General features: G+C 38.2%; 3 protein-coding genes and 1 pseudogene across 3 annotated transcripts in view; 2 read left to right on the top strand and 2 right to left on the bottom strand.

Moving 5' to 3' along the window:
• Positions 1 to 15,537, top strand: part of LOC125260909 — a 15,696-nt gene extending 159 nt beyond the window's left edge. The window contains exons 1-5 of the mRNA XM_048179412.1: positions 1 to 387; positions 464 to 1,069; positions 7,211 to 8,347; positions 13,328 to 13,924; positions 14,024 to 15,537. The exon at positions 1 to 387 is cut by the window's left edge and continues 159 nt beyond it. Coding sequence (XP_048035369.1) covers positions 1 to 387; positions 464 to 1,069; positions 7,211 to 8,347; positions 13,328 to 13,924; positions 14,024 to 15,237 — 3,941 coding nt within the window. The 3' untranslated portion in view covers positions 15,238 to 15,537. The remainder of the gene's footprint in view (positions 388 to 463; positions 1,070 to 7,210; positions 8,348 to 13,327; positions 13,925 to 14,023) is intronic.
• Positions 15,538 to 22,672: 7,135 nt separating this feature from the next.
• On the top strand, positions 22,673 to 22,789 carry LOC125260931 (annotated as a pseudogene).
• A 15,092-nt stretch (positions 22,790 to 37,881) lies between these two features.
• Positions 37,882 to 47,169, bottom strand: LOC125260913 (GTPase IMAP family member 8-like). The gene is made up of 4 exons (XM_048179417.1): positions 47,046 to 47,169; positions 45,540 to 45,605; positions 44,709 to 45,269; positions 37,882 to 40,631 (listed from the first exon to the last, which is right to left on the bottom strand). Exons 1-4 carry the CDS (start codon positions 47,110 to 47,112, stop codon positions 39,328 to 39,330), a joined length of 1,998 nt encoding a protein of 665 aa, XP_048035374.1. The 5' UTR covers positions 47,113 to 47,169; the 3' UTR covers positions 37,882 to 39,327.
• Positions 47,170 to 54,698: 7,529 nt separating this feature from the next.
• On the bottom strand, positions 54,699 to 67,048 carry LOC125260905 (GTPase IMAP family member 9-like). The gene is made up of 2 exons (XM_048179409.1): positions 67,012 to 67,048; positions 54,699 to 55,480 (listed from the first exon to the last, which is right to left on the bottom strand). Exons 1-2 carry the CDS (start codon positions 67,046 to 67,048, stop codon positions 54,699 to 54,701), a joined length of 819 nt encoding a protein of 272 aa, XP_048035366.1.
• Positions 67,049 to 72,089: the final 5,041 nt, after the last annotated feature.

The following is a 72,089-nucleotide window of genomic DNA, read 5'->3' as shown; positions in this document are numbered from 1 at the left end:
ACATCTCAGATCATCAGATCACACAGAAAGTGAGAGAGTGTGTGTCTCTGTCTGATCCAGGACCTCATGTGATCGTTCTGCTCCTCAAACATGATCAGTGTTCAGCAGAAGATCAGGAGTGTGTGGAGAAGGTGCTGGACTCTTTCTCTGAGCAGGTTTATCAACACACCATGGTGCTCACCACACAAGAGCCCACTGAAACCAATGACATCCTACAGAAGATCATTCAGAAATGCTTCAACAGACACTTCAGTCTTCAGAGAAGCAGCTCTCCTGATGATCTTCTGCAGATGTTTGAGGACATTGTGAAAATGAATGATGGACGACACCTGGTTTGTGCTGAAGGTTCACAGTATTTCACAATGAAGAAACAAGCCACAGAAAGACGTGAGTGTGACGATATTTGATGTTTCTAGTAATAAATTAGCAATAATAATGGTTTTTAATTTCACTCTTCTATCAGTTTCAGAGGGTGTGAAGCTGAATCTGGTTGTGTGTGGGAGTGATGGTACATTAAGATCCTCCATATCAGAGCTGATCCTGCAGCAGACAGACAGAAGATCAGACGTGGAGCTTCATGGATGTCAGATCAGTCTGGTGGAGCTTCCAGCTCTGTTTAACACTCGTCTCTCAGAGGAGGAAGTGATGCATCAGACTCTCCACTGTGTGTCTCTCTGTGATCCTGGAGTTCATGTTTTCCTCCTCATTATTCATGATGCTCCACTCAATAATGAAGATAAAGCAGAAATGGAGGAGATCCAGAGGATCTTCAGCTCCAGAATCAACAAACACATGATGATCCTCATAATGCAGAGTTCAGAGCATCAGACAGCAGAACTTAATGACGAAACACAGTCTGTCATTGAGAGATTTGGAGGACGACATCATTTCTTTGGTCCCAACACACAAGTGTCCACATTGATGGAGAACATTGAGAAGATGCTGGAAGAAAACAGAGGAGAGTTTTTCTCCACAGAGACATTTCTGGAGGCACAGATGAAAAAACTGATGAAATCTGAAGAAATTAAGAAGAAAATTCATTCACTGGAGACACATTTACTGCCACGAGGTAATGAGCAGAAAATAAGTCTGAAACTGTATAGCATGAAAAGTGACAAAAAACGAAATAGGTAGGCATATTTTGCGTATACAATACCACTGATTACATGAGACATCTGTCAATTAAGACATTTAGAAAGTACAGCGGGCTGTGGTAGTAGAAGTTTTAAAAAATGTAAATAAAGTGTCTAACGGGTACTAGACTAACTTTACATATTATACATAATAATAAACAACTCGGTCTGAGAAGCGCAAGAGTGGTGTAAAGAGTAAGATGATCAAATTTAGCCTTTCCCTTTCCCTTTAGCATCTCCCTTTTCCCTATTCTATTCTTATTGATCGTCTCAAGTTACGTATGTAACCATAGTTCCCTGAGAACCAGGGAATGAGACTCTGCGTTTGATTACGCAATGGGGAATGTCACGTGACCCAGGTGTCCGAAAGCAACTATCCAATAACTCCAATCCCTATTGGCCGGTGATGGCCTATGACGTCATATGGCGCGACCCGGAAGTATAAAAGGAGTGCCTGGAGAAACAGAAGACATCTATCGTCTTGAGGGACTGTTCTGCAGGCAGGCAGCCCGAAGCATGGCAAGGAAACGCAGAGTCTCGTTCCCTGGTTCTCAGGGAACTATGGTTACATACGTAACCTGAGACGTTCCCTTTCGAAAGGGAACTCGCTTTGCGTTTGATTACGCAATGGGGAACGATATACCCATGCCGCCATGCTTGAGGAGAGTGCATGCCAAATAATATGTCTGACAAACATCAAGCAGTTTCGAAGGAAACGCTTAGCAACTCACCCTCGGGTCACACCAGGCTATCAGTGACAGCATTCCCTATGGCCAACAGCCCAAGCTGAGTCTACAGAAGGCCTTCCAGAGAGAGAAGGCCTACTAAGGCCGCTAGAGGCATCTGAGACCAACTTTTCCACAGACAAAGTGGTTTCTTTAAGGGAATGAGGCCAGGGAACCCCGGCCAGTCACTAGAGGGGAACAAAGTCACCCGCAATGCCAGGGAGGCCGACCTGGTCTGTCATAGGACAAACTTAGTCTTGGCCAACCCTGTCTGAGTACAGAATCTCCATAACGCATTCTTCGTAGAAGAGAGCAGGTAAGAGTGACTGCAGAAAGGCAGGAGCAACTCAGACCCACACGTAGAGACGGGCATCCTGGAGAGCAGAACTCAGCTGAGTGCTATGAACCCTCGTATTGAGTGGAGTATAATCCACTCATCCTAGGATCTACTCAGTACTTAATTACCGCACTGAGGAGGCTGTGCGCTAGAGAACCCTGATACAGGGGAGCACAAACCAGCCTGGGGCTGAATCTTAGGAGGAGGCCTGATTAAGGCCTACCACCATGATCAGCTTAGGGAGCTAAGCACTATTACAAACATTACCCCAAAAGGGAAGTACAAAGCTCACCTAACTGGTAGACCATGCAATGGGCACATACTCATGGAGGCCAAAGAGGGGCCTACAGCATGATAGTAGCTATATGTGAAACAGAAGTATATTCAGAAAGTGGCCTGAAGGGGCCACCCTGAACACCTGTCTTGCTGCAGCAGACAGGCAACTTCAACGGCAGCATAGGAGACTGCAAAGCGCATGATAATCTACCCAACACAAACCAACGAGCAGTGCACTCAGTAAAAACACCTTTTTACTCTTTCAAGCAAGAGGAGTACAACATACACCAACACATAGTCGAGGAAGACCCGTGCGGGCCTATCACCTCAACAAACACGTGGCATCAGCTCGTGGCAGTGTTCTTAGGCACTGTAGGGCTAACACACCCTAGGAAGTAAAATTAGCTCAAATGAAATAATTTATCAGGGAATTATAAAGAGTTGTAAGTTTACGACCGAGCAACTGATTCGTCCAGCGTTCATTTGCTCGAGCCGTAAGCTCTTCTGATTAGCGCAGGTAACTTAAATCGACAGTTTAAGACATTAAATCATAGAAGCACATAATAAAGACACTTTCTTTTAAAAAAATCTACAGGAGATTTTATCCATTCTAACACAAACTAATCTAAGACAAACACACGCACAGACACACATTCATTCATACGCGTTACAGTAAGACAGGAAGTGAGGGAGAGAGAGTTTTCGGAGAGAGAGAGAGAGAGAGAGAGAGAGATATGATGAATTCCAAGCAAATTATTCACTTTGGAAGATCTGACTTGAACGAACCGTGAATCATTAATTTAAATGCACCAGTTCAGTTGTTATCTAGAGGTACTTGCTTGCGTTGACTTTTTGTGAGTTTCCCTCGTCGTGCAGAGAAGGGTCGATGATTTGTCCAGGTTCGGTCCGTGTGGAAGGAAGTCTCTTTGTTGTTGGAGTTGACGCGGCAAAAGTCGTTTGTTGAACTTTGCGGTAATACTTAGAACACAAGACTTTCAACGGAAAAGAAAATTAAGTAAAAGCAAAGAAAAGAAAAGTGAGTGAAACTTGAATGGCTTGAATGAGCGGCTTGTCTGTTCTTCTTGTTACTCCATAGTTCTGCTTACGACAACAACAAAACTATAACTCAACTAAAACTAAAAACTCCAATCTTCTCTTGCAGTTTGACTATTCAAACTTTGTTTGTCACACCTCAAAGGAGTCTTGGCCAATCAGATATTGTCCTGTTTCAAAAGGGCTTTCTCTGCCCCCAATAACACATAGGTGTTACATCGTGGTCTGCTTCAGCAGAAAGTGTCAATTTAACATAATTTCTATTAAATGGAATACAATACATTTTAAACAGATTTCATTCAAGTCAGGATATAGGAAAGGGGGAAAGAGACAAAATAAAGCATACTTTCATTCATTCAGTCAAGAATTAACACATTTACATGAATTGTTGAGTGTTTTAAAGCATAATTATTTGTGAACACATAATGTGAAATGTATGTAGTTAAAAGATGTTTGATAAGTCCATTTAAAATTGTTTGGAACAATTTTGATGCAGTTTTAGTTGTATAACAGTCTCTGTTGAGTTTTCTGTGAGGTTAGGTCCTTTAGAGAAACAAATGGGGCCTGCATTGTTTTCTCTGTTTCTTTGATTTGGTGATCAAAGAATCTTTATCTTCCTGGTGACCATTTGGTTTGTCACTTCTCCTGCTATCAGGAAACCTGGGGTGTCGTAAAATTAATCCGCCTTGGTGTACTCTGCAGACGAGTTTGAGTCAGAACTTGATTCTGAATTAGGATTAGGATTATGTTTGAAAGAATCATCTGAATGATTCATTTGTCTGGTTCGTCCACAGTTCCTACAGCACCGAAGAACGATAAATAACCGACACCAAGGAGGTTAAATATCATCTGGGCCCCTGGCCAACCAGAAGTGTATATAAAGGTTCTCAGAGAGAAATACACGTCAACATATACCACTATGTTGAAAAAGGCGGCCCATAGGGCCTAGCAACCTTTAGACATATGGCATAAGTCCAGTGGCCATCTCTAGGATCATTGAATAGATCCACCTTAGACATTTAGGTGGCTATTAGCTCAACTAGCGTAAGATCAGGCTCAGGGAGACGGATGCAGTTCAAACCAAACCTCAGTAAGGTTTAACCACAGCATACACCCTGAGGGGCTAGCCACTCAAGTACTCGGAAAAGCACCATAAATTCTCACAGCGAGAAGAGTACGTAGCTGAACTCCAAATGCTACACCGGAGGCCGAGAAGAGGCCTACCTTAGTAAACATATGGCATCAGCAAGCGGCTGCCATAACCAGTCCACCCAAAAGCCATGTATTTAGTATTGAAACTTCCTCAGAAGAAATACATAGAACGCTGCCACCCAACGTGAACGGGCCTGATTAGGGCCTATCCGTCGAGGTGGGGCGTGGCCTTTTTAAGTCAGTCAAGTCAAGTCACCTTTATTTATATAGCGCTTTTTACAATGCAGATTGTGTCAAAGCAGCTTTACATTGATAACTGGTACATAATTTCGCTGCACAGCAGCTCTTAAAGAATAGTGTCAATGCAGGCAGATCAGAAGCACTGTTGAATAAATGTCAGGAATAATATTGAATATCAAATGTCAAGTGTCCCCAACTAAGCAAGCCAAAGGCGACAGCGGCAAGGAACCCAAACTCCATCAGGTGACATCAGGTTGAAAACGAGTGGCAAATAGGTGTTAAAATGGAGAAAAAAAACCTTGGGAGAAACCAGGCTTAGTCGGGGGGCCAGTTCTCCTCTGGCAAACAGCGCTTTGTTACAATTCAGGTTGCTATCATCAGTCTGATAGGATCACAACAATCAAAGTATTTATTTAAATTCCATCCAGTTGAGGATTGTATTCGTCATGCCAGTATGGACGGTCTGTTGAGGAACTGTGGCACTGGCTGTCGTGTTGATGTCTTCACAAAGGATGATCCAGTTGACTCGATCTCTGCTGATACTTCAGGGCTGCGTTGTGGTCGTGTCATGGCACCGGTCCTTGGTCTCAGCTGGATACGGCCCGGATCCGGTTGACTACGGTAAACCTCGGGATAAACAGAAAGACTAATATTAGCGCAGATGCCATTCTTTTTCAGATGTAACGAGTACATCTGGTGTTATAGGAAGTGTTCCCGGTTCCGGCTGACCTAAATTATGCAGCCTAATAATCCTTTAATGGATTTGAAAATATAAATTGATAATGTGTATTTAAGGTGGTCAGGTTTTTCCCAAAGCATCCTGCCAACAAATCAACTAAAAAGGAGGCCTAGTGGGGCCTAGAATCTCAGCAACAAGTGCCGTTCAGCAACTGTAGAGTAAAGAGGGGCTACCATTCTAATGACACGTGGCTTCAGCTCGTGAAATGCTGTAAACTATTTGAGCAAACTATGATCAGCTAACAGCACTTATTATAAATACAATTGCTAACTAGGAGGAGGCTAATTATCCATAAGAGCCTACAATCAAAGTTATAATATAGCTGTTAACAAGATCACCAAAAAAGGGAGGTAATAGAAACCAGCTTTTCTCAAAAAGTGGTTCTATACTACCCTGAGTATGCAATCCAACAGGTGATGCACTCAGTAACACCAATAAACCTACTAATGGGGAATATTAGGTCACCAGATAGCGGCTACATGAAAAAGCCTGCTATTATGAGAACAGGTGCTAACCTGTGGTAACCTGCTAACAGGTGATAACCATGATTTGCACTCCCATACCACAGTACGCAACACCTCACTGTCACTGCAGTCGGACAGGAACCCCACCACCAACAAGTTGGTAGTTGGATTTAGAATTCTATGAGAAAAAACTGTCATGTTCACACCGCCCCAACAAATACTGACAAACGAGTCACAGAGAGTCAAGTCTGACTGGGAAAATTCTGCAACTACATACGTGTGTAACCATGTTAACAATATTGTCAGACAAGTTTATTATATTAATAACAGCTAGTAGCCTATCATATATATTCATTGTATTAAAGTATTGAGGCAAAACAAAAATACTAACCTGAAATCCAAAGCGCTGTAGCCATCGATATGATCGCAACCTATTGCTTTGCGGTTGGTATACACCGGTTTTTAAACTTTTTTAGCGCGACCCTTTTTATTGACATAATCCATAAGCATATGCAACCATGTAGCTAAACAACCCAAAAAAAAAATAATTTAAAATGAAACTGAAGTTAAACCTGTGTTGCTCTCATGGTGGTTATAACGTTACCTCTCTCTTATGGTGAAGTCGAGCAGTGCTCTTGCTGAATGACACGGATTGCACTATGGACTATTTAACTTGAGCAATGTACTTTTTATATGTTTTTTTTTTTATATTTAAAAAAAAAAAATATTTTATTTTTATAACAAACAAGCTGTGATGTCTTTGCAGGGGACTTGCTTCATCATCATGGCAAAGGTTTGTGGCAATGTCTGATTACGTCAGTTTGTTGCCGTTTGTTGGAAAACCCAACAAACGCCGATTAAACGTTCAGTCAGGTGAAAACAGACTCCAACCAACGGCAACAGAGGTATCACACTGATCAAACCAACAGATGAGTTTGTTGGCGTTTGTCGGTGCGGTGTGAATTGGCCTTAAGAGTTTGATTTTGTATAAATATAACAAAGAACTGATTTAACATCAAAATAGTGAAAAGTGACTCATCTTTATCGTGTCACTTGAATTAATTCTGTTTTTAATCTTAAAAATAATTCAGGTTCAGCAGAGAGTGAAGATGAAGTGAGGATTGTGCTGCTGGGAAAAAGTGCAACTGGAAACACAATCTTAAGAAGAGATGCATTTACAGCAAATACATCTCAAGAGTCTTCAAGAGAACTCAACGGCCGACACGTTACTGTGATCGACACTCCAGGACTGTTTGATACTGAACTGAGTAATGAGGAGATCCAGAGAGAAATCAGACACTGCATCTCCATGATCCTGCCTGGACCACATGTGTTTCTCCTACTGATTCCTCTGGGACGATTCACTAAAGAAGAAGCAGCATCAGTGAAGATCATCCAAGAGACGTTCGGTGAGAAATCTCTAAATTACACCATGGTGCTCTTCACCAGAGGAGACGATCTGAAGAACAACACCATTGAACAGTGTTTGGGAAAACCTGGATCTCCTTTGATGAATCTGATTGAAGCGTGTGGAAACAGATTCCATGTGTTCAATAATAATCAGACTGGAGACCGAACACAGGTGTCTGATCTACTGGAGAAGATTGACAACATGGTGACAGCGAACGGAGGGAGTTTCTACTCATGTAAGATGTTCAGAGAGATGGAGAGAGAAAAACAAGAACAACAGATGAAGATCCTGATGGACAGAGCCAGAGAAAGAGAAGAAGAGATGAAGAAACTAGAAGAAGAGATGAGACAAGAACGAGAGACATTTAAAAATGAAATTGAGCAAGAAAAAGAGAAAGTAAAAACAGAAAAAGAGAAATTTCAGATCAAATTCAACAAAGAAATAGAAAGACTGAAGAACAGAACAGACAATGAAAGACAGAATCATGAAACAGAGAGAAAGAAAAGGGAACAAGAGAAAGAAGATCTGATACTAGAAGAAGAGAAAGAGAGAATGAAGATGATGATGGAGGAAGAACGACAGAATCATGATGAAGAGAGGAAGAGAAGAGATGGAGAATTCAGAGAGAGAGAAGAACGATATAAGAGAATAATTAAAGACGGAGAGGAAAAAGAGAATGAAATGATTGAACAGATGAAACTGGAACGAATGCAGTGGGAGAAACAGAAACAAGAGGAAAGGCAGAAAAGAGAAGAAGAGAAGAAACAAGAAGAAGAACAGAAATCTGAACAAAGTCCAGTTAGTGATCAGAGGAAGAGTAAGTTGAACTTTAAATTCTGTGAAACATAAATCGGTAACACTTTAGAATACTGTATCGTACTTACTGCATAACTAATAAGGAATTACTGCAGAATTAATCGGTAGTTCTTCATTAACACTCAAGTAACTACTATTAACTACTAAGGAATATGTGTTAACTAATCAGTATGTCATAGCGTTTTTTAATTGTGTTAAGTAACTATTAGTTAATCAGTAACAAATCAATTCAGTCATGCCTCCTGAAGAACTACGATTAAGTAACTACTAATTCAGCTTCAGGAGGAATAACTATTAAGTAACTATTAATGAACTGTGAAACTCAGTATCAGGTTATGGACCTTTCTTCTTTACTACTAATGTTAGTTGATTTACTAATATATATATATCAGTATATATATATGCTCTGCAAATATTGTTAAACATTCGTTCATTTGCGCCACTGTATGTTTCTGTCGGTGGGTGCTATAATGTTGCACGTCTTGCATCACATGCAGGTCAAAGTTTGAGCGCACACATGTAATATCTGTGAGTTTTGTAATATCTCCCGTTTTGCAAGAGAAAAGGGACTGGGATTCCAACTGTCAGCGGAGAGGTACATCGCTCTCGCATCATAACAATGCGCTGGCGACACTTAAACTAAACACTGTAGATACCACATTAATGAACTGTAGAATTAGAAGAAAGTTGTTTATTCATTTATGTTTTTTAAACGAATGGTGAATTCTTCGTGTTTTTCCTCGTGCTCGACCATTTCCGTGGATGGCGCTTGAGAGTGTTAATTTTTTTATTCAAGTGTTGTCTGCAACCAGAAAATCAGGATGGATCCGTGACCTGCCAATACCTCAGGTATGTTTATGGCCTTATATATATTTTGTGTCTGTTTTTACTCAAGATATTTCACATTACTATTATAAAGTGATGCCAAATGAGTTCTGTACTTAAGGCAATGATCATTACCACATCATGCTCAAAGAATTACTTCAAACCCACTGATAATTAATAAAGAATTACCACATCATTCTCAAGGAATTACTAAGAACCTGGAACAGTATTCTAAAGTGAAAACAATGGGAACCCATTGATAATTAATGAAGAATTACCACATCATTCTCAAGGAACTACTAAGAACCTGGAACAGTATTCTAAAGTGAAAACAATGGGAACCCATTGATAATTAATGAAGAATTACCACAACATTCTCAAGGAATTATTAAGAACCTGGAACAGTATTCTAAAGTGAAAATATCCTTGTGCATAAGTAATAAAGCCTAAAGTAGTACTAACATAAAAAAATGTAATTTTACTTTAAAAGATGACACATTTTAAGAACATTTACATTTATTGCAGTGTTAATAACATTTTCAAAAAAAAAAAAAAAAAAAAAATTTCCATACTACAAAACAATGAAAAAAGTGAACACTAAAACAAGAAAACAATACCAAAATTTTACATCAGATTACTAGGAACTTACCAAATATAACAACAGAAGACAGGAAATATGTGTATGCCTAAACTTCAACTTTCAGCCAATGGTTCTCTAATACATCTAATTCATGTTATTTTTTTCTGGCAAAGGTCAATAAGCATGCCATTCTTCTTTTTTTTCCTCGATGATGCTTCGAAGTGGCTCCCTTGTGCACATTTCTTTGCACTGTTTGGCAAACTCTGACAGTTTCTGGCCTCTGTGGAACTTTTCACGCAATGTCTTGTAGGCGTCAGCATCACAATACTCCAGCTCTGCTATCGCTGCCGTATCCACAACCGTTTTTCGATCCACCCCACACTTGTATTACGACACATTGATGTCCTAAGACACGAAACGATCGGTTTTTGTGAGAAACCGAACGGTATTTATATCATTTTTTAACTCTAATACACCACTATGTCCAACTGCCTTCATCCTCCATGTTAATAAGGTCAAATTGCATTCTGGACGGAAGTGATGTCGCGCGCGTAGACTTCAACGTGTGCTAGAGATCACTTCCGTCATGGAAGGATGAAGGCAGTTGGACATAGTGGTGTATTAGAGTTAAAAATTGATATAAATACCGTTCGGTTTCTCACAAAAACCGATCGTTTCGTGTCTTAGGACATCAATGTGTCGTAATACAAGTGTGGGGTGGATCGAAAAACGGTTGTGGATACGGCAGCGATAGCAGAGCTGGAGTATTGTGATGCTGAAGCCTACAAGACATTGCGTGAAAAGTTCCACAGAGGCCAGAAACTGTCAGAGTTTGCCAAACAGTGCAAAGAAATGTGCACAAGGGAGCCACTTCGAAGCATCATCGAGGAAAAAAAGAAGAATGGCATGCTTATTGACCTTTGCCAGAAAAAAATAACATGAATTAGATGTATTAGAGAACCATTGGCTGAAAGTTGAAGTTTAGGCATACACATATTTGCTGTCTTCTGTTGTTATATTTGGTAAGTTCCTAGTAATCTGATGTAAAATTTTGGTATTGTTTTCTTGTTTTAGTGTTCACTTTTTTCATTGTTTTGTTGTATGGAAATCTCTATATATTTTTTTTTGAAAATGTTATTAACACTGCAATAAATGTAAATGTTCTTAAAATGTGTCATCTTTTAAAGTAAAATTACATTTTTTATGTTAGTACTACTTTAGGCTTTATTACTTATGCACAAGGATATTTTCACTTTAGAATACTGTTCCAGGTTCTTAGTAATTCCTTGAGAATGATGTGGTAATTCTTCATTAATTATCAATGGGTTCCCATTGTTTTCACTTTAGAATACTGTTCCAGGTTCTTAATAATTCCTTGAGAATGTTGAGGTAATTATTTATTAATTATCAATGGGTTCCCATTGTTTTCACTTTAGAATACTGTTCCAGGTTCTTAGTAATTCCTTGAGAATGATGTGGTAATTCTTCATTAATTATCAATGGGTTCCCATTGTTTTCACTTTAGAATACTGTTCCAGGTTCTTAGTAATTCCTTGAGAATGATGTGGTAATTCTTTATTAATTATCAGTGGGTTTGAAGTAATTCTTTGAGCATGATGTGGTAATGATCATTGCCTTAAATACAGAACTCATTTGGCATCACTTTATAATAGTAATGTGAAATATCTTGAGTAAAAACAGACACAAAATATATATAAGGCCATAAACATACCTGAGGTATTGGCAGGTCACGGATCCATCCTGATTTTCTGGTTGCAGACAACACTTGAATAAAAAAATTAACACTCTCAAGCACCATCCACGGAAATGGTCGAGCACGAGGAAAAACACGAAGAATTCACCATTCGTTTAAAAAACATAAATGAATAAACAACTTTCTTCTAATTCTACAGTTCATTAATGTGGTATCTACAGTGTTTAGTTTAAGTGTCGCCAGCGCATTGTTATAATGCGAGAGCGATGTACCTCTCCGCTGACAGTTGGAATCCCAGTCCCTTTTCTCTTGCAAAACGGGAGATATTACAAAACTCACAGATATTACATGTGTGCGCTCAAACTTTGACCTGCATGTGATGCAAGACGTGCAACATTATAGCACCCACCGACAGAAACATACAGTGGCGCAAATGAACGAATGTTTAACAATATTTGCAGAGCATATATATATACTGATATATATATATATATATATATATATATATATATATATATATATATCCGTACAGTAGGCATAAATCTTAGTAAATCAACTAACATTAGTAGTAAAGAAGAAAGGGCCATAACCTGATACTGAGTTTCACAGTTCATTAATAGTTACTTAATAGTTATTCCTCCTGAAGCTGAATTAGTAGTTACTTAATCGTAGTTCTTCAGGAGGCATGACTGAATTGATTAGTTACTGATTAACTAATAGTTACTTAACACAATTAAAAAACACTATGACATACTGATTAGTTAACACATATTCCTTAGTAGTTAATAGTAGTTACTTGAGTGTTAATGACGAACTACCGATTAATTCTGCAGTAATTCCTTATTAGTTATGCAGTAAGTACGATACAGTATTCTAAAGTGTTACCCATAAATCATATTCACATTCATTTCAGCTGTTTTCAGTGTTTCAATAGTTCTGCTGTGATTCTGATTCACACTCATCTACTGCAACATTAGAGTGTGAAGAACGCTTCTGTACCTTGACACACACTGTATGACACAAATCTAACTAACCTTACAAATAGACTTTAATTTATGATGATCTAATGCTGTCTTTCATTAACACTAACCCTATAAACTTGCAACATTTTATAAATGAATCCCTGTGATTCATCAGTCAGTTTTGCTCTGAAAGGGTTAGGTTTATAGAGTTTGGTTCAGTTTCTTTGACATGTAATATCTTGATAGATCTGTTCTCTGGACCCTTTGCAAAGTATGTCATGACTGTTTCATATGTAGTTTATATGGTATAAACTACATATGATTCATTCTCACTACATGAAAATGACTGAAATTAAATATATAAATATACATTTTTTCCTCTGGTATCTCTATATGCTGAATATGTGAAACTTCTCTGCTGAATTATAGTGATTTACTAATTCATAAAATGATTAAAGACTGTGTATGTAGACATGTTCAGAAATGTAAATACTCGAATGAAATTTAAAAATTTAGCCAGTAAAATGCTTAAAGTAAGACACAACACAGCATCTATAACGAGAGCTTATTTAGAAATGTGTATCAACCACTGGAGTTAGTGTTTTAAAACTCTTTTAAGGTAAACACAGACAGAGTGATAAATGTGTGGTTTCAATTCTCTGCATTTGATTCGAGTCATTTCTTCCATGCAAAGTTATGGCACTATTAATTACTCTTTCACTCATCAGCTCCTCAATGGATCAGTTCAATGGATTATTTTGTAGTGTTAAATAAGGGAAACATTCAAATGTTGTACTGCTGTAGAAACAGGCTTGAGAAACACTGAACTAAAGGACAGAAACATTAAAGTTACTATGGTAAGTTTTCCTCTGATTACATGTTGATGTTATTTCTTTATAGGCTGTGGGATGAAAATGGAGGAAAAAAATGTGATGTCTTTGAATTTGGTCTTGTTGGGAAAAAACAGGGCTGGAAAGAGTTCATCAGGAAACACAATCCTGGGACGACAAACGTTCACATCAAAGAGAAGCTCCAGATCTGTCACACAAGATGTTGCTGTGGAATCTGGAACTGTTGGTCAAATTTTAGTCACTGTTTATGACACACCAGGATTATTTAACACAGAGCTGAATGATGGTGAGATTCTGCAGATGATGAATGAAAAGGTTCTTCAGAGATGTGAATCTGGTCCCTGTGTGTTTCTGCTGGTCATCAAAGCTGACAGATTCACTGAAGAAGAGAAAGAAACTGTGGAGAAGATTGAGAAGATGCTGGGAGAAAAACAGCTGAAGAAAACCTGGATTCTCTTCACTGGAGGAGATGAACTGGAGCAAGAAAACATGACTATAAAAGAGTTCTGTGTTGAAAATGAATCACTGAAAAACCTTATTCAGAAATATGATCAGAGATACCATGTGTTCAACAACAAGAAAAAGAAACCTGGACAAGTTCAAAAGTTATTTATAAAAATACAGAAGACATACTTTGACATACAAGGTGTTTTATAGCAATATTAAATAAATATATGGGACACTTTTCAGTTCTTTGCAGTGAGTGTTAAAATGACATTCATTTTTTGTTGTTTTATTTTTGTAGAAGGAGACCTAGAAATGCTGAAGCTGAATCCGCTGATGAGAAAAATCCCAAAAGACATTGCTCCTGCTGACAGTCTCTCATCCAGACGTATTGTTCTTCTTGGTAAAAGTGGAGCTGGGAAGAGTGCAGCTGGAAACACAATCCTGGGACAGAAAGAGTTTGACCCTGTGATGAGTATGACTTTAGTAACCAGTGAATGTTCAGATGTTCATGTCACTGTTTCAGGCAGATCTGTGTCTGTAGTTGATACTCCTGGATTCTTTGACACAAAGATGAAACCTGAAATATTAGTGACAGAGATAGCGCGAAGTGTTTATTTATCCAGTCCTGGACCTCATGCTTTTCTCATTGTGTTTCCTGTGAATATGAGATTCACTGACCAGGAAGTGCAGATTCTTCAGATGATTGAGATGTTGTTTGGTCAGGAGGTGTTAAAATACTCCATCATTCTCTTCTCTCATGGAGATCTGCTAGAAGGAGAGACAGTAGAGAATCTCATTAAGGAGAACTGTAGATTAAGAGATTTAGTTCAGCAGTGTGGAGGCAGATATCACGTCTTCAACAATAAAGATCTGAATAACCGAGAGCAGGTGAATGATCTACTGCAGAAGATTGACACAATGATAGAGCAGAATGGAGGAGGACACTACAGTAATCAGATGTTTGAAGATGCTCAGAGACTCAGACGAGAGGAAGAAGAGGAGAGAAAACAACAAGAGGAGATTGAAAAAGTGGAACAGGAGACAGAGAAGAGAGTCAGAGCAGAGTATGCAGCAGAGAAAAAAGAGGGTGCATTTATGGAGTTTTTTTATAAGCATCAAAGTTATTTTTATTTTGCAGCTGCTGCAGTTGCCATTGTTTTTGGTGGAGTTCTTTCTAAATCTGTTTTTGCTGTTGTTGTTGTTAGAGCTGGTGGTGGAACAGTTCCTGGAGCTGTTGTTGAAACTGCTGTTGGGGCAGCTGTTGTTGCTGAATTTGTTAGTGGAGCTGTTCTTGCTGGAGTTGTTGGTGGAGCTGCTGTTGGTGTTGCTGCTGGAACTCTTGTTGGTGGAGTTGTTGGAGCTACTGCTGGAGCTGTAGGTGGAGGTATGGTTGGTAATGCTGCTATTGGAACTTTTTCTGGAATTTTTAATGGAGCTGTTGTTGGGGCTGTTTCTGGAACTGCTGGAGGAGCTGCTGTTGCTAGAAATGTCGATTCCCTTACGCATATCTAATTATAATATATAATTCATTATATATAATTTATTTTATGCCGCATGCATACTGGGAGCCATGCATGTGTTTTGTATGCTGGCATGAAGCATCTCACCATTGTTGTGTTTCATATGCTGAATGTTGATGTCTGTGAGAGTATAAATGGCACAAAACATGTTTTAAACAGAACATTATCAATGACAGTGTTATTTATATACTCACAGACAAAACCCTTCACTATCTAAAGTCCTTTTTTTAGAAAGAAATAGTATCTGTGAGGATTTCCAGTCAGGATTTAGACCATACCATAGTACTGAGACTGCTCTCATTAGAGTTACTAATGATTTGCTCTTATCATCAGATCATGGTTGTATCTCTCTATTAGTGTTACTGGATCTTAGTGCTGCATTTGACACTATTGATCACAATATTCTTCCAAACAGACTCGAAAACTATGTTGACATTAGTGGAATTGCATTGGCATGGTTCAAATTGTGCTTATCTGACCGTTATCAGTTTGTAGTAGTAAACGATGAGATGTCGTATCTATCACAAGTTAAATATGGAGTACCGCAAGACTCAGTACTTGGACCGTTGCTTTTCACTCTGTACATTCTACCCTTGGGAGATATCATTAGGAAGCATGGCATTAGTTTTCATTGTTATGCTGATGATACTCAGCTCTATATTTAAGGGTCCAGAATAATGCATTATAAGCTTTAATTAATGATTAGCTTGTTCACAATTAAGCTGTAGTTAATAATGAACACAATAGTAATTAATTATTAACTTTACATATAGGGCATACTAGCCATTACTTCCAAATGATTAAACTGAAATATACACATTTATACTATAAATGAACAAAAATAACCTAGTAATTAATGATTAAATTAATGTACAGTAAGCGCCTTTTAGTCATTATCTACAACTTAATTTTAATGAGGGGTCGACAGAATGAGCATTAATTTGCAGCTTTTATTAATAACAATCATAGTCATTCAAACAGGGTCAATAAACAGCAGACAGGGTAATGGAGATAAGGCAGTAACCAGAGAAGTAGGCGGGCAGGCAGCAGGCAGTAAAGAATAGTCCATGAAACAATGCAAAGGGTCAGAGGCAGGCAGCAGTAATCCACACAAGAGAAAACAGTCCAAGGTCAAACACAGTAATCCAACAAGACAAAATAGAATGCTCAGAAATGTCAGTTCAGGTAATGAGATGCAGCTGGGCTCTTGATCAGAGCCAGGTACAGGGCTGCTGGGAAATGGAGTGTGTGAGTGATGATCGGGGGAACCACAGAGGCCGGATTCATTACATTAATAAGCCATATATTATTTTTGTGTAGTTTTTTTTTTTTTTTGTGTAATTATATTTCTGTGCCATTCTATTAAATTAACTGAACAATAACCTAATTATGTTTAATTACTGCTGTTTTTTTAGTTATAAATTGCTAAAATAGTATAATAAAGACAATATAAAGACAAAAATGTATATTCACATTAATCATGGTACTTATTGAGTGATATTCAAGTTTACTGGCCAGAATAACCAATAATTAAGGTTAAACTGCCACTAATACAGTACTAATAAAGACAATTTGACCACCTATCCTAAAGTGAAAGCTAAATCCTCAAATAAGGCACTTGTTGAATGGTCTCATTGTTATATTATAAGTATTAATACATAACTTTTACAGGCACAAAGGATACTTTTTTGTACGTTTGGATAAATAGAGAATGATACAACATGGACATATTGTCAAAATTGAAATGTAAACATATTACACTTTTACAGCAAAAACAAACAAAAAACAAACAAACAAACAAACAAACAAAAAACACACCCTTAAAATATGTAAGAATCTTTTATATCATAAAGATATCTGTATAATTTCACTTTTACCATTTAAAGATAAATGTTTTATCCCTAAACTCAAACATAACCATTTTATAGAGAATATAAAATGAACGTAACAGACATATTATATTTAGGAAAATGACAATTTTAGTAACTGTTACACTGGGTTGCAGGATGGTAAACACAGACAAGGAGAGTAAATCCAAAATACTAGTTTAATTACAATTCAACAGGAAGGCAAGCAGTCAGATGCAACACAACATATACAGATGGTGATCGGACAAAGACCGAGTGAACGGGAGGAACTTAAGTAGCAAACATAACGAGTGAAATTAATGGGACACAGGTGATACAAATGAACTAATGACGAAGAGCGGGAAACACGTGACAATAGAAAACAAACTGAAATTCCTTGAAAACTGAAACTAACAGACTGACAGTAAAACTATACCATTAAAAATAAAATGACCAGATTTCTGAAATGGAAACCAGGGACATTTCCTATTTGAGTGGCCAAAATATCACCGAATTCTCACTTTTTATTCTCTATTAATTAAAAAACAGGGACCATACATTTTTATTTTATTTTATTTTTTTTTTTAATTGTTGTGGGTTCCACATTTTACATTAATAATCATTATGATTTAATTTTATTATTAGGATTTTTTTTTAAATAATTGTATTTATAACAGTTTTTAGATAAACATAAAACAGTTGAAAGTCAAAATTCAAAAATATATACACACAAAAAACAAACAAAAAAAAACTAAAACAAACAAAAGAGAACAGGCACCAGATCTAATGAAAAATAAACACCTTAAACAAAAACAAACGTAATCAAACAAACAAAACATGGAGTGAAGAAATACATCAGTGAAGCTATCCATTTACATGAATGCTCAAGCAAATTTAAGATACCTAAGGAAGGGGCCCCAGATTTTATCAAAGATTCGATGTGTCTTTGTCCCTTCAGATCTAGTCTCAGAAGTATTTAACTTTTTTGTCAAGCAACAAAGTGAGATGCCAGCTCCGCATCTGAGGCTCCCTTAGCTCATAAAAACACACCAAAGTAATATCATTGGCTGGTAATATTTGCTCTTACATTTTCCCATATTATCACTTACAGGTGCTCTCCCCCCACACATCTTTCCCATGTACTCCCCGACCTTTCTGCCATAGTCATTTCTCTAATATAATTGCAGGTGTTGCTTATGTAAGAGACAATTTTTCTTAGTAAGGGTGACCAGCTTCCAGCTATTTCTCATGGACCTCCTGCCAATTTGATGGTCAACCCTTTTCCCATTGGCCAAATGAAACATTGTATCAAACCAGTCAATTCACCCCAGAGACGAGAAGCCTTCATTTGACGCACTTAATAATGGTCTTGTTCTTTTCGCAGCCACCGGTTGTCTGGTGGAAAATTACCAACGAAATATGCTCAGTGGCCAAGTAAACTTGTTTGACCCTTACAGTTACAAAGGCCAAGAGGCCTCAAAACACTTCTAGCTTTTATAGTAAGCAAACAAATACTACAATTGTTTTCTAAAGGATGGATAATATACTCCATCATATCCCCCCCTCTGGGAATCTCTTAATTCCCACATCCATTTCCCTTTTCCCAGAGTGCAACCCCACAAGTCAGCCCTCTCATCTTCTGTCTCAGAACCAATAAGGGTCCTCCTTTTCACTACCAAATGGCTGCCTCATGTGACTGCACTCCAGAAGAGGTCAGAGTCAAACATCACTGCCCACAATTTTTATACAAATATACTCAAATTCTGATTTTACTTCATCTCCATCCTCAAATTCATTTGGTATTCCCCTTGGTTGACCATTCCAATCCATGTACACACCTTTTCTGATATTGTTTTTGGACACAAATGTTGCATTTGGCTAAAAAAATAAAAAATATCAATCATTTATAAAAAAAAAAAATCATCAAATCATCTGTCAGTAACTTTGTCACTTCAAATCATCTGTCACTTCCCCCCTTTCGCAATGGTTAAAAACCATGCGCATCTAAGAGTTGCTGGTGTAATCATGGGTCATCTTATATCTCATTTGTCCATCAATCTAAAGTTGAGGTGTTATAGAGTTTGTCTCCTAATTGACTTATTAATATTTATTCAATTTTATATGCAATTTACAATCCTAAATATCAAGGTTCGAATACCACAAATTCTAAATTAGTAACAAAATTCCAATGACATGATCTACTGAACATAGGCCATGTGGCATTCCCCATTTGACAGTGTCTAATTGTTTCCAATAATACAGCTGATCAGTATTAGTTCCCATGTAGTTGTGTTAAACACCACAGTCATAAACCCCAAATGTTCCAATTATCTAATAAATCAAATGATCTGCTAAGTCTGGGACATATTGCAGTGTTAAAGAGACGATTTCAATTTCTCAAAGTTTATTTGTCATTCATCTATTACTTAAATCTTTTGTCTTAAGCCCTTTTTCCCGTTTGTCATAAGCTGCTCTTTGAATTGACTTTAGATCTTACCATTATTTTGAATTCATGACCAACAATACAGTATCAACATCATGCAACGATATCATACATTTGTATATTTTGGAATTACTGCTTTAGATCTACATCGGACAACGTTATCAGTGATCTAATTATGCATGTGCCCTTAAGCCGAGTTCAGACTGCATGATTTTCAAAGTAGTCGGGTCACTGTTCTTTTCACACTGCATGACTATCTTGGCCAGCATTCAGTCGCTGCTGTGTTCAAACTGCACGATGGATCGGCGACAGAAGGTTTCACACTGCATGACTTTACAATAGGAAAAATCGCCGACAACTCTGTCTGGCACGCAAACTACGTTTCACAACCAAACACACGCGAGACGTGACAAGGAAACAACGCGATATCACGCGTGCAAGACCGGAGTTATTATTATTATTATTAAAAAAGCAAGAAGCTTGCAATACGAATTGCCCGTGCGCTGATTTGCAGCGAAAACAAGAAAAAGAAAAGAAGAATATGGAGGAGGAAATGGTTGGGGAGACTGTGGATTGTGTGTTCTGCAACGAGAGTTGGAGGTAAATAAAAAACTTTTCATGTTCTGTTGTTGCGGATGGTCAAGCAAATGTTTGTGCTTTGTTTCTGTTTGATACAATTGTAATGTTTATCTGAAACGAAGCCATGCTTGCTGATGTTGTGGTCTATAACTCCTCCCCGAACTCCCTGCTCTGTTTCTTGCTCTCTCATTGGCTGTCGGTCATCGCCGATGTAGTTTTCAGTCAGAACACTTTTCACACAGCAGGATTTTGAATCGCCGACAGGTCCAGATATTTAGCATGCCAAATATCTCACGGGTGTCGGCGACTCGTCGGCGATTCTCTCAGATCGCGTCTTTGCTCATTCACACGGCGTGATTGTCACTCGCGTGAACGAGCACCGATTTGCCTGTGATTTCGGGCATTTGTCGGCAATTTCTCAAAACCTGTCGGCGAGCCAAAATCGGGGCTAAAATCGTGCAGTCTGAACTCGGCTTTAGTTAGTTAATTCAAGTATCCCCTCACTAAGCTAATTCCAGACCCAATTTTAGTTACTGTAATTGTTGAGTCAAGCAAACACTCAACCTCCCCTCCTTTTTTCTTTCTTTCTGATTTATAATGCTTACGGCTGGACTGATGTCTATTGAAAGAAAGCAGATAAAGAGTGTTAGCTTAACAAGAATGCGGAGAACTGCTTGTTGGACCAGTGAATAATCAAAATACAATTAATATGGTGCATCAATAAAATTTGAAGCGGTCTCTGTTAGTGATTAATTTGGAAATGTATCACCTGTGCCTTCCTAGGAAAGTCCTTCTGCTCGGGTCAGCAATCAGTTGAACTGGTCGGGCTGCTGTTTCGAGTGTTTTCCCTCCTCATCTGAGGCATTTGCTCAGTCAGTCTGTGATGGCATTCAAGGCTCTGGTGTCATGGTGTGACAGTGGTTTGACTCTGGATGCTGTTGTCTCTCTGCCTCTCCTCAGGCTAACTTTTGATCAAGGCTGCGGAGGAGACCATTTGCATGACAACAGCATGTTTATCTCAGTCATTACCGCATTGACTCTGTCTTTGTGCATATCAGCCCCTCAGAAGTTTTTACTTCCTCTCTCGGGGGAGTGAAGGCTTCTTGATCTCGCTTGTTGCACAGTCCAGTTGCTTTCAGTTAGTATGTCAAGGCAGCTGTCCCAGAAGTCATCTGGGGTCATCTGGAGATTGAACACTCAGAGAACCGCATTAAATCAAAATTTGATCCTTTATAAATTCTACAAAGTCTCATCTGGTTGATAACAGCAGTTTCCCCATGCCTATTTTAATAAAAGCAAGTTCTTTTTTGCAGAAAACAGCAAGCACTTTTCTTCTTTACGGAATGCAGAAAATAGCAGCATTTCTGTCTAATTGAGTAGCCTTATTTCAGTCACATGTATACCATAGTATTTTAATAACTCTTATTATTGATACATATTCTCTGAAACCTTTTAGGGTTAAACCAATGAGTCTAATAGTTGTATAATCTGTATAACGTGTGTTAAAAATGTCTGTTTAGCTTGGTCACTCAATCTTGCTTATTCAACACAATGCACAAGTTATTTTAATTAACATAATGCAAAAATCTTAGAATCTCTGCAGTGGATCAATTTTCAAACTGTTTCCCAGGGATAACAAGATACAAATTTGTGTCTACATATGACAGCTCAGTGTCAGTAATACAGTTGTAAATACTTTATTCCAAGTATTTCTATAATCATTTTTGTCAGTTATTGGATTTCCTCAGGGAACTGCACAAACCACTTATACTAAGGAGAAAACTCCAATGTTTTTGGTGGCCACCAGTTTGTGCAATCCTCCAGAACAATCCCTGTTAGCAGGCCTGCTTATTAATTTAATTCCCTATGGACCGGTCAACTAACATTTATGCAATATTATTTTCTTTCAGGGTTACTGGTAATTTTCTTGGTAATTGTTCAATTGGCCTACTTTTAATTTTAACTAGTTTAGCTCTTTTCTTCAATCCTTCATATGTACTTGTTTTCCATTTCTCTTAGTACTTCAGCTGTATTTGAATACAGTTTTTTAGAGGTTTGTCAATGGCTTCCCATTTACTTTTTTTTTTTTTTTTTAAATCATCATTGTACCTAATCATTTCATCATTTCATCATTGTACCTAAATATTTTAAGTGGCATCCTCTACATGCAAAGTGTCATGTGGAATTGAATTTGAAATTCGAAACTTAAGTTTTTTCAATCTGCATTCCTGCCCCTTGTGGGCCTATTGTTATATTATGGAATTTAACAGGACCTTCTGCCCCTTTTGTGTCATTTAGCCTCTTCTTTTCGAGTTCTGGGTCCATTCCTAAAATGTCACAGCTCAATGTCCTCATCCAAAATCAAAAATGTAAACCCTCACCGAACACCTCCAACTGTCCACAGTCAATCCATCAAGCTGAAGTGAAAAATCAGTGTTGGCTAAACAAGTCTAAAACACAAAAGACTGACATTGTTCGCCTTTTGGACAGCAAGAAAGATAAATGTTGACAAATGTCAACAGAGCAAAATGTTTTTAGATTTATTCATTTTTAGTGTTGCCAGCAGCCATATCACCCTGTAGCCCGAGACTGGTTGCCCACTGAAGCTAAGCAGGGCTGAGCCTGGTTAGTACCTGGATGGGAGACCTCCTGGGAAAACCAGGTAGCTGCTGGAAGAGGTGTTAGTGAGGCCAGCAGGGGGTGCTCACCCTGTGGTCTTTGTGGGTCCTAATGCCCCAGTATAGTGATGGGGACACTATACTGTCAAAAAGCACCGTCCTTCGGATGAGACGTTAAACCGAGGTCCTGACTCTCTGTGGTCATTAAAAATCCCATGGCACTTCTCGTAAAGAGTAGGGGTGTAACCCCCGGTGTCCTGGCCAAATTCCCTCCATAGGCCCTTACCAATCATGGCCGCCTAATAATCCCCATCCATTGAATTGGCTCTTTCACTCTCTCTCCTCTCCACCTTCAGCTGGTGTGTGGATGCTGCACACTGGTGGTGGATGAGGAGAGACCCCTGATATGATTGTAAAGCGCTTTGGGTGTACAGTTGTACATAGGAAAGCGCTATATAAATGCCTAAAAAAAAAAGAGAAATAAATATATATTGTACATCTCAGTGTATGAAAACATAAGTAAATGTATGTGTTGTAGAACAAAATCTTCTGTAGAAAATATCACATTCTCATGAGATCACGTTCGCAGAATAACCTAATTAAATCAAGTAGTGTAAATAAGAACCTATATATGGGGTAAAATTGTCTTTATTAGTACTGTTTTAGTGGCAGTTTACCCATAATTATTCTGGTCAATAAACTTGAATATCACTCAATAAGTCCCATAATTAATGTGGCTATACCTTTCACTTTGGGGTGTCAAATTGTCTTTATTATACTATTTTAGCAATTTATAACTAAAAACCATCATTAATTAAACATAATTACTAGCTTATTTTTCAGTTAACTTGATAGAATGGCACAGAAATATAATTACATCACTACACAAAAATAAGTTGTAGATAATGACTAAAAGGCGTTTACTGTACATTCAGTTAATCATTAATTACTAGGTTATTTGTGTTTATTTATAGCATAAATGTGTATCTTTCAAATGTTTAATCATTTAGAAATCCAGTGTAGAAAGCCTTCTGTTGGCAGTGCGAGCAATGATATAATGTCTGGTGTAGTGTTCAGTGTTTATGTATTTATCATGTAGTTGTTCTCTATATATAAAGCTTTAGCTCATGTGCTTATCTGCTTGAAACCTTGAACACCAAGGTAAGGCTGCCGCCCTGTAGCTTTTAGAGACAGCAGGGTAGACACTAAAACACAAATATTGTAATAATGATCACACATACATATTAAGTAGGTTATGTTGTGCACACATTTCTGGCAAATGTATAGAAATTGACTAAAGAAAAGACTCGCTTGCTATAGCTTTATGACTGTGTAACTGAAATATCTCTTAATAAAGACTCATTATTGCACCTCTGGCGCTCTCGACTAGCAATTCCTCAAATCACTCTGGACACAAAATCTGTGATATTAAAATATGTTATAGCTGCTTATAATTGTATTATTTTTAATGAAATGGTCCTGATGTATTCCATAGATGTTATACTTACTATATGAATATATTCATTGTTCATGTGGAGTTTCTTGGGTGACTGAAGTAAATCAATAAATTATTTAAAGGTGATATTATTGAAATTATTGAAATATGTTAAAATATTTTCTGTAAGATTGTTCTTTAAGCTCTATACCTCTAATGCAAATATGAGTATTCAGAAGCTCACACTGATTCATGTGTGGATAATAGATCAGTTTTAAGATGATAACTGAGATATTGTCAACTGATCCACAATGTAAAAGTACAAACTGTATCTGTTTTATACATATATAGGCCATCATCATCATCATCATCATCATCATCTCTCCCTCTCAGGGTCTTGTATCTCTTTGAACAGACACTCTAAACACTTTAAACTACCACAACAATGGTTAATCCTTTATAAATATAACAAATACTTAGTCTGTATTTATCTAAAAGCCTGTGAAAATATATTTACAGCTCTTGAAACCACATGCAATTTACAGTATACATCAGAGACTAAACTACATAAATGTATCAGCGGAAATATGAATTTTGAAATTTGTTCATTACATTGCAAAATATCAATTAGTAATTCATGCAGCAATTATCAGGGCCAAGCACAAAGAGCAGGAAAATTCATGCCAACATGGCTGTGAGCATCAGACCAGCAGCAGGAACAAGCAAGTAACTGCATTTTAAGATGATTTTAGGCAAATTGGATGAAAAATCATAAATACAGTCATTAGAAATATGATTGAAAGGTTTATTACAGTTGACCAATTGGTGTCGCTGAGACCAAACTGATGTAGTGTGGTCAGAGTAAGGTGACAACGAAACATGCAAAGTTTGGTGTCAATAGGGCAAAACATTGGAGAAATACGGCTTCATCCTTTTGGCATCATGCCTCAAATTCGTTGCTGCACTTTATGAAAACAGTTTTGTCTACTCAGGCAGCCACTCGCTGTCTTCATACTCCCGCGCTTCCCAATCTCCTCAGTACTGCGAAAATTATTTATTTTCCTTTCTTATTTTGTAAGAAAATGTGTGTAATATCATGTTTGGCCGTCCCTGAACCCCTGGCTCTTCTCTTGGCTTATTTCATTTTGTACTTAGAAAGCAAATGTTTAAAGGTACAATTTGTAAGATATTCGCAGTAAAATATCCAAAAACCACTAGGCTAGTGTTATATATTTTGTCCAGCTGATTACTAACAATATCTCTAATGTTTTCAACTACTTGTAAATTATGAGAAAATTCCCATTCTAAACAGTGACACGGGGCAGTGCAGTCGCCTGTCAATGACGTCAGTTACCCTTTGTTACCGCCTTTACTGACGTAGAAACCATGTGACAACAGTGTCGTGGACAAATGCGGAAGTAGTGTCTAGCGTCCAGCAAACCACTAGCTTGCTTCAAGCAGTTCCTTATTTACTTCTTGCACGTTTTATGGTGGATTGTGTTTCTTATTTATGGAACATAATTACTGTTTACTATCTGCCGCTGGTTCTATCGACAAGGACAGCTCCCGTAAACATAAGCGTACAGGCCAACCAAACGACCCAAGAAGAGTTTTGGGACAAGAAGAGAGAAAGAGCGAGGATCAATATTGGTGTTGCATTTTCTAGATGGAGAGAGCTTCGTGACAAACTTCACCTAGAAAGAGATGCCGATCTCGCTTGTGTTTTACTCGACAGTTGAGCTGTTTTGATTCGTATCTTTACAGAAAACGTATGCCATTATAACGATCAACACGATTAGTATTATGGGGCATACACACCAAACGCGGGGCATCGCGTCTCTAGACCCGCGCGAGGACGCGTCTGATCCATAGTCTGATCGCGTCTTTGCATTGACTTTGTATGTAATCTACTCGCGCAAATCGTTGAACTCACGTATGCTATGTATGCCCAATTATTGTGTTTGAATGTACACAAGTGTATATATTTGTTGAACAAGTGGTAATCGTTTTCATATCATCTGACTAAACAGTAATCAATTCATTTGATAATTTACTGTCAAACTATATTTGCTGTATTGTATTACAATATAGCATGACGTCATCAAACCACGCGATTGTTATTGTTTTGGTAGTGCGCCCTCTAGTGGCAGGTCCTACAACCTGTACCTTTAATATTAATAATAATAATTTTTTTTTTTTTTTAAAAAAGGAAGTAGGCCAAGAAGCATTTTGCACATGCGCAGTACAAATCGTGTTTCCGGTGTTGTGTAATATTTGGTTCCTGTGAATACTTAAAGTATACTGTACATCAGCTTTTGTCATCATTTACTCACCTGTTTGAAACCAGTATGTGTTCTTATCTTCTGTGAAGAAGATATTCTGAAGAACATTGGGAACCATTGGGAACCAGTAGAACAAATTTTGTGCCCATTGACTTCTATTGTATGAAAAATACACTGATACGTTTTTCAAAATATGTCCCACGAAAAAATGTAGTCATACAACTTTGAAATAAGATGAGGGCATAAGAATTTTTATGTTTAATGAACTATCCCTTTAACATGGACCCTTTTTTTCATTAACAAAAACAGGATATGACCACATACCCTTGCGGCTTCAAGCGAGATTGGAGAACCTCATTGGTCCAAGGTGTATGGTTGACTGCTTCTTTGAAAGCGTTCCTGTGCAGGCGCTCTAGGATACTGGATCACAGGTGTCCATCATGAATGAGGAATTGAAAAAAAACTTGTTTTCCTCACATTGAGACCTGAGTAAGCTGCTGGATGAAGGTGAAACACTCATTGGTCGAGCAGCAAACCAAACAGATATACCCTTCTCTGGATGGGTGGTGCTGAAATTCCAACTAAGCCTGAAAAGAGGGTCCCAGGCAGAATTCCTGGTGTCTGTGCTTGCCTCAAATGAACAAAGTGTGGGGCAGACTCCAATCTTTGGCTACAATGTTATTCAGCAGCTGGTGACAGAGGGAATGGAGCAGCACCCTGATGTCATCCCAGAAGTGGTAAAGGAAGCTTTCTCATGTGACTGCAAAAAAGCTGTTGTATTGATACAAATGATACAAAATGGGAACCAAGTTGAAAGAGAAGGAGTAGTGAAAGTTGGACAAATTACTACAGTAGTTGCAGCAGGACAGACAAAAATGGTGAAGTGTGGAGGGAGGGCTGGTCCTCTTGTTTCAAAGCAGGAAGTCCTGTTTGAGCCAGAAGTTCTTCCACAGTGGCCTGATGGACTGGAAAGTTCACATCCCAGTAACCAACATCAGCAATGTGGACATTATGCTGGCTCCCCGCACTATACTAGGATGAGTACAGCAAGTCAGAGCCATTTATCCAGCAGACACCAAACACCCTATTGTAGAGTCAGGCCAGACTGACAGTGACGATAGTGTGGTAGCAGGAATAGTGGTCACTGAAAGTAAGAATGTAACAAGTCTGAACGGGTTTGACAACACTGGCCAGTATGCTAATGAAAAACTGTGGGACCCACTAGTGTCAATCAAGCATCTCACACCATAGCAACAGAGAAAAGTTAAGCAGCTGCTGAGGGAGGAGTGTACAGAATTCTCAAAGGATGAGGATGATGTGGGGTGCATCCCATCCCTCCAAAAGAAAATCAGCTTAAGTGACATGTCTCCAGTAAAGCATACTTCTGTCTCTGTGCATAAAGAGGTGAAATAATACTTGGAAGACCTTATGAATAAAGAATGAATTCAGAAGTCTTGCTCCTCTTATGCATCTCTGATCATCATTTCCTGTCATTTCATTGCACATACATTCCCAGTTTTTCCCAAATTGTCAAACCCCTCTATGAACTATTGTCAGCAGGAAAGCCTCCAGGAAAAGTGGCAGGTGGGAAATTGGAAAGCTATAAGAAGGGTGTGGGAAAAGTGAGAAAACCAGCACAAGTTAATTCCAGTCAGTCGATAACTTGGACAGAACAACACCAGAATGTCCTCAACCAGCTGCTTGAGTTCTTGTTTCACCCCCCAATCATCACTCTACCCTGATTTCAAACAGTCCTTCATCTTGCATTGTGATGCATCACAAGACAGACTTGGAAGCCGTACTGTATCAGAGGCAGCAAGGGAAGCTGGTGGTGATTGGCTATTCATCACGGCCATTAACGGTTCCAGAGAAGAATTATCATTTGCACTCTGGGAAACTGGAATTACTTGCAATGAAATGTACCATTAGTGAGCGACTCCCCGAATACCTTTATTACACAACTTTCTTTGTGTTCTATACGTGTGACTGTGTGTGTTGGATGGAATAATTCAGGCTGAGATCAGGTGGATGGTCACTCAAAGTTGATTTACTGGGCCTGGAACAAGACGAAACTGGAACAAAAAGGCTGATCAGAATGCAGTGCATCAATGTTGCAAGAAGTCAGCAGGACAATATATGCAGCTCTGCTGATTACACATTTCTACAAAGTGATTGTAAACATAAAGTAGACAAAATTAAAAATAAAGCATACATTAAAGAAAAATAAAATATAAAACAATAATACAGACAATTCACATTAATACAGAGAAACTATAAACTGAAGTATCCATCATTTGACATATTTTGTATAAATGAAATGAGGAGAGAAGAATGCAGCCCTGAAATTGTGCAGTTACACAAGAGAGCACGTGTGCTAATAGCTAACACTCAACTGGGGCTAATATTTTAACACAGAACATGACAAAACCGAATAAAACATCTCGCATACCTGTTATAAAACATACAAACAGGAAAACATGTTACTTCCTTGAAACCGATAATGATGTTTATTTTGATACGTGATGATAATGGCACTCTGAAAGGCTGTCACTTCTCATAAAAAAAAGAACACAGCATGCCAACAGCATCCACTTCAAAACGTCCTACTCTCTCATCAATGTTGCATATTTCATTTTATATTAAACATGAGAAGTCTTAAATAGCGAAGCTAACCGCAATAAACAAGTATAAAAAGTAAAATATGTTAATTTTGGCATAAGAAGTTTGACTTTTCACTGTTAAGTCTCATCATAATTTTCTTTACAAAAAGCGAGGGAGTGATGGTGAGTGCGCCATTTTAAATTAGTCCACCAAGTCTCTGGTTGGCAGAACAGTGAATAACACCTATTTTGTCGTCGTGCTTAGATGCGTCTCTTTTTTGCAGCATAAACATTGTAGCATCACAAATAACATGTCCCCATATTTGACTCTACATGTTCGCCAAGAGAGGGCGATGCAGCTAACTTGGTTGCGCGCGCGCCGTTAGTTATGAAGAACACCTGGATCTGGACCAGACAGAGTGCCATTATCATCACATATCAAAATAAACATCATTATCGGTTTCAAGGAAGTAAATGCTAATATTCAGTAAAAAACTGTTTGTATTTAACAGGGTCAGCAGGTGCGAGATGGTTTTGCACAATTTTAAACGTCCACAAAAGTCCACAGTCATAACGCACAATTTCCACACACAGGATAAACGATTGACACGTGCAAACTTTGATCAAAAATAGTTAAAAGTTAACAGTTGTAATGTATAATAAACTCAGTAGTTAGTTGTTAATTCCGCTTTATTTATCACTTATATTTATGTTGTGTTGTTTTTTATGTGCTTTTTAAGTCTTCTGTTAATGCACATCGTTTTGCTTTTAGTAGTAGATCCCTTTACGTGTCAGCAGGACGAGATCATAATATGCATGCTTTTTAAGAGAGTGCTCTGTTAATGATTTGATAGTATTTTAAAATAATTGCTGATTACATATCATGTCATATCATGTGTACTTTTATTTTTCTTCACGAATGAGAGCAACACAACAGCCAATGGCGAGTTTTTCCCAATTATGCTGCATTTAACAAACATATTTTTAAAATTCCAAATGAGCCCCACTTAGAGCCCACATGGACCCACATGGCCCCTATGGGCAACAACATGGGGCCAGTGTGGAGCCGATGACAAAATTCTATGGGCCCACTTGGGTGCCCACGCAGGCCCAAGTGACAGCCCATCAAAAACCCACATGGGGCCCAATGCATGTTGGCTGGGCACCCACACATGGATAGCAGAGTTGGCTGACTACAGTTTTACCATCAAATATAGACCAGGCCACACACACCGTGTGCCTTTGGACAAAGAGCCCTGGATGTGCCCGATCACCATAGCTACAATTTGCTATGAGGCTGAGCAGGCGCAAGGAACATCACAAGTGACCAAAGTGACTCCTGAGGAACTGAAAGCAGCCCAAGAACAAGAGTCGATACTTGGAAAGATGTGGGAATACATTCTAGCAGAATGTTGGCCAAGGTTGGTGGGATGAGACTGTTGCGATGAGTTGACTGTTCAGTACAGGCAGAGAAACAAGTTGTATTTTGATGAGAAGGGAATACTGTGCTGACAATCAGCAGGATGATCCCAGGCAGTGTTGCCTAGAAAATACCTTCAGTTGGTGTTAAAGGAGGCCAAGGAGATGGGACACCAAGGAATGGAGCGCACACTGAGCGTTATCCGGGTCAAGTTCTATTGGCCTCACATGCAGGCAAAAGTGTGTAGCTGTCTGAAACGCAAGCGTCCAAATAGGATAATGAGAGGACCACTGGTCAACATAGTGACGACTTACCCTTTTGAACTGGTGTAAGTGGATTTTCTGCATCTGGAGGGCTGCAAGGGTGGCTATGAATACATCCTGGTATTAATGGACAACTTCACATGCTTTGCCCAAGCGTAGGCCTGCAAAAATAAGTCTGCAAAAACAGCTGCAGAAAAAAAAGCTTTGGCGACTTTATTCTCAGGTACGGATTCTCCACTAAACTTCACCATGATCAGGGAAGGGAATTTGAGAACAAGTTTTTTACCCACATGGAGGAACTCTGAGATATCCAACGGTCCCACATGACTCCCGACCATCCTGCTGGAAACAGGTAGGTGGAAAAGTTTAATAGAGCATTGCTGTCAATGTTAAGATGCCTCCAGAGTCAAGCCAAGTCTGATTGGAAGAGCTCTCTTAATAAGGTCATCCACGCATATAACTGTACGCAAAGTGAAGTGACAGGTTATGCCCCGTACTACATCATGTATGGATGAGACCCTAGATAGCCTATTGGCGTAATGTTTGGCCTGAAGCCAAGGGAGTGTGGAGAGTCGCACAGTGATTATGCCACCAAGTGGAGAAAAAGCATGAAAGAGGCATATGAATTGGCATCAAGAACCGTTCAGAAAGAGCAGAGGAGAGCAAACCAAGGCTACGACAAGAAAATATATGGAGAGGATCTCCAGCCAGGAAGCAGAGTGTTGGTGAGGAATTGTCTGAGAAAGCTCCGGTCATACTGGGAGGAGTGCATGTTCTGACAGAAAGGAAGTATGAAGACGGCTCAGTGTATGTGGTTAAGCCTGAGCATGGCCCTGGGGAAGCAAGTGTCCTTCACAGAAACTTGTTGCCAACAACAAAACCAACAAAAGAGCAGTAAAACACAATCACGGCGAAAAGAGACAAAGGGAAAAAAAGAAATACATCAAGAGGATACTGTGTCTGAAGATGAATCAGAGGATGAGGATGACTGGAGAGGTTGACCTTGCTGATATTATCTTTTTATTCTTTTAATTCCTTTTTCTGTTTTTAATTAATTTTTAATGCATTTTATATATTTTATGTATCATCTTGTTATTTCTGACTTTTAATGCATTTTAAATCTTGCTGTCTGGTTGAAAGAGCTGGGAGAATTAGAAAGAAAGCATTTGTGGCTAGGTTAAAATTTGGTAAATTTGGATAAGGGGACAAATCATGATGGTTGGGCTGACTCTGTGGTACTGGAAGGGGTTTCTAAGGGGAATTACGATCACTTGCAAAGGCAACATGATTAACACATTCCGGAAATCAAAACACATTGGTTGAGGCACTTTCCAAAGGGGAAGTTTCCTAAGGGGAAATTTGAGCTGTGGTGCATGGTTAAGATATCTCTGGATTACAGTCAGGACACTTTCCAAAGGGAAAATTTCCAAAGGGATTGCATTGCATAGTTAAGATATCTCCAAAAGGGGGATTGGGGCTGTGTGGAGCAGTTTGAGGTGTTTTGGTAAAAGGGGAGATTGAAACTGTGTGTATCAGTTTGAAGTGCCTTAACAGTTAGAGCTAGACAGCAGTCCTGACGTGTGAGGAAGATACGTTTATATCCGCTCTGACGGACAACAACAACAACACACAAAAAAAAAAAAACTCCCTGAAACTTCCTAGCTCTTCCATCCAGATAGTGGAATTCTCTGTTTTTACTGTTATTTCTATTTCTTATGTGTTCCATTTTTATTATTATGTTTGATTCTTCTTTATGTAAAGCACTTTGAATTACCATTGTGTATGAAATTTGCTATACAAATAAAATTGCCTTGCTTTGCCTCGATAAAGCAACTTACAAAGAACAAAAGCCAGCTGAGACCAGCTGAGGAAGATGAGTTCTAGTTAAAAGCTATGGAAGAAGCACTGGACCAGGAACCAGATGGTGAGCATGTACCGCCCATGTGTGATGAAGAGGACAGAAAATCAGAAATGTTTGCATATGAAGTGGAAGATGTAAATGAGATGGCAGAAGGGGGGCAGGTGACATCATCAGATGAAGCAGATGACGTCAGCCCGGCAGCAACTCCCCTGCCACAGAGAAAGTATCCTTTAAGAAAAGACATCCACCCACAACACTGACGTATGATACATTAGGCAAACCCTCTCTCACACATAGAGGTTTTTTGATTTCATAGTTGCTAAGTGAAGTCATACAAACAGTTCATAAAGTTCACGAGATTTTTATTTATTTATTATTTTATTTAATGCACACAGTTCCAGTAAACACATAAATTGCTAAAATATAGTGATGCAGTCATAATAGCTTGTAATGTGGGTCTATTTATTGATCATAAAGTATATCTAAGGTTCCAGCCTTTCAGCATTTGATGTGTGGCTCGTCGCATGACGGAGCAATCTTTCAGACATAATGCAGTCAATGGTGTCTACTGCAGTGGATGGCATGAAGAGGGAAATAGATGTCATGCGAAGACAGTTGCAAGACAAATTAGCATCAAGTATAGAGACTGACTCCCTTATGTACTACTTAGCTCTAAAGTTGAGGACAGAGATGCTTGGAAGGATGGAATGCTGAGACGGCATTCATTTTTGGAGGTGAGAGTGTGGGGCTAATAATAACATTCCCTGTAATGTTAATGTTAATTGTTATAGAGCGAGAGATTTTGTGTACTGCGAATAAATGTAAGCAGTGAACAACATTAAATGAAACCATCAAACTATGCAGGTTTTTGAAAATCTAAGCTATTCTTGCAGCTCACCATTCTAAATGAAAGGATTTGGATGATGACTGGTGATCTTTTAAATGTAAATTACATTAATTAGGGGTCGTTTACAACGCGGAGAACTGAAACCATTCAGCTGCGCGCAAGTTTGAGATCATTTATAGATTTCACATCTGAAAGAGAGGCGTACGCTCGTTTTCTGTGTTTACCTTCATTCTATGAATCACACGTAAGAACATCTGAGAAATGATCATAAGATCCAATTTTCGATGGTTTCTGCGCAACATTTTATAAATGAGCTTGATATCCCAGTTCCTCACACACAAAGCTGCAAAAGTTTTCCAATTTTCGATGGTTTCTGCGCAACATTTTATAAATGAGCTTGATATCCCAGTTCCTCACAGACAAAGCTGCAAAAGTTTTCCTATTATAAAAGAAAAAACTACTCCATTAAACCGGTTCAGGATTTGCATTTCTGGTTTCTGTCGCGGTCCGTTAGTTTGTTTCTCCGGTTTAACGGTGAACTTCATTGTTTAGATCAAACCGACTGATGATCGCGTTCACGAGATGGTCCTCACTGCAGAACACAAGATCCAAGGGGTCTATATCAAACTCCTCCCACTTTACATATCATTAAACTTACCCGTCTCCGCCCCCTGGATCTAAATCCAACTCCTCCCACTTTACATATCCATAAACCTAAAATAAAAAAAATATAAAATAAAAACTTGAGCTGTAAATCCAGTAGATTAATATTCTTATAAAATACATCTGAATACATCTCTCACGACACACGACACAATCATGACTGAAAAGAAACTAATCTACAAAAACACTCATGCAGCACGAAAAGGATTCAGGTTGTGGTTGAGTGAAAACATTGAGATGCGAGGGCACACGAACGCCAATATGCATCATGGTTTAGTATTAATGCTATTTGTATAAACATGTCTATCTGTGGACCTAATAAAATACAATAAATGTAATAATACCCATATAATGAATGAAGACAGTCAAATTTCAGACAGTATCTATTGTAACTCCAGGGTTCAGCATATGAGCTAACATTGATTTCAGATATATTTCATAAGGAAGACCCCACTTTTCTTCATTAATGGATGGGCTGCTACAGACAGACAAACAGACAGATAGATTTGCAAAGTTTTAGGTGGATTTTTTGAACATAAGTCCAAAATATTGTTTACACCTGACTTACTTTAGTGAGCTAAAACGGTTTCTGATGGAGTCACAGCGCCTCCTTCTGGAGACAAATAGAGACACATGATTCAAAAGTGAAAGTACAGATCCGACATTTTGTTTGCTCGCTTCTGACATTTCTCATCTGACGTTTAAGGCATTTCACCTTTACTGTTTTTTCTTTTGTGCTTCTCAGTACATTTCAAACAAAGAAATTTGACTGAAAATAAAGTTATTGTATATGTGTGATGTACACGTTAGACCTGTGATAGGATTTTGCACAGGGTAGCCTATTTTTTTCTCTGCTCTGTGTGGAATGAAGCGGTTTTTTATTTTATTTATTTATTTATTTATTTTATTTTATTATTATTTTTTTTTATTATTATTTTTTTTGACCCTAGCATCAAACAATGTAAAAACTGAAACTTTCATATTGAGTTAATTGAAGGGTGAGTGTATATTGGTGGCTTATTATTTGAGTTTTGAGAAAGAGTTTGGGTACTCAAATTTAAAGGTGTATCTGAAAGAAGTTAAATGAGGACTATTTACAAAAAAAAAAAAAAAAAAAAAAAAAAAAAGCTAAATGTGGTGAAATTGATATTTTTGGGGGATTTATCTGTGAATTTGTGTAATTCCTATTGCTTATTTACATAATTGTTTGTTTTTTTTTGTTTTTGTTTTTTGCTGTTGTTTGTTTGTTTTTTCAAATTTTGAAAATCCCTGAAGCTTGATTCTTGTATATTTAAGTGAATTGTTAATTTCAGTATACTTGAGTGATTTCTGTGTATTAATTTGAGTAAAAAAAAAAAAAAAAAAAAAAAAAAAAGGGGGGGGGGTACATATATTTAGACTTTTCATTGGTAAAACCCTTATTTTAGAAACAAGAGAAACGTCTCGGGTTACTTAACTGTAACTGTAAGATGGGACATTCTCAGTCTTGAGAATGCACTTGAGCTTGTGTTGTTGACAAGGATGATTTAAGGATGTGAGAGACACCCATGAGACAACATCATGTGAGAGACCGGACTGGCAAGAACATTCAAACTGTAAAATTTTATGAATGTGTGCTGAGAGGACCAGCCTGGAATTTTTTTTATTCTTCCAGACTACTGGAACATCAAAAAGTGTTTATTGCACTCTATCTATTTGAGTCTGTAGATTACAATATACAGTATATCTTTAAAAGTCATTTTCTCAAATGTACCATCTGTAAAAACCATTGACTCTAGTATGTCAACAAAATGAAAGAAGAATTCTGAACCTAGAATTATTGTGGTACAAATCCACAAGATATGTTTAAACAATCTCAAAGACCACTTTTTGTCAAGTTTTAGATATTTTTGTTAGATATAGTGCTTAGAAGTCTTAATTTTATATTATGATTACAGTCAAACCTGAACATTGTGTTAGAAAGAGAACAAAGGGAAGTATTTTATTTTTATTTATATTTCAGAATTTTATTTAAAAAAAATGCAATTCATTCAATCATAACACTTTATGTAAACATTTTTCGATGAACGCGTGAAATGAACAAGCTAATATAACAGAAAGCATATAATAATGATCAAACAGTAAGTGAAAAAGATAAATAATAAAATAAAATAAGTATTATAAATACTATTCTAACTATATTTATTTTATGTGGCCTACTATATAACTATATACTAACTACTATAACTATACTAACTACATACTAACTTAACTCTACATAACAATTAGCATTGTTGCAGAGGTCACAGATATCTGTGTGTGTGCGTCTGTATGTGAGTATCACACTCTTGATTTTTTTAGAGTGTCATCTCTTTAATGCTGTGTACTGTTTCAGCATTGTGGCTGATTTGTATTTATGTATTTGTTCTCTGTGTTTTTGTCAATTTCCCATTTGTTTCCCATGGTCTGTCATTTTTGACAAAAGACCACAAGTGTGACTATTTTTTTTTGTTTTTTTTTTGACCACTTAGCATGCTCGAATAATGTCCTCTTTTTTGTGTGTTTCACATTCCAAATGCCATAAAAGTCACCAAGTTTCATACCATTCTGATGAAGCTGTGATTTTAAAAAAATCAAACTTTTTCTCGATCAAAAGTCTGGGACAATAACTATGGGACAGGCTATGAAACTTTCCCACATTCCAAGGATGTTCTTTTAAAACAGCTCACATAACCTTGAGGATAGTTGTCATTCTTAAATGTTTAAAGCAGGGTTTCTCAATTCCAGGAGGGCCACTGTCCTGCAGAGTTTAGCTTAAGCCTGTAACTCCGAAGACCTTGATTATCTTGTTCTTGTGTGTTTTATTAGGTCAGGAACTAAACTCTACAGGACTGTGGCCCTCCAGACTAGATTTGAGGAACCCTGGTTTAAAATATGTTCCAAAAATGTTGTTCTAAGAATGTTTTCTCTCAACATTCTGAGGACATTAATAAAAAAATTCTACAACAATGTATAATATTTTTGTGCTAACCTTTTGAGAACATTATTGAAGACCAGAAAACAGTCTATTAACATTACTGGAAGAACATTTGTTTATAACTTTGGAAGAACTTTAGCCAAAGTTCTGTTCCTACAGCACCCGAAACTGAAAATTGACTTATTCTCTGCTTATTTATGTAACAGATTTGGAAGGAACAAGGAAGCAAAGTGCAAAAAAAAAAAAAAAAAAAAAAAAACAAGACTCTCTGGAAGCACCACATTACAGACAAAACACTTTATGTTTTAATAGACAGGTTAGCAGCTGTTTGAACACTTTTATCAACAGAAAACTAATCATTATTATATCACTCAACACTGTCAGTCTTACTGTTTTAAAATATGAAAATATATACACTAACAGGACATTGTATCATTGCATTCAGACTAAATTCAATGATTGTTATACTGTTTGCTTGAACTTCCATAAACCCAGAGACTAGCAGTCTGGTCTCAAGCATTCCAACACACAAAGTGAAGCATTCACATGATTGGAAACAAAGTAAAGCTTCATTTTTCATTGTTCACATGTTTCTCTGCAAGAACTGATACCTCGGAAGTTTTTTTGCTTTCGTAGTTGAGAGACTGAACAGAAAGTACACCAGAAGACTTTTTACCTACATTTCTTTTATTAAAGTTAATAGTGTTTTAACATTGTTCATTTGTGTGAGCGAAAAACATGCTCTGAGATGAAGCAATTGGATAATGAAATTTTTAGGATACTGTGTCTTTGTTGTGCTACAGATCAAGATTTGGAGCAGTCTTTGGGACCATTTGCAGGGTTCATCATTGTTTCTGGATGGATTGAGGATACGAGTACTCTATTGGGTTTCAAATGCATATGGACTCCAACAAGCAATGTTTGCTAAAATTAAATAATAACTAAAACATTATTATAACATTCTTCTAACCTCTTTACTCCAATATGACTATCCCACTTATGTCAGTAATCATCCAGCACACCCACGACCCAGTATAGTATAAGAGGTATGGAAACTGGATCCGTATGGATACCTAAAATTAGTATTGTAAAAACTGTATCTTGTTTCTAGCTTTTGTTTTTAATAAAAAATCATCTGAGCACATCAACCATCATAAATAATATTAAATTTGTCTATTAATATGTATGATTATGATATGATTATGGGGTACCCAGATTGTACATTTCTTCAGCACCAAATAACAATGACTTCAACACAATCTACAGTTTTTAAAATAAGAAATTTATTCACAGACATTAAAACAAAAAATTTACTCAATAATTTACAATTATTAACAATCATTTCACTTAAAGTAGGATATTAGTACATTCATTTCTTATTTCTTTTGATCCATAAACAAAACATTCTCAATTAACACCATGTTCTCTTCATTCAGGCATATCGAATCCCTTGGAAAGCTCTGTGTGGAAGACAGGTGCTACTCGTGCTGGTGAAGCGAGAGCACACCAGAGCCATGCAGTAAATGAAGATAAAACAAACCCACAAACTTATGATTTCTGTTAACACTCTTTGCTTATAGACTTGGCTTAATATTATAATTTAAAAGATGTTTTGATTTATCTAGATTGTAAATGCTGTATTAAATGACTTTCGGGGCTATGTATGTCATTACACAAAAACATCTGCAACATTTTCATTGGAAAAGTAATTTACCCCTATAATGATGAAGTGAAAATATAATTTTAGAAATGTTTGTAAATTTATTAAAAATAAAAAACTGAGATATTACATTTACATACAGTCAAACCAAAATGTATTCAGACACCTTGAACATTTCATTCATTAATACAGTTTATTCACTATAGTTTAAAAGATGGTAATAAAATATGACAAGATCTCAGAGTAAAACTGCATGTGTCCGAAAATAATAATCTTATTTATGTCAGATAACACATAATCAAAACATGGTCAGGTCAAAGTGTCTGAATAATTTTTAGTTCCAAATTCAATAGAAATGAGAGGCACTTGAGATAAATATCAAGTGTTGTTGCAAAGGCTCTGAATACTTATGTAAATGTGATATTTCAGTTTTTTTTTTTTTTTTTATTAATTTACAGACATTTCTAAAAATTCTGTTTTTACTTTGTAATTATGGTGTACTGAGTGTAGATTGATGTGTAGATTGATAAGGAAATATAAATGTAAACAATTGTGGTATCAGGTTTCAACAACGAATTCACCGTATGTTTACCAAATGTATTTGACCGTTATTGAAGCACACAGGGTTTCCTATGGTTTTTCTCCCAGTTGTCAAATTTCTGAGCATTTTTTGCTTTAAAATTCTTGACTTCTACAGCATACATTTCAGTCGTCTCTTTTAACCTCCTCATGGCCTCGTCCATCTTTTGTCGGCATTCTTCTATTTCCTTATAGTGTTGAAGCAGACGTTCCTTCTCCGCGTTTCTCTCATCTTCACATATTTTCGGTAAATCTTTGCTGATATGTTCACCTGTAACTGTGTGTCTATTTTGTCTTTTCTCTTTATTTGCTGTTTCTTTTGTTTTCCATGTCTTCCTTCTATTCTTTTTCTTTTTGCCTATTTCAGTACGATCTTTATCAGATTCTCTTTCTGTTTCTGTTCTCTCTATGTCCAGGTCTGTTGTTTCTGAAATCTGATTTTCCCCTTTATCCATCTTCGTTCCCTCAACATTAGATTCACATTGATCTTGCATTTGTTCGGGATCTCCTGCGCCTCTGTTCTCTGTCATTTTTCTGATCAGTTTGTTCTCACTTTCCAAGGGCAGACATTCTCTAACTTTTGCTTTTTTCTGCTCTAATTGCTCTTTCATGTCTTTGATTTCAGACTCATATTTGGTTTTAAGTCCCTCCCTCTCTCGTCTGCTCTCCTCCTCCATCTTTCTACAGATCTGCATGAGTATAAATGCTCTCTCAGCCTCATGAAACATTTTGTCATTATAGAAACTGGAGTTATTATTATTCATCATCTTATCAATCTTCTTTAACAGACTCACGACCTGAGCAAGATCTTTCTGTTTATTATTGAACACATGATATCTTCCTCCACAGTCATTTATCAGTTGTTGGACATGTGGATCTCCTTCTTTAATGTAATCTTCAATACTTTGATCTGTGAGATTGTCTCCTCGTGTGAACAGCACCATAGTGTAGGCATCTGCTTTCTGTCCGAAGGTCATCTTGATGAGCTGAAGTGTTTCTCTCTCTTCTTGTGTGACCGGGCCGACAGCGATGACCAGCAGAAACACATGTGGTCCTGGAGTTGACAGTTCAATGCATCTCATGATCTCCTTGTGGACATCCTCATTACTGAGACTTGTGTAGAAGAGTCCTGGTGTGTCCACCACAGTCACAGGTCGTCCACAGACCTCTCCGGTCTCTCTTTGGCACATCTTGGTAACAGATTTCATGCCGGCCTTTGATTGAAACACGTCGCGTCCCAGGATGTTGTTTCCGGTTGCACTCTTTCCCACTCCAGTTTTTCCAATCAGGACGATCCTCACACACTCCAAGCTCTTCTCTGTGCTAAATGGGGCTGTCAAATCACAAACACAAATATTCTCAGTACAATCATCTAAACAAACATTTTGGTAACATAAATAATTCTGTAAAATAATTTTCCAAAACCTCAATAAGTTTCCAAAACCTCAATCATTCTAAATCTATGAAATTAGCCACACCATGACTGTAACTGTACAAAATGCCCTCAGTAAATTCAACATGTTTGGTCATTGTAGAGTAATAACCTAAGTCTAAAGTAGGCGACAGTCTAAACTAGGGCTGACCGATATATCGCATGCGATTGTCATGTGCATTTCTTCAGTAAAGCCGGTTCCCTGATTACCGCTAAATCGCCATCACCTGAAAGCACTGTGTGTGTGTGTGTGGGTGGGTGGGGGGGGGGGGGGGTATCCTTTATCCTGATGTTTTATTCAACGTGTTGTCCTATGCTATTCCTTTGAAATCTTCTCTACAGATGAGTTTTATTGCTTTATTGCAGGGCACTTGATGTCAGTTTTTGTCTAAGCAGGAAAATCAAGTCTTACAGGAAGTTTAAACACGAGATTCTGGAAACAATCTTTAGTGGGGTCGGAAAGAAAATCACTATATGTGGATAGCGGGTGAACACAGAGTGAATTTTAGGCGGGAGCGGGTGCGTGTGGAATAGAACCATTGCGGGAGCGGCACCTCTAATATCCATTTACATATATTATATATATCTTCCAAGGGGTTTTTTCCCTCCTAGGACTTTTTTCCCACGCTGGGTTTTCTCCTAGGGGGTTTTTTCCACCCTGGAAGTCAGCCGACATTGGCTTAATGTAGCACCATCTTGTATATGTTACATATTATCACGCTTGTTTGTACAGCTTATTTTTAACCACTTCCCTTTTTTCTGTGCTTCTAATATGTAAAGCTGCTTTGAAACAATTACCAATTGTAAAAGCGCTATATAAATAAATTTGACTTGACTTGACTTGACTAGTGCCCAGGGTGCAATGGGGGTTAGGTGCCTTGCTCAAGGGCACCTCAATCATTGGCTGCGTTTACACTTGGCATTAACATGCGACCTGTATCTAGAGGTAGTCGAGGACGCATTGTGATCGGTTCTCAGTGTAATATAAACGCAATACAGCCATCGTATCTACATTCAGAGGGCAACGTCATTTAAATCCCCGCCCAGTCTTTCCGCGTGGCTGTCAGAAAATGGACAGACGCAGTTTTGACAAGAAATTAAAATTCCTTGAACTTTACAATAAACGTCTATCATTAAAAAAGTTTATTTAGACTTACATGAAACCGCGTGTGTCATTTTTCATTTTAACTGTGCAACATTATCTAAACGAGGCAATCGCGTATGTTTTTATTGTTTCAGTTTATTTCTAAAATTGCACGCTTAACTTAACTTTAAAACTGGATGATGTGACTTGTTTAACATAATCAACCCAGTTATTTTTCAACTCTGGAAGTATTTTTTCATTTTAAAAAAATAATTTGATCTAAGACTGGAGATTGCATCGGAAAGTAAAGTAGTGAGTAAAAGCAATAGGAGATTCATTGTTTAATTTGTATCGTCTTTACTCTTACCTTGTATCGCCTACCCTTGTTTAGTTCTAATTAATGCTTTTTAATGTGATGCTCTTTTATTTCTTTATTATAAAGTGTTCGGATTCTGCCGTTACATTACACAAGCAATACAAATGCTTGCGCCCTCCTTTCAATCATGAAATCCATCGAAATATTTTTTTTTTCACCATACAAGATTAATGTTGGGAAACTTAAATTGGTAGATTAAGCTCTCTATTTGTGATCGATTGTACTTTTATGGAATAAATCACAAAAATTCCATGCTGTTTGCACTGCATTGATAGAGGCTAAAGTGAAAGATTTTTATATGAGGCCATTTGAAGCGGCTGCCTTTCAAACATGCCTAATTTAAATATTGTGTGGGAAACAGTATTCCAATCAGTTATCCAGGTACAGAGGCCACTTTATGTGATCAAATATAAACGTGCTGTGTCTTGATTAGCTAATGATCTGATCTGCTTGATCGGATCACGGTGATCGCATATTAATGCCATGTGTAAACACAGCCATTCCTGCCGATACTGAAACTCGAACCGGCAACCTTTGGGTTACAAGCTCATCTCTCTAATCATTAGGCCATACCCTGTTTCCCTGGGTTCCTGAATTTTCTACTAAGATTGACTACATCTTGTATTACTCAGATATTTTGCCTGCCTTATTTTGGAACCAATAACTGATTGTTGGGAAGTGATCCTTCAAGTCGGAGGTGATTTGCTACAGTGACACTGTACATGCTTTAGAGAGGGCTGTGCTGTGTGGTAATCACTAGTAAGCTGTTAACCTCCATAATCCACTTAAAATGGTCAAAGTAGGAAGGATGACGTTTTTGGCATTTGACTACCCTGAAACAGGTATGAGCATAGACAAGAACAGGATTCTAGAAAGCACAAAGATGGCACAAACTCAAATTCCTCATTAATTTCTACTGTGATGACAGATTGACTGATGACGACTGATGATTTCCTTCAAAGTCAACATCATACCACTGCCTTCCTGGGGCACAATCCTTCCCAGTCCCCTAGAATCAAGCTGCTTCCTTCAGTTTACCTAAAGCTTGCAATCAATTTGTAGAAAATGTAGTAAAAATGACCAAAAATGCTGGTGGTGGCTGGCAACTTTATTAAAAAAATCTGGAGGGGAAAGAGTTAAAAATACATTTGTGTTTCAGCCTGTAGAATGGGCGTCAGCCCGTTGGGCGAGAGAGAGAACTGTGATTGGCTGTTCAGTTTAGTAAACAAGTCGAAGCACAAGAATAATAGAAAAACAGTGAGCAAATGTGTCAAGGGGTACAGACAGAAGTTTTACCTTTACATCATGTACATGAGTGTTCCTTGACAAATGTTTAATATTAATGTGAGCCGAATGGAATACTGAAAGTGATCATGAATGATATTCAAAACGTTGCTTTGTTTTTTGTTTGTGCTTTGGTTTGTGTATCTGCAGTTTCATAAATAGATGAATATTTATGAAAATATATCCCTCAACAAGCACCGCCTCTCCTCCATTTAAACACTTCAACAGAGAATTAATCGAAAAGCAAAGGCTATTGTTCCTACTGTAAGAATACTAATTCTTCATGACGTCAATTACAAGACAGTCAAAGATACCTCATCAGTTCCAAGCTTCACTTCTGAAACATTATACCTAGACAAACCAGGGACAGACAGCCATCTTGCCCAGACAAGCTCCTGCTGAATACTCTTCACTTTCAGCAGGTCCTTTTCACCTCAGTGTCATCCCACCAGGGAGAACTGATGAGAAATAAAAGTTATAAGAATCGGACACCCTTCCCTACCCCAACGAGAAACCATTCATCTGGAAGATCAGGAGACCCTTGAATTTCAGAATAAAAGAGTCATCAGGATTGTCATAAACGGCATCGAAAGGTTTGCTACTTCCCTGATGCGAAAATCAGGGATGGTCAGGGATTGGCTGGACAGTAGACATAGGTTGTAGCAGCAAACCCACTGTGAGATGATCATGCTGGATTTCTGACATAGTCAAATAATTATCGCAGTCTATCTTTGGTCGTAAGACTGTGACAAAGGCCATCTTTGAACTCTATCACTGTACAACATATTACCACAGACCATCTCAACATCATCTTTGAAGACTTCCCATGCCTGAAACAGAGTACACCCCTGTCTTATATAGGCTGCTCAGCTTAGACCCAGAGGTGGACAAAAATAGACATCCTTCAAGTAGGAAGACTTTAATAAGCTGAGGTTCTTATAGGAGCCCCACAAATGTCAGCAACCAGATAAAGATATCCTTCCTATCTCTTCCTAACAATATGACTGAAATCACTTTCTGTAGAAAAAAATTCCAGCTGATAAATTATAAAAATATTGACAGCAAGAATCCACCCAACTTTAAAAAGCTTGAGGATTTAAGTGGCAATTTACTCTAAAGCGCTTATAATAAACAAAAGGCTATCATGCTTTGGTGTGGATGCTAATATAGTTTTCATTCTTAGTGTGAACATTTCTTAAATGTCATTGATTGCAGTATCAAGGGTGTAACTTACCACTACACAACTGCTGGTGGCCACCATTTTCTATCACCATCATCTCGATGCTCTTCAGAAGTTTCTTCACCTGTGATTTTTTTCCTTTCCTCTGTAGATGATGGGGTGGAAGTCTGCTGGTCTGTGATAGAGACTTTACTGATTCAAAGTCAGTAAAGTCTTTACCACTCATATACTCCTGGTCTCCATGCATGAAGACAACAATCATATATTCAGATGCCCCTTCACCAAAAATGATGTTAATGTTGTGCTTAAGAGCTTCTTTCTTTAAGTCTGTATATGTTCCAGGCTTGAGGACCAGCAGTAGGGTATGAGGTCCAGAGCAAGACAGATGGAACAATCTCTTCACATTTTGTTTTTCTAGAGAGAGAGCAGGACCAAGCAGGTCAGGAGTGTTGATGACCACCAAACTTCTCTTCCAAACCATCCCTTCACGCTCCTCAAACAAATGCAGGGAGGATGGTGACTCTGAAAAGGCCTGTTGTCGCAGAATCATGTTTCCACAGGAGGCTTTTGCATCTGCGTGTGACCCCAGCAGCACTACTCTCAGCTTTTCTGAAACTGAAATTACATGGACAAGTTTTGTGCTAACAGATAATCATCTTAAATGCTGACAGCCTCATAAAAAGAAACGTTTATTCAATTCTGGGGTGGGAGAAGGAAATAAAAGAAATAAGGTAATCATTATATTCCAAGATAGTAAAATAAGTTCCATAGAATAATTAAGTGCATGTTAAAGTCTTCACAGTTTTTAAAAAAAGAGAAACATCAGTTCATTTAATATCTTGAAAATCTTGTTCTACACACATTTTTATTAAATATAGAACTTACTGTATGGAGGTTGCCGTATGCTTCCTATTCTATGGAATGGTGCTGGACTTTCTGACAGATCTTCATCTGTTAAAAAAAAATATTTAAAATATTTAAAGCAATGTTGTTTTACAAAAACATTTTATTGAAACATATACAACATTGTTTAATCTATTATTTGTATTTGAATCTACATGCCTTTTATATGCACCTAAATAATGCATTGTAAGGCTTGATTTTCCTGCTAAACGAAAACTGAGATCAAGCATCCTGCAATAAAGCAATAAAGCGTATCTGGAGAGAAGATCTTAAAAGAATAGCAAGGGGCAACGCCTTGCCCCCACTCCAAAAGGACAACGCCTCCCCCCCCCCCCCACACACACACACACCACACACACCACACACACAAACTCTCCTTCCCCCTGCCTCAAGTCACTGAAAGTTATTCAAAACATATAATGTAACTTGTGTATCTATTGGTTTTCCCTTTTCATGTTTGGTATCATTTAATTTGTCTCAGTGCGATTGGTAAAACGGTCTCAATTTCATAGCAGTCACTAGAATTATGAAGAAGATGGAAAATTAAGGAAAATTCTGTCCTCTTTTTGGGTGGTGTCTCTTCTCCTCTCCCCCAAAACAGGTGTTGGTGTAATAAACATTTACGATCCTTTTGTTCTGGTTCTGGTATAAAAGGTAAAGAGCAAAGCAGTCATGGGGGATCATCTGTAGCCCCCACAGGGATGGGTGAATGTCTGAGGACACTCACCCATCCATGTGTATATATGCATTTCTTTGAGTAATCGATGTTATGCATTTAACATTTCTGAATTGGCTTTAATTGTCTAATTGTAATGTAATTGGCATGATATATTTTTACTTGACAAATAAAATGTTATATTTGGTTGATTCTGTATTATTCTTAATCCATTATTTCTAGTAGATCAAAGCGAAGGTATTACCTCAAATCTGTGTTCAGGATTGTTCATACGAAAGGTTTAATAGATGGAGCATAGGGCACGTCAATTAAGTCCATTTCGATTTCTGACAATCACTGCCTTAAATAAGTTGCAGTTTTCGTAAATATATAAAAACTATGCTTTTTGTTACGAGTAAGCAGAGCGCGACCGACTTAAAGGTAGATATTTACCCTGCATCCAATGTTTAAGGTCAGACTGACGAGTTTGTGTCCGGGAAGAGTGCTCAAATCGGCCGAAGTAACTCTTCTAAAGCGATACCGGGACTGCAGTGAACGAAATAATTGAAGCTATAAGGTAATCAGAATAATCGAATATCTAAATTAATACATAACAAATGATTAATTTCTAATTGGAAACACAACCTAAGAGTAATAATCATTTGAAATTGGAGTCAGATTAAACGAGTGAAATTACGTGAACATTCAGAGGCGCTGAAAAGGCATACACGCGTTAACCTTCGCCCGGGGGTGTCGGACTCCGTTTTTGGACCGATGCAGGGTTGCCTTACAGCATGAAATAATTTTTAAAAAAAACATATCAACAGACTTACCAGGTTGTCTCAATGATCTTCTGCTGTTGTCCATACCACAACTGTCACTTTTGTACAGATCAGCCATTCAGACAGTAAAAAACAAACTGTTGCAGCTACATTAGCGTAAGTGAGTGAGTGAGTGAGTTAGTGAGTGAGTGTGTGTCTGTTAAATCAAGTTGTGCACTCATCACAAATCAGAAACCTGTTGGACTTGACTTTTGGGGTACATTCCATACAACTTCAGTGTTATATGATACTACGTGTGATCTGTCAAAAGACTGACTGAGTCATCTTTAAACAGCATTGCAAAATGCAGTGGTGTTTAATTCTCTGAGTTATTTAATCTTACCCTTACGAAAAAGAAGTTTATTCAAGTGTGCTATTAGCATACTTCTTTTAGACTAAAAACAAGAAAGTATACTTTCAGTCTACTTCTCAGAAATATCCTTTATGTACTTCTGAGAAATATACTTAAAATTGCACTTAAGTATACTTGACTTATACTGACAGAAAAGTCTAAGTATATTTGGCCTATACTTGGACTCAGTCTTTGATCGAGATATACTTAAAAGTATATTTGTAAAAGTATAATATAAAAGTACAATGTTCGGAAAATATTGATTTATAAAGAAACAGATAAATTCCTAATTCTGAGTATCTGAATTTTTGTGTAGGCTAGTCCACTGGTAGTGTACATAGGAATTTACTTCCCTCTTTCCTCACCATTGATTGAATTTTCAGGCTATATAATGGTAGGGGGCGCTGTTTTACATCTTCTGAAAGAGTACAGAATCTCCAGATCAAAACGCAGGAAAAGAAGAAGCTGAAACAAGCAATAGAAGATTACTCATGCAAATATAAAATAAAGTGATCATCAAACATTAAACAGCATGTAAATAAAAACGGCCAAACGTTTTGTGGACTATGAGGACTATGAAGCTTTGGGGGTGTTTATGGACTCGATCTACTCTACCTGTGTTTGATCATCTTTCTGAATCCCACACGGACGTAGTCTTTGACAAAAATGCAATTTTCTCAGCTTTTTATTTAAAATGTTACCCACATTTGAGTGTTAATAAAAAAGGATTCATGAAGATAGAATAAAATGTTTTTAAAATAGAAAGAGTTCAAGTACAGTTAAAGGTATTTCAAGTATAAAATATAATACCCAAATAGGAACATAGTAGTATACTTAAATTGCCACAAATAATATATAAAAAGTAAACTATAAGTGTGATGTTATGTTTACTTAAAGAAAACTTACAAGTATACTTACAAGTACACTAAACTAGTAGTTTACTGATAGTATATTTCAATTTATATACTAAAATGTACTACTAGTATTAAAATAGTAAACTACTAGTATACTTATAAGTTCACTTGTAGTACAGATGCAGTACAAATGAGAAACGAAACTGTGAACTAGTTGTGTACTTAAAGTTTACTACTGTTACACTTATAGTACACTTAAACGTATACTTCAGTTGGGCCAATTTAGTCCCAAGCGGTATTAAAATAGTACACTTACAAGTTTACTACTAGTACATTGATACTAGTATACTTACTGCATAAAGTATACTTAAAAAATATACTTTAACATTACTTAAGTATACTTGATAAAATGAACTTGAAGTAAACTTCTTTTTCGTAAGGGTAATCACTCTGCTGAATGTCATTTTGTTTACACAGCTCAGGAGACACTTTGCTCATAACTCAGACAACACGTGCCAGTTTGTGAATTCTCTAAATTTGCATGTGCATAAGATGTACACATGCATAGCAGTCCTCTTTACTCTCACTCTGACAGGCTGACAGAAAATACGATGTAATCTGAATAATATCAGCTGGAAAAGTGCTTTAGAGAAGGGAGTGATGAACAAACTGCATCATGTTAGCATCGAATGAAAGGTTATGAGCACAGTGCTAACAGATTCATGCAATCAGTTAAGCGAGTCAGTCAGGATTTGGACAAGCTATGCAAATACTCCAAGACATCCTTTTAATAGTGTTTCTCACAGGGGGGTGCACACATGCAGTTATGTGAACAGAGATATGACGCATGTGCCATCAAAGCTACAGTCTCAAATTGTAACAAAAGTCCACTGGAGGTGAGTGTAGTGAGAACCCTGGTGCAATTTATTATAACATAAACATAAACAAAACAAAGACTTGGCTTGGTGTGACAAACAAGGCATGAAATAAACAAGAAATACCAACAATGGTTACAGGGAACAAAGCTGGTCAAGAGAACAATGAAACATGAGGGCTATTTAGACAAACAAGGGACACCTGTGAACAATCAAGACAATGACCCAATCAGAAAACAGAACAAAGAAATGACATGAATAAAACAACCATTAGTGTGTTCGACATCAGCTGCGGCTGGATGCAACCGATCGGTGAGAGTAGCAGTGTGCAGGTGGGGAGGAGCTGAAAACGGATACATGAAGTCGGACACTTTCTGCTTCCCGTAGTGACGCTCGCGCTGCGTTTGCATACTTTATCACAGCTGAAGTGAAATAAATGCAATATTTGACTAAAGCCCTGGATACACTACACGATTTTAGCAATCCTATAAGATTATTACTTTATCACACTGTGCAACATGGATCTAATAAACTTGGGTACGACATGCATGTAGACTGTACGATGATGACACCTGTTGACTCGTGAGCTACGATGCAGGTTTCTATAGAAGAATAAAACGTCATCGGCTAGTTAAGAAAAACACCATGTTGAATCACACTTTGGCAGTTGTAGTTTTTATGTGTGCCACGGCCCACGGCGAAAGAAGAAGAGAAAGGAGATTGAGGTAAGCCGTTTTAGGTTTTAGCGCCATGTTGAGTTGATTTCATGTCACATTTTCATTGGCTGGTCAGTAGACGTAGGTCGTAGCAGCAAACATGTTGATCATGCTGAATTTCTGACATGATCATAGGCTATCTTTGGTCTCAGGACCAGGAAAATGGCCGTCTTTGAACCTCTCTCACTGTACAACATTAAGCGCCACAATCACAGAAATCGCCACGATTGTTTCACAATGACAATCTTTCGTCTGGGACAGCCAAAAATCGTGCAGTGTAGCACAAACGTTGTCATGTGGTGTATCCGGCCAATCGTGGAACAACTGTGTTGTCATCAGAGCTTGTGCAGATTGTATATTATAGGGAGATAAGAGGGTCTACATCTCTTACCATTGGAGAAAGCATAACGGCTAAACTTAATCATCTTAATCATCATATAATGGCAGTTAGGTCAGTCGCAACATTCCCTAGTCTGACTTACAAAAATACATTTTTATCAAGCTAAAATCTATATATAGTTCCCAACAAAAGTATTGTTTAGTGTAAAACATGCTGAAATAGTAAATATGGATGAAATAGTAAAATGTCACTGTATTTGATTCTGAGCAAAAAAAATAAATAAAATAAAATCAATGTAACAGATATTGTTTTATGTAACCTTTTAGTCATACTCTGTCTAAGTGCATGTTAACATGTTAACCAAGGTGATCTGTTTCTGCATAAACAACACTCAAAACCGAACATTGACTCATTGTCTGCTGACAGACAGTTTGGCCTTCAGGGGAAACTAAAATGACATTGTAATGATCTTCTATTCTGACTATACAAGAAAAAAGTTATAAATTCATATTAATTCAAGTCTTTATATGGATTCAAAGCGGGAAAATGATCTTGCATTACCACAAATTAAATAAAAAAACACCCAGCTTTGCCATGTTAATATAATTATGGGTGTAAGAAAATAAAACTATCTTTGAGGAGGGAACGAGGAAGCAAAGTGCAAAAGGAAAACAAGACTCACTGGAAGCACCACATTACACATCCAAACATGTTGTGGCTAAGCAGCTGGATGAATTTGTTTTTGAGTGATGCCTCTCAAATCCTTTTAGCTTTAAAACTGATTGATTCCTTCTCTAAAGCTGGTCTCTATTTAAATAATAACAAGTATGAGTTAATCTCTGTTTAAAGCTGTATGGTTCTCTATATTTGTAACAATCATGTGAAAGATCAAGTTACTTATTTAGGAATCATAAGTAATAACGACCAGATCTCAAGATGTAAAATAAATTTCGATCCTTTAATAATGAAACCTCAAAACAAACTCAGTTCTTGCTGCAGAGAGACTTATCAATAAGAGGAAGAATTGTGCTGTATAAAGATGAAGGCTTCTCTCTTAGAGAAGGCAGCTCTTTCCTTGGAGGTTGATCAAGGACTATTAAAAAATGTTGACAGCATGTTAAATAATTTTGTTTGGGAAAAATAAAAATAAAAAGTTTATTAGAAAATCAGTACTGATAAATCAAATAAAACAGAGGGGATTGGACTTTTTAGAATTTAGTGCCTTAAATAACACATTTAAAATCAACTGGCTTAATGGTCCGTCTTCACTTTGGAATATTATCCCCAACTACATTATATAAAAAGATGACTTTCCTCCACACAGACTTTACTTTTGGAACAAGACGACTCCATTTCAAGGGAACTCGCACTGCGCTGGTAACGGCACTTGGGGAGCGACCCTCAGTGTAACGCATTTGAAGCATGAATCAAACTTTTCCAACAGCCGCATTGCCATACCATGATAATTTTGCAAGCATACAAGGCTGATCTTCTTAAAGATCTTGATGAAGGCAACAGGCCAACAGCAGAAGATATCGCTGAGCTGCGTGTTCATTCTTCAGACATTCATGATGCAAGACCTTTAAGGATTTAAATAGATTCATTCATGCTTCAGATGCACTGCCTCTTAAAATAGACCTAAATAGCATTTTTTTTTCTTTGTTCATGGTCTACTTTAGATAAATGTGTATCTCTCAGAGCCCCCAATTCCTAGATCCGAGAGCCCCTTGAAATACTGGAGAAGCAACAAATCCAGGTTCCCAGACCTTGCCTCACTTGCAAGGAAACACCATCCTCTTACACCGGTGTAGACAGTGACCATTTATTTTCTACAAAAAGAAACAGAAGCATCTCTGCCTTCTCACACCCAATTCTGTTTATCAAGAAGAATCTCCCACTAATGCCCTCACATAACAAATAGAAAATACAATAGAAATTAAAGTGAAAAGATAAGTACTTTTGAGGAGGGTAAGACATGTGAAATGGAAATAGCAAATTGGAAATCATTTTAAGTTTTTTATTTTTTTTAATTTTATGTTAAACTATGTAATTTCAGAGAAACCTCAACTATGCTCGATGCACTTTTCTGCACTTTTCATTCTTTTCTTTTTTGTTCTTTTTTTGAGGTTGATAAATGTCAATGCATTTTATTTATTGAAAAAAGCATGTGACAAAGTCAATCTACCTTTCTCATCCCTCATATTTATTTTATGTTAAAATACAGTGCCCTCCACAATTATTGGCACCCTTAGTAAATATAAGCAAAGGCGGCTGTGAAAATAAATCTGCATTGTTTGTCCTTTTGATCTTTCATTAAAATAATTCACAAAATTCTAACCTTTCGTTGAAGTAAAACAATTGAAAGTGGGAGGAAACTCACATTATGAAGTAAATGTTTTTCTCCAATATTGGCCACAATTATTGGCACCCCTAGAAATTCTTATGAGTAAAATATCTCTTTGTCTAAGTATATTCGCATTCATATTTACATTTTTTTTAGCACACCAGGGTGACTATGAAAATTAAATTATCCAGCCATGACTTCCTGTTCCACAGGAGTATAAACATGAAGAAACACAAAGGCCAAATGTGCAGCAAATGATTGTCGAGCTTCACAAAATAGAAAATGGTTTTAAGAAAAAGCTAATGCATTGAAAATCCCCATTTCCACCATCAGGGCAATAATTAAGAAGTTCCAATCAACTAAAGATGTTACAAATCTGCCTGGAAGAGGACGTGTGTCTAAATCGTCCTAACGGCAGTGAGGAGGAAAGTTTGAGTGGACAAAGACTCTCCAAGGATCACAGCTGGAGAACTGCAGAGATTAGTTGAGTCTTGAGACTCAGAAAGCCTAAAAAAATGATCAAAAGCACCTACATCCCCACAAATTGTTCAGGAGGGTTTCAAGAAAAATCCTCTGCTCTCATCCAGAAACAATCTCCAGCATATTCAGTTGTCAGACACGACTGAATCTTCAAACGGGACCGGCTTCTATGGTCAGATGAAACTAAAAGAAGAACTTTTTGGCAGCAAACCCACCAGATGGGTTTGGTGCACACATGGGTAAAAAGTACCCCATGCCCATGGTTAAATATACTGCTGGATTTTTAATGTTGTGGGCCTATTTTTCTGCTGGAGGTCCTGGACATCTTGTTTAGATACATGGTATTTTGGATTCTAGCAAATACCAACAGATAAAAAAATCAAAACCTGACCACTTCTGCTAGAAATCCAATAATGGGCCATGGTTGGATCTTCCATCAGGACAATGATCCAAAACAAACTTCAGAAACAGTGCAAAACCAACACAAAAATGGGTCACTGAGCACAAAATGAAGCTTCTACCAAGGCCAACCCAGTCCCCTGACCTGAACCCTAAAGAAAATGAGTGGAGTGAACTGAAGAGAAGCACCAACATGGAGCTGGAATCTGAAGAATCTGGAGAGATTCTGTATGAAGGAATGATCTCTGATCTCTGATTGTCAGGTGTTCTCCAAACTCATCAGGCATTATAGAAGAAGACTCGGAACTGTTATGTCGGCAAAAGGAGGTTGCAAAAAGTTTTGAATAAAAGGGTGCCAACAATCGTGGCCAACGTGTTTTGGAGAAGAAAAAAAAATATTTCATAATGTGAGTTTCCCTCCACTTTCAATTATTTTCCGTCAATGAAAGGTTAGACTTTTGTGAATTTTATGAATTAAAGATTAAAAGGAAAAACAATGCAGATTTATTTTCACAGCTGCCTTTGCTCATAATTACTAAGGGTGCCAATAATTGTGGAGGACACTGTATATAATTTCAGAGAAATGTAAACTATGTCCTATGCTCTTTTGTTGAGGACCCTTTTTTTTTTTTTTGAAGGTTGACAAATGCCAATACAATTTATTTATTAAGTATTTGAAAATCATGTGACAAAGTCTATATAACTATATATTGTGAACCTCCTCATGCAGTAAAGGTTGAATAGATGCATTTCTTTGTTATAAATGAAACGCTTGTATAGCAGCAAGAGAGAGAGAGAGAGAGAGAGAGAGAGAGAGAGAGATCGCCTGAGAGAGTAGGCTATTACCTGCGTCTGATATATTGCAAAACATTCATTCTTCAAGTCGATTTCTACAATATTATATCCATTATAAAAGTCTGTTTGAATGTCTGCTGAGGAAAGCGATCTTGTATTTGTCCAGCTAATAATATTAATATATATATATATATATATATATATATATATATATATATAATATCAATTATATATATTAATCAATTATATCAGTCAATTATATCAGTGTCATATGTGTGTGACAAGTGAGAGAGCATTAATGTTTAAAATTAACATTTGGACATAAACATTGTTTCCATAAAAAAAAAAGAAAAAGAAAAAAAAGAAGAATGTTTGGAGACATTTCTTAGAACAAAAAAGTGTTAGCTGGGATATTGCAACAAAATGAAACAATCAACATGGGAATTCAAGGCTAAGCACTTTTTCTTTGACAGCATCCTATAAAGGAAAAATCACATTTTTTTTTGTCTGTTACTGGAGGACACAAATTTTCCTTTGTGCTTTTTCTTTCTCTTGTTTCTCATTCATTTCTTTGATTTCAGACTCATATTTGGCTTTAATGTCCTCCATCTCTCGTCTGACCTCCTCCTCTCTCTTTTTATAGACCAGACAGAGTAATGCTTTCTCAGCCTCATGAAACATTTTGTCATTATAGAAACTGCCATTATTTTCCCACATCATCTTATCGATCTTCTTTAACAGACTCATGACCTGATCATGGTCCTTCTGTTTATTATTGAACACATGATATCGTCCTCCACAGTCATCTATCAGTTGCTGGACGTGTGGATCTCCTTCTTTAATGCAATCTTCAATACTTTGATCTGTGAGATCGTCTCCTCGTGTGAACAGCACCATAGTGTAGGCATCTGCTTTCTGTCCGAAGGTCATCTTGATGAGCTGAAGTGTCTCTCTCTCTTCTGATGTCATCCGGCCGGCAGCGATGACCAGCAGAATCACGTGTGGTCCTGGAAGCAACAGTTCAATGCATCTCATGATCTCCTTGCGGACGTCTTCATTGCTGAGGCATGTGTCAAAGAGTCCTGGTGTGTCCACAACAGTCACAGGTCGTCCACAGACCTCTCCAGTCTTGCTTTGGCAGGTCTTGGTAACAGAATTCATGCAGATCTTTGATTTAAACATATCACTTCCCAGGATTGTGTTTCCAGTTGCACTCTTTCCCACTCCAGTTTTTCCAGTCAGGACAATCCTCACGCACCACACGCCCTTCTCATTGCTGCCAGTGGCGGTGGCTGTGAATCACAAACACAAATATTCTCTATACAATTATCATAGCAAATATTTTGGTAACATTTTCTCAAACACTCCCTTATCTGTCATTGGTCAGTGAAACAGATAGTCCTGCTCTAAATGTCACTGGCTGATTCACAAGTTGATTCTAAAACAGACAATGTTGTGAAAGTGTCACAGTGTTATCGAGCTAGATTTCAGTCAAAACTAAACAAATCCAGCATTTTGCAAACAAGCACAATCTGCTTTGCGATTTAAATATTGACACTCAAGCAAACTGAATGCAAAGCTTAAACACATAACACAACTTGAGAGAAAATGCAGCAGTGTAACAAATAAATGAAGAGTTTGGTTCCAAAACGCAATAACTCCATTTTGATTAATTTGAGTAAAAAGGTGTGGAAAGATGGAAACCACTATTTTCTGTTTAATTTTCTGCATCTTTTGGTTATAAAAATTAATTGATTTCCAAAGGTTTATTTTAAAAACTGATTATTTTTCCCCAAAAATGCAATAAATCCATGACATTTTTTTTTTCAAAATGCAATTAATCAATCAATCAGTATAAAAGTTATTTTTCATATTGAAAATACACAACAAAGTAAGTTGATCCACATTAATGACAGCCTCTTTGTCAATACTAGTCTTGTATACAGGCACTTGACTAAAATTACATTCAGTTGTCGCTCCCAAAATTAATTGAACGAGTCATCTTGTTAATGTTATAAATTACTTGAGTGCCTCATCTTCTTAATCTCCCCTAGTAAATGATTACATTTCGATGACTTGCGTTTCTTCCCCACCGTAGAAATCACCACAGGTTCATCAATGCTGTCAAAATTATTAATTTTACTCTTTTTGTTGATCACAAAGTAAATAAGGAAAACTAGGATGTCAAGTGTATTGAGAGCACCGCCATTACTGTTTACAGTGGGTGGAATGGAGCGCTGTGATTTGAGCGGATATATCGCGTTCTGCGGAGAAGGGAGACTGCCGTTTGACAGAATAACATTTCTGACATGACAGAATAAAACGACGGATATCGCATTTTGCGCAAAATTAATGAAATGACTTTTCAGTACCGACCAGATACAATACTGATTTTGGTGGAAACTCAAATTTTTATGTTTTTTTTTTTTTAAATGCCGTTTATCGCGTTTTGGAACAAAACTCTTCAAATATACAGTTTTACAAATATAAACATATTTCATAAATAAATACAAATAAATCTGTACAAATTGCATATAACCTTTAAGATAAAACCAAAACATACAAATGCATATAATTATCTCTGTTACGTTTGTGAAAGAAAATTGTTATGAGATTCTCTTGGTTTGATTTTCTCACAAATGCAGCTGAGCAACTTCCTCTTCCAAAACAGTAGATGGCATTTGCTGGCTGCTCATTTTCATCAGCTGTATGCACGGTCATGACAAGGTCACTTTAGTTTTGTTCTCAGGGAATGCATTTGCATCTGGTCCTTTCAAGAACTTCCCGATTGTTGATGATGTCTGATACATTGTGAGGCTGTCAGCTATCACACCATCCAGTAAAATGTTGAAGGGCTTTAAACTATTCAAGTTACATCTAGATCAGGGGTTCTCAAATCTGTTCCTCATGACCCCCCACTATACACATTTTGTATGTATCTCGTATCACTTCAGACGTTTGTTCTATTTGACACTAAGTGGACTCCACAGGATATTCCACCATGATTCCAGACCGAGAGAACGTATATGTTCCATTCAAAGGGCAATAAAGTGGGAGAGACTTATGTTGGATATCAGATGTTAAATTTATCCAAAGTTTGTTGGAGTTATAGAAACTTGGTGGCATGTCTAATAAAAACACAGGAAAAAACACCATTCCTTTGCTGGTGTTTTATTTCATTGAGTTCAATGAAAATTTATCTCAATAAAATAAAACACCAACAATTTCATTGCTGTTCAGAAAGCTTACGTCTTGAGCCATGAAATTACCCGGTGTTAAATCAACACCTCTCTGTGTTAATATGGTAACCACTAGCAGGGTGTTAAAAGTAACACTGAAGCAGTTTAATGCAAAAATAGCCATTTTTTTAATCTCCTGACCAGTAGGTGGTGCTGCATCAAAACACAGCATATAACCTCAGGTCATGCTTATAATGACAAGTTTGGTCTTAATATGATAAAGCGTTGAGGAGATACAGCCTTAATGTCTATTTTCACAGGCACTACATAAAATTCGTTTGCACATGTTTTCGAAAACAGTTTGACAAATCAACTTGAATTCCATAACTTTTTGTTTTTTAACCAAATTTCATAATTTTCCTGCAAGCGTTTCTATGGGCTGCCATAGACTCAAGAGCAGAAGAAGAAGAAGAAAAATAAGACTGGCAACAGATAAAATAGGTGCCTACACACCTTCTGTGCTTGGCCCCTAATAATAGTGCAAATATAGTGTCAGAATGTGTTATTGTGTGAAATAAGAGGCTTTCCTGTAACTCAAACAGTATCATGGTGCTCACAACGCCAAGGTCATTGGTTCGATTCATGAACTGATTATATGTGAACTTTGAATTGTGTGTAAGCCACTTTGAATAAAGCATCTGCGAAATGCAAATGTTTAATACTTACATTTCGGTCGCGTTACAGTCTTTTGTTGAAATGAATTCATCATGGGATCTAAGGAGGAAGAAGATTATTAATCAATTATTACTGAGCAGTTTCCAAACTGATTTTTTGTGTGTCTGATAGTGTCTGATTTTGCTACTGACAGAATCCAACAGGTCATGAGAAATAAAGGGCTGTTATCAAAAAGGACAATCTTGCCTTTGTGAGTCCTGAATGGTTTTCAATGAGTGCATCAATAGCAAACACACCTGTTTAACAAGAGTTTAAGAACTTAAAGGTGCCCTAGAATTAAAAATTGAATTTATCTTGGCATAGTTAAATAACAAGAGTTCAGTACATGGAAATGACATACAGTGAGTTTCAAACTCCATTGTTTCCTCCTTCTTATATAAATCTCATTTGTTTAAAAGACCTCCGAAAAACAGGTGAATCTCAACATAACAACGACTGTTACGTAACAGTCGGGGTGTACGCCCCCAATATTTGCATATGCCAGCCCATGATTGAGGCATTACACAAGGGCAGAACGTCTGGATGTGCACAGCTGAATCATCAGACTAGGTAAGCAAGCAAGGACAATAGCGAAAAATGACAGATGGAGCGATAATAACTGACATGATTCATGATAACATGATATTTTTAGTGATATTTGTAAACTGTCTCTCTAAATGTTTCGTTAGCATGTTGCTAATGTACTGTTAAATGTGGTTAAAGTTACCATCGTTTCTTACTGTATTCACGGAGACAAGAGCCGTCGCTATTTTCATTTTTAAACACTTGCAGTCTGTATAATGCATAAACACAACTTCATTCTTTATAAATCTCTCCAACAGTGCGTAATGTTAGCCGTTAGCCACAGACCATAGCCTCAAACTCATTCAATATAAAATGTAAACACCCAAATAAATACTATACTCACATGATCCGATGTATGCATGCAGCATGCATGACGAACACTTTGTAAAGATCCATTTTGAGGGTTATATTAGCTGTGTAAACTTTGTTTATGCTGTGATAGAGTCGAGAGCTCGGGAGGGGGCAGAGAGCGCGAGCATTTAAAGGGACCGCAACCTGAAATCGGCTCGTTTCTAATTATGCCCCAAAATTAATTAAAAAAATTAATTAAAAAAAATATATGGGGTATTTTGAGCTGAAACTTCACAGACACATTCAGGGGACACCTTAGACTTATATTACATCTTGTAAAAAAAAAGTTCTAGGGCACCTTTAAGAATAATGTTACATAAAGTAAAATACATGTACCCTATTCTCTGAGGTGAATATATCAATGTTCATCGTAACAAACAAGTTTCGGTCACGTCGGTCATTCTGACTGGCTCTCATCTGACAATCAGAGTTCTGGTATGGAGATATTTAACTCAGTGCAGAAAGCACACTAACAACATGTCTAAATCAGATGTGAGCGGCACAACACAACAAATTCCCGACAGTAAATGGATTGCCCGTCCTATTTTTGATGTAGTCCAAATGCTTTGCAACGGTTGGTTTGTCGCGTCTGGTGTAGACATGGTGTGACATTTTTTGAGGAATTCTTGGCTATTTCATGTTGCGTATTTAAGGATTATGCACTTAATGAATAAATGAAATAATGATCACTTCGGCAGATTGCAATGGAGGAAGAGAATGTTAGTGATCAACTACATGAACTTCATTTGTTGAGTACGCTACGCCACAAATCGCAGGACTACTTGCATTACAAATTTGAGCCTTTTTTGGGCTACTGAAATCCTTGGGACCAGATGGGGTTGATAAAGTAGTAATACATTATATGGTGAGAAGCAATGCCAGGGCAATACTTGCCATTTCCTACACTGTTTATTAACAGCATTCAGAGTCTGAGAAAAGAGACGTCATTACTATTACAAGAAAAAGAGAGAGGGGAGAGATTAAAACTCAGCTCCTTACTCTGAAGCACATCAAAATCCCTGGTGTTAAAGGTGCCCTAGAACCCCTTTTCACAAAATGTAATATAAGTCTAAGGTGTCCACCGAATGTGTCTGTGAAGTTTCAGCTCAAAATACCCCACAGATTTTTTATTATACCATGTTTTAACTGCCTATTTTGGTGCATAATTAAAAATGTGCAGATTCTATGTGTGTCCCCTTTAAATGCTCACGCTCCCTGCCCCCAAGCTCGCAAGTCTATAATACATTGCGTAAACAAAGTTCACACAGCTAATATAACCATCAAAATGGATCTTTACAAAGAGTTTGTTATGCAGCATATCAGATCATGCAAATATAGTATTTATTTGGATGTTTAAATTTGATTCTGAATGAGTCTGATAATGCTGCATGGCTAAAGCTAACATTACACACTGTTGGAGAGATTTATAAAGAATGAAGTTGTGTTTATGAATTATACAGACTGCAAGTGTTTAAAAATGAAAATAGCGACGGCTCTTGTCTCCGTGAATACAGTAAGAAACTATAGTAACTTTAACCACATTTAACAGTACATTAGCAACATGCTAACAAAACATTTAGAAAGACAATTTACAAATATCACTAAAAATATCATGATATCATGGATCATGTCAGTTATTATTGCTCCATCTGCCATTTTTCGCTGTTGTTCTTGCTTGCTTACCAGCATAAAGTCTGTTTATTCAGCTGTGTAGCTCCAGGCGTTAATACTGGCTTGTCTAATGCCTTGAACATGGGCTGGCATATGCAAATATTGGGGCGTACATATTAATGATCCCGACTGTTGTGTCACAGTCGGTGTTATGTTGAGATTCGCCTGTTCTTCGGAGGTCTTTTGCACAAATCAAATTTAAATAAGAAGGAGGAAACAATGGTGTTTGAGACTCACTGTATGTCATTTCCATGTACTGAACTCTTGTTATTTAACTATGCTGAGGTAAATTCAATTTTACAGTCTATGGCACCTTTAAATTAACACTGCTCTGTGTCTATAGCAGTTACAGAGTTTACAGAGTTTTAAAGTGTCACTCTATATACTAACTACAGAACAAATTTTAGATCAGCAAATCTAGCTACTTTATGGTGATGACAGAATCAACTGTAGTGATTTTACTTTCACCCATCCAAGGATGCTAAGTAAAATAGGGATTGAATTAATGTGTTTTTCAAATCCCCTATTATAAAAACCAGAGAAAAGAAAGAAGGGAACAGGATCGGCAATGGACATCAAGATGGGGTAACACTTTAGAATACTGATCCTTCTGTGAGGAAGGCGGTTTGATCTGCCTTGTGTTTCTACCTCTGTTTGTCCGAAGCGCATGGCTGTCTCGTTTGTCCACTCACGCACTCCGACGCGTGGTGTATTTGTTCGTTCGCCATGTGCTTTGGCACGTGTTGTTGTGTTGTTTGTGCCATGTGTTCAACTGTCTATTGTTGCCTCGACCTCTTGTTACCCTGTTAAAGACCCCCTGCGGTGAAAATCAAGTTTTTTATGTTGTTTATATGCCTATGTAGTGTTTAAATATGCTTTAAGACAAACCATGTGCAAATTCATAAGTCAGCACCATTGCTGAGTATTTTATGTTTGAAACTGCAGTAAACCAAAAACCCGTGGTTTGAAATCGTGGATGTTTGTGACGTCACAGACTACCTTGTAACCAATCACAACAATGTACTGGCAGGCTTTAGCATATCATTAACTATGACTGCTCTGAAGCAGGAAAGTCTCGAGAGAAGCCAGGTTATCCCAGTATATTTTCAGTTGATATGAAAAATTGTGTAGATTTAGCAATATAGCGAGTCTATTACGATGTTATGATGAACTATAAGCCTTTCTCCACTGACGTTCTGAGTTGTTCAAAGCATTTGTAAGGATACTGATTGTTAGAAGGCAGCTGTCTGACTCTGAGATGAAGAACAGGAACATGGTTTGTGTAACATTAGCAACACATTATTAGCTGTTTGATAACATAGTCAAGCAAAAGGCTAATCATATTAATTCATATAAATTAATGACAGAACCGTCGCAAGGGCTGTGCCTAGTGTGCGAGCTCATAGTGGCTCACGCCAAAGTAAAGTGACAGCTGACTTGAAGTAAAGCCAATAAAGTTCATGTTTTTGTGCTTTGAAATATTTCAATACTATAAAACACAGCTAAAACAATATCTGAGTGTGTGCGTGTGAGCGTGATTCATGTGCATATGTCAGTCAGTGTGGCCTCACATGTCAAGTTCTGAGAGAGATATTCAGTCCATTATAAATTCTGATTTTGGCCGCCTCTGGAATGGATTAAACCATAGATATTAGCCGACCTGATAAGTTCAAGTAAATACGCTGGAAGTTCGCACTCGTTCAAGGATGTGCATTTATTTCATGTACGGAGAAGGCACGGGCGCCTGCAGGATTTAATCTGAATGTTTTTTAAATCTGAAACCTCCAAAAAGCAACGAAATTGTCAAACATTCATTTGGCGGAAGTTCACAGAGGAAAACGGCTGCTTGTTCTCTCGATACTGTCTGATTTACTGTGAAATCGCTTCATATGATTCAGTGAGAGAGCAGTCCAATGAATACAAGTGGATTCAGACCGTTTTGCAACGGCGTTTTACCAATTCATAATTAAAAACACAATTTAAGCGTCAGAAAATCTGCGTAGTTCAGTTGCACAGCTGTTAAACTGAATATACAAAGCGAAGCAAGATTCTTTTCTTAAATATCCACAAAACAAACAACAAATTGCTCATCACTACAGCAACATTAGACTCTCCGAGCTGGCGTGAGTGAGTGGAGGCATGGTTAATTTGCATAATTATTGATCCGTGTATATTAAAGGGATAGTTCACCCAAAAGTGAATATTTGATGTTTATCTGCTTACCCCCAGCGCATTCAAGATGTAGGTGACTTATTTCTTCAGTAGAAAACAAATGATGATTTTTAACTGCAACCATTGCCGTCTGTCAGTCAAATAATGCGAGTGAATGGGAACTCTATAAGAGTTGAAAAAACTCTTTAATAAGATTTGAAAAAACGTGCATAGACAAATCCAAATTAAACCCTGCGGCTCGTGACGGCACATTGATGTCCTAAGACACTAAACGATTGGTTTGTGTGAGAAACCGAACAGTATTTATATAATTTTTTACCTCTAAAACACCACTATGTCCAACTGCATTCAGCATTCGCTTAGTGAGGTCCGATCGCACTCTGACTACAGCAGTGATGTCTCGTGCATATACTTCAATGTGTGCTAGACATCACTGCTGTTGTCAGAGCGTGATCAGACTCAAACAGTATCATGGTGCTCACAACGCCAAGGTCATTGGTTCGATTCATGAACTGATTATATGTGAACTTTGAATGCTGTATAAGCCACTTTGAATAAAGCATCTGCGAAACGAAAATGTTTAATACTCACATTTTGGTCGCGTCAAATGGGTTACAGATTTTTCTCTCTTTTGTTGAAATGAATTCATCATGGGATCTAAGAAGGAAGAAGATTATTAATCAATTATTACTGAGCAGTTTCCAAAATACAAAGTTCAGTCATGAAACTCTAACCAAGCGCTGATTGGTTCTTTCTACACCATGGCATCAGCCAATCGGGAGTAATTCCATATCCACGTAACCATATATATCGTACCCTAGCCTGCGATCAACAAGCTGCGCAATGTGAAGCGCTGTTATCCCTCCTCCTCCCCAGCGCCACCTGTAGAGATCTGCTACGGGGTTCTACCATTCTTGCAGCAGCCTCTTCCTTGTTGTTTTATTTGACTAAGCTAAACAATTTGTATTTGCTCAGCAGCAACAGCAGCAGTAACTGCAGCAGCAGTAGCAGCAGCAACAGCAGCAGCGTAGCAGATCTCGTACGCCAAAATCAAGCCATGTATACTTCATACCCCATGCCAATAAATGCTGGTTGAATTAAATCCACTCCGAGAGTTGTCATGATTGAACTGACTTTTTGTTTTTAATAGTGTATCTGATTTTGCTACTGACAGAATCCAACAGGTCATGAGGAATAAAGGGCTGTTAACAAAAAGGACAATCTTTCCTTTGTGAGTCCTGAATGGTTTTCAATGAGTGCATCAATAACAAACACACCTGTTTAACAAGAGTTTAAGAACTTAAGAATAATGTTACATACACAAATGTGCCAACAGGTGGCAGTATATCACCAAATATAACGGATGGGTTGCGGTAAATATCCACATTACTGTATTAGTTCATACTGGCCCAGATTGTATGAGTCTCGGACAGAGAGAGTCTTTGTTATTGGTTTATTTTGTGCAGTATTGTGTGCGTTAAGTGATTAAAGGATTAGTCCACTTTTAAATACACTTTTCCTGATAAATTTACTCACCCCCATGTCATCCAAGATGTTCATGTCTTTCTTTCGTCAGTCGAAAAGAAATGAAGGTTTTTGAGGAAAACATTCCAGGATTTTTCTCCTTACAGTGGATTTCAATGGCTACCAACAGATTGAAGGTCAAAATTACAGTTTCAGTGCAGCTTCAAGGGCTTTAAACGATACCAGACGAGTAATAAGGGTCTTATCTAGCGAATCGATCGGTCATTTTCGAAAAAAATACAACCGTTTATGCTTTATAAACAAAATATAGCATTGAACGTACTTTCCGCTTCCGCATTCTTCATAACGCTTACGCTGAATGTTCTGCGCCTTCCCTATTCTACTTACCGAACGAACGCGGCGCCAGTTTAGTTTTTTTCCGTGACTTGAATAGGGAAGGCGTAGGACATTCAGCGTAAGCGTTATGAAGAATGCGGAAGCGGAAAGTACGTTCAAGGCGATATTTTGTTTATAAAGCATAAACGGTTGTATTTTTTTCGAAAATGACCGATCGATTCGCTAGATAAGACCCTTATTACTCGTCTGGTATCGTTTAAAGCCCTTGAAGCTGCACTGAAACTGTAATTTTGACCTTCAATCTGTTGGTAGCCATTGAAATCCACTGTAAGGAGAAAAATCCTGGAATGTTTTCCTCAAAAACCTTCATTTCTTTTCGACTGACGAAAGAAAGACATGAACATCTTGGATGACATGGGGGTGAGTAAATTTATCAGGAAAAGTGTATTTAAAACTGGACTAATCCTTTAACTTAACTGTTAAATGATTGAATATAATTATTTTGTTGAAAGTGTATCTGTTGTTGCATGTCTCCCTCACCACAGTTTCATGACCGCAATTGTTCAGTGTGATACTAAACTTATTGATTATTAAAACTAATTTTGATGTCACTGTGTTTAGTATTCTGTTTGCACCTTATTGTGTATCTTTAAGACGCTATTTTAATCATCGCAGTTTCAGTGTTCGTTTACCTCACTATGTCACTCAATATTGATAAGAAATATGATTTATAGCCTATGTCATTTAATTCAGTGATAGTGTGTAACCTATTGTATTTTCTAGGAAACAACACACATACATATAAACACTCTTCTCAAACAGCATCCTAAGATTGTTTTAGCCTATATCAACTGGATTAAAGTTTTATTTTTTGGAAATCTGGAGTATTGCACCTCATTTTAATGGAAGAGCTAGGAGGAGGAAGACAGTTTAACACACATGATATCACAGCCTCTCCTACATGACGAATAAAAATAACAAAAAAATTATGTAGCGTAATATAATTTTATTTCAGACGAATGAGTAAAATAAATATAATCTAAAAGTTTTTAGTATTATAGAATAATCTGGCATCTTTCTGAAGGCACTCTGCCTGCGCTTGAGATGTTGAATGCTCTGTTGATTATTAAACATGTTAATTACACAAATAAAATGTTTAGCGTACATTTATTGAACAGTGATTGATCAGCCTACATGTATTTATTTATTGTAAATTTTATTATTAAGTGAAGTAAACATTTTGCTGAAATGTGTTCGTTGCTCTAGCAACAGTAGAATCCGGGTACAGTGTGTTTCAGAATCAGTCATTGTAAAAATATGCTGCTGCTTCTTTCCACACCCAGCCAGAGGTCTCCGTTTCAACATTAAGACTTTTTCATTGCACACATGTAGTCACTTCACTCTGGACTACATTTCCCACAATCCCTCAGCTAGGCACTGATCACACTCACACCTGTTTCCCATCAGGTTCCCTTTATAAGCTGCACTCCTTCACACACACTTTGCTGAGTATTGTTTAGCCTTATTTTCAACCTTGTCTCCATATTCTGTGTGCCTTGCCTTGCCTGCGTTTTTGACCCTGGAAAGTTTCTTTGTTTGATGATCATTTGCTGCCTGCCTTGACCATAGCCTGTGTTTGGATTACTCTTTTGCCTTGCCTTCCTGAATCTGTTTGCTGGTGTATGACCTACTGCCTGTACGACTACGCTTTTATTAATAAAGCCTGCACGTGGATTTCCAACTCTGTTGTCCCGTCCCATCCGTTTCAGAATACTCCACCATACCAAGATCCAGCTGCTTTTATGAGCGTTTCCAGCCACAACATGGATCCAGCAGTACGTCTTGTCCGCCTACGTCAAGGTAATTGTACCCTTGAGGTCCACATCCAAAAGTTTCTGGACATTGCACATTTATCTGACTTGCCTGACTTTGCTCTCATTGACTTCTTCTGTCATGGATTAAATAAACCACTGCAAGATTATTTAATCAGTTATGGTCCTCGAGGGTCACTCTTTGAATTTTTGGATTTTGCTCTACTGTTAACTGGCTCTCTTTTCACTGCGGAGGTCGTGGAGGAATGCAACATTACTCCAGTGCCTTTAATGGTGGCTGCGCTAGAACCCACTCACAAAATGGTGGCCACCACAACGCCAAGTCAAGTCACAGTTGATTTTCATGAGCCCAGTCAAGTCACAGTTGATCTTCGTGATCCACGTCACATCTCAGCAGATCGTCCAGAGTCGAGTCACATCACATCTCCGCTGATCTTTTAGAACCTTGCAACATTATGTCTGACACCCCAGAGTCACGTCTTGTTGTGGTTGTCATACCACAACCCTCCTCTGTTCTGTTGGGGGAACCCGTCATCGGATGTCAGAGGTTGGCATCCAGCGTGGAGGATCCACCGCTGGTGTCAATTTGAACAACTGGTTTCTCCAAACCAACTAATTTTAGTCCTCCTGCTCTTTAACTGATTCCCCTGTCTGCAGCACTCCCCATAATGGGGGTCGCCTTATGGTGTACCTGGGCCGTGTACATTACCGCTGAATCTCCAGAGGTGGCGGCATACGCTGCAGAACCTCACGAAGTGGTGGTGCTTGCTTCAGCTACATGCACGGTGGTGGCGTCCAGCGACACACTCTCATCCTATCCTGAATCAGCCACAGAGTCCGTTGATGAACTCTTGTCCTCTCTCGACCCAGTATGTCTTTTTTTTTTTTGATAGTCAAAAATCTAAGCGGCAACTGTTTACTTGTAATAATGACTTTTAAGTACATATCCTGGGGAAATGGGGTATACTTTGGTTAATGGGTTAACCTCCAGGTTATTTGTCTTTTTGCTTTCATAATATTGTTATATTGTTATATATTATATATTGTTATATGTATATCCGCTGCAGACCCTCAAGAGGTGTCAGTGGTACCCAGCTATGAACTTTCGCCCCATCCTGTTACGGATAAGGAGGCCGTCTATGAACTTTTGCCCTGTCCTGTCATGGCTATGGAGGCTGTCTATGAACTTTTGCCCTGTCCTGTCACGGCTAAGGAGGCTGTCTATGAACTTTTGCCCTGTCCTGTCACAGCTAAGGAAGCAGTCTATGAACTTTCGCCTTGTCCTGTCACAGCTAAGGTGGCTATCTGTGAGACCTCAGCCAAGATGGTTGCCACACCTGAGCCATCAGAGATTGCAGTGTTGGCCATTATAGCCACAACCATTTGGTGCATGTGGGCTACACACACATCAGCTCCAGTTCCAGAGCCCCCTCCAGTCCATCAGTCCACTCCAGAGTTTGCCGTGGTCCCAGAACCCAGCCTCGTGGGCTATGGACTTCCTGTCTGCCTGGATACACGGAGGTCATCCCTGAGTTTACCGTTTACCTCGACACATGACCACGGAGGTCATCCCTGAAGTTTCCCGTCTGCCTTGACATGACCATAGAGGTCGTACCAGAGCTGTCCGTTTGTTCCAAAGCAACCGCAGAGGTTGTTCCTGAACTGTCTGCTCCCCTCTACATGACCAGGGGACCTTCCAGTCAGAGTCCTGGAGGGCTTTTCTGAGCTCCCTGCCTGTACTGTCATGGCCCTAGTGGCCTATATTAACCTCTCTGTGCTTCATGTTTAAGTTTCTCCTGTTCAGCCATGTTGTTGGTCGTCTGCTCTGCCGAGGGAGTCTTCAAGCCCAGCTGATCTACTGTGGTGGTCATCTGCTCCATCATGGGGGTCTTCAAGACCATCTGATCTACTGTGGTGGTCGTCTGCTCTATTGTGGGGGTCTTCAAGCTTATCTGAACTGCTTTGGTGGTTGTCTGCTCCACCGTGGGGGTCTTCAAGTTTGTTGCCCTGGTCATCTGTCCAGCCTTCTTCGCCCTGGTCGTCTGCCCTATTTCAGTTTTCAGGATGTCTTCCTTTCCATGGACCTGGCCCTCCATTCCACCCCTGTTCTGCCCCCGCTCCACCTCCCTCCAAGATTTAGAAGTGTCTGGAAGCCACTCCTTTGGGGGGTTCTGTCACATTTCTACCCACTGCTTCTTCCTTCCACTCCCCATCAGAGGTCTCAGTTTCATCATTAAGACTTTTTCATTGCACACACACAGTCACTTCAATCTGGACTACATTTCCCACAATCCCTCAGCTAGGCACTGATCACACTCACACCTGTTTCCCATCAGGTTCCCTTTAAGCTGCACTCCTTCACGCACACTTTGCTGAGTATTGTTTAACCTTTGTTCTACCTTGTCCCTGTGTTCCTTGTCTTTGCCTAGCCTTGCCTGTGTTTTGACCCTGGACTGTTTCCTTGTTTGATGATTGTTTGCTGCCTGCCTTGACCATAGCCTGTGTTTGGATTACTCTTTTGCCTTGCCTTTCTGGATCTGTTTGCTGGTGTATGACCCACTGCCTGTACAACTACGCTCTTATGAATAAAGCCTGCACGTGGATCTTCAACTCCATTGTCCCGCTCTCCTATGTTACAGCCACAGTGTATAGTTGTCATTTTCATGCTACTAATATTTTTTTGTTTTATATATGTCATGAAGGTCTCTATAATCATCCAAACAAGACGAATCTTACAAGAGATCTATAGGTTTTTTTTTTTTTTTTTTGTATACTTAGTCAAAAATCTAAGCGGCAACTATAGTTAACTTGTAATAATGACTTTTAAGTACATATCCTGGGGAAATGGGGTATACTTTGGTTAATGGGTTAATAAATCAAGGTTATTGGTCTTTTTGCTTTCATAATATTGTTATATTGTTATATATTATATATTGTATATTGTTGTATATTACGTGACTCTGAAAGATCAGCTGAGACATGACGAGGCTCTGGAAGATTTGCTGATACGTGACGAGGCTCTGGAAGATCTACTGAGACGTGACGAGGCTCTGGAAGATCTGCTGAGACGTGATGAGGCTCTAGGAGATCTGCTGAAACGTGACGAGGCTGTGGAAGATCTGTTGAGATATGACGAGGCTCTTGAAGATCTGATGAGACGTGACGAGGCTCTGGAAGATCTGCTGAGACAGGACGAGGCTCTGGAAGATCTGCTGAGACGTGACGAGGCTCTGGAAGATCTGCTGAGACGTGACGAGGCTCTGGAAGATCTGCTGAGACGTGACGAGGCTCTGGAAGATCTCCTGAAACATGAGGCTCTGGAGAGTAAGATGAGATTTGGCTTATTTTATTAAGCAAATAATTATTTTATTTAAATTGTTGTTTCATGTCAATTGTAAATATTGTTTTATTTCAAATGTTTCAGCCAGTTTCAGTTGAGAACTTTATTCTTATTTAAATTAATTTCAGCTGCAAATAATAATTCTTCTGATTTCAGCCACTGAAACATCAACTGCAAACAATTAAATTAAATCTCTGAAGATCTTAGCAGAGGATCATTAAACAACTCCAAATACAGCTTTACCATCTTCACTTATTACAGACCAATTTGCCTTTATTTCATTTATAAGTTGTTTCTGAGAATTAACAGAGATTTAGCTCTAATTAAACATATTTTTATTAAAAAAAAAAAGAAAAAGTTTAGTCATCATTATTGTAACGGAATGCACAGGGACACCAAAGTGGAGAATCTAACTGCAGGGTTTATTTAAAGGGTAATGCAAACTTGAGGTCAAAGAGAGGCAAAGGGTCATAATCCAGGCAGGCAGTCCAAACAAACAACAGGACAAGAACACACAGGCAAGAACAGGGAAATCAACAGGCAAAGATCAAAACTAGGACCACAGGAACAAAGGAAAGAACTCTCAGAATAGCAGACATTACAAACAACAATCAGATGTTCAATGTTCTAAAAGCAGTCGAACATCGGATCCAGGAGGAACAATGTGGTTTTTGTCCCAGTCGTGGAACACTGGACCAGCTCTATACCCTCTTCAGGGTGCTAGAGGGTTCATGGGAGTTTGCCCAACCAGTCCACATGTGCTTTGTGGATTTGGAGAAAGCATTCGACCGTGTCCCTCGTGGCGCCCTGTGGGGGGTGGCTCTGGGAGTATGAGGTCCGGGGCCCTCTGCTAATGGCTGTCCGGTCCCTGTACGACCAGAGCAGGAGCTTGGTTCGCATTGCCGGCAGTAAGTCAGACCTGTTCCCGGTGCGTTTTGAACTCCGGCAGGGCTGCCCTTTGTCACCGGTCCTGTTCATTATCGTTATGGACAAGATTTCTAGGCGCAGCCAGGGGCCGGAGGGAGTCCGGTTCGGGGACTATAGGATTTTGTCGCTGCTTTTTGCAGATGATGTTGTCCTGTTGGCTCCATCAAACCAGGACCTTCAGTGTGCACTGGGATGGTTTGCAGCCGAGTGTGAAGCGGCTGGGATGAGAATCAGCACCTCCAAGTCCGAGGCCATGGTTCTCAGCCGGAAAAGGGTGGCTTGCCCCCTTCAGGTTGGTGGAGTAGTCCTGCCTCAAGTGGAGGAGTTTAAGTATCTTGGGGTCTTGTTCAGGAGTGAGGGAAGGACGGAGCGGGAGATTGACAGGCGGATCGGTGCAGCTTCTGCAGTAATGCAGTCGATGTACCAGTCCGTCGTGGTGAAGAAGGAGTTGAGCCGTGAGGTGAAGCTTTCGATTTACTGGTCAATCTACATTCCAACTCTCACCTATGGTCATGAGCTTTGGGTCATGACCGAAAGAATGAGATCCTGGATACAGGTGGTCGAAATGAGTTTCCTCCGTGGCTGGGCGCTCCCTTAGAGATAGGGTGAGGAGCTCGGTCACTCGAGAGGAGCTCAGAGTAGAGCCGCTGCTCCTCCACATCGAGAGGGGCCAGCTGAGGTGGCTCGGGCATCTGTTACCGGATGCCCCCTGGACGCCTCCCTGGGGAGGTGTTCTGGGCATGTCCCACCGGGAGGAGGCCCCGGGGAAGACCTAGGACACGCTGGAGGGACTATGTCTCTCGGCTGGCCTGGGAACACCTCGGAATTCCCCCGGAAGAGCTGGAGGAAGTGTCTGGGGAGAGGGAAGTCTGGGCATCTCTGCTTAGACTGCTGACCCGCGACCCGGCCCCGGATAAGCGGAAGAAAATGGATGACACGCAGAATTCAACATCTTCAGTGGTGCAACAAATTCGGGTTCAAATTTGCCTTTTGTGAAGCTCACTCTTCTCTGTTTTCCCATCAAGGCATTGATTTTCAATAAAAATGAAAATAATGTTCTAAAATAGGAAATAAACTGTCTAACCAGTGTTTAATAATAGTAAAAGTATTTATTGGGTAGGAGTTATACTCCTAATAAGGCAACATCCATTTAATAATTTTAACAAATATAATCATTTACGCTCTATATTATTGCATCCTGTTAATGTACAAAAATACTAACATGCATATAGTATCTGCCAATATAAATTATAGATAGCATATTACTATTTACTCTTATTGCAAAGAACTGATACTTTGACATGGTGTA

This window comes from Megalobrama amblycephala, unplaced genomic scaffold (assembly GCF_018812025.1).
Source record: "Megalobrama amblycephala isolate DHTTF-2021 unplaced genomic scaffold, ASM1881202v1 scaffold199, whole genome shotgun sequence".
Classification (NCBI taxonomy): Eukaryota; Metazoa; Chordata; class Actinopteri; order Cypriniformes; family Xenocyprididae; genus Megalobrama; species Megalobrama amblycephala.
This window is presented reverse-complemented; position numbering and strand designations above follow the sequence as displayed.

What these genes read in the sequence shown, in the direction of transcription:
- LOC125260905 (XM_048179409.1), bottom strand. Translation starts at nt 67,048, where the DNA reads ATGACGGGTTCCCCCAACAGAACAGAGGAGGGTTGTG. An exon ending in CAGAACAGAGGAGGGTTGTG is followed by an intron (nt 55,481 to 67,011) that starts GTATGACAACCA and finishes TGTGATTCACAG; the next exon opens with CCACCGCCACTGGCAGCAAT.
- LOC125260913 (XM_048179417.1), bottom strand. Translation starts at nt 47,112, where the DNA reads ATGGCTGATCTGTACAAAAGTGACAGTTGTGGTATGGACAACAGCAGA. An exon ending in AAGATCATTGAGACAACCTG is followed by an intron (nt 45,606 to 47,045) that starts GTAAGTCTGTTG and finishes TTTTTTTAACAG; the next exon opens with ATGAAGATCTGTCAGAAAGT. An exon ending in CATACGGCAACCTCCATACA is followed by an intron (nt 45,270 to 45,539) that starts GTAAGTTCTATA and finishes ATGTAATTTCAG; the next exon opens with TTTCAGAAAAGCTGAGAGTA.